At 40.9% G+C, this 72,089-nt stretch overlaps 1 protein-coding gene across 2 annotated transcripts; it reads right to left on the minus strand.

The window, feature by feature from the left end:
- Positions 1-8,960: 8,960 nt before the first annotated feature.
- NDNF (neuron derived neurotrophic factor) lies at positions 8,961-50,456 on the minus strand. Of its 2 annotated transcripts, XM_073571997.1 has the most exons (5): positions 50,113-50,456; positions 33,417-33,458; positions 15,498-15,686; positions 14,490-14,614; positions 8,961-13,124 (listed from the first exon to the last, which is right to left on the minus strand). In XM_073571997.1, the coding sequence occupies exons 2-5, from the start codon at positions 33,419-33,421 to the stop codon at positions 11,725-11,727; spliced, it is 1,719 nt and encodes a 572-aa protein (XP_073428098.1). In that variant the 5' UTR covers positions 33,422-33,458; positions 50,113-50,456; the 3' UTR covers positions 8,961-11,724. The 2 variants fall into 2 exon arrangements, with proteins under 2 accessions (XP_073428098.1, XP_073428099.1); XM_073571998.1 differs by lacking the exon at positions 33,417-33,458.
- Between the last annotated feature and the right edge of the window lie 21,633 nt (positions 50,457-72,089).

Genomic DNA, 72,089 nt, shown 5'->3' on the forward strand with positions numbered 1-72,089 from the left:
AGGACATATTTAGGTGAGGTAACTCTGTCTCTTTTGTGAGGAAGGTGGGGGCTGGTCTCTCTTTGTGAGGGGGTTTATATAGAGGAGGTAAATTTGTCTGTGTACTTCTTTCTTTCACCAGATGAAATGGAGAAGACATCACCTGCCCTCTCGCCCTGTTATAATCACGGTCCTAAAACATTTTAATTATTGTATAATGATGAATGCGTTATTGTATTTTTGCTTTGAATTTGCTATTGTTTATCTTTTACCAGGTCCAATTTTATCATGATTATAAAGAGTTAACATTGGCATTGACCTTCTAAGCCCAAGGGAAGGGCAATCCTTCAGCCATGGTTCCCTAGAGGTTTCCTTCACAGGGGTTTTTCCTCTCCTGGGCACTGTAGGATGACGACTTTGTGAGTCAGAGGTTTGCTTAATTTACTTTGCTTAATGCTTTACAGGGACTTTTTGTTTATAAGTTTACAAAAGTAATTTATAAAAAAGTGTAAAAAAAATGTGACTTGGAATTTATAACCCGTCACAGCTTTGTTATTTAAGAGTCAGGTGAAAGTTGCGGACAAGTTAAGGTGGACTCATTTTAACTAATAGAGGAGGTAAAGACCTTCTGGTGGTGAACAGGCTAGGCTTTGGTGGCCAGCCTCAAGGATGTTGTAATGGTAATGTCAATCAGGGGCAGGCACAGTGGATAAGCACCGGAGTGAGTATAACAGGGTCATTGGTGCCCTGAAAGTTTATGGCAAACCAGGGCGTGCCTCCCCTTTATGGCTGTCTGTCTTGGTGCTATATGTCAGTACTTGTGAATCCCAATGTACAAGCACTTTACCTGACTCCTACTGTGGTTGTTTCAATTTTGTGATTTAAATAAAGCTGTGGCCAGTTTGACAACCAAAATAGTGTGTTTTGTGTATTTATTCTAGTGCAGAGGTTTACTTTAGTTATGGTTGTTTTAAGATGGAGTGGGGATCCCTTCCATATCCAAAAGTCATGGGAAGTAGTCTCTGATCTGCAGCAGGATACTATAGAGCAGGAGGATCTGACCAGATTGATGTACATTCCTATGAGAAAAGTGTCAGTAAAAATTGGATTTCCTTAACTGAAATCTCTGGTGTTCATTTTCATACAGGTCCAGTGGGTGGTCCAACTAGTGACTGAAAGTCTTCTATGTATGACTGTGCATTACTGGTAAGTCACTGAGTAGGACCACCCAATGGACTCATAAAATACTGAATAAGAGATACTGAGCATTCTGCCATAAATATTTATATATAGGATTCATCTCAGCTTCTCCTTCTCTTTAATATGCTGTCCACAGATCAGACTGCATGTACATTGTGACAGGTTCCCTTTAAGCTGAAAATACAGCTTTAATGGAGAATTTAGGTTTAGATCACTTTTGCATCATAAAGTTAGCTGTCTTCATGGTATCACAAGCGCAATTGGCAGGTATCGTGCTACTGTCCTATTTCATTAGAACAATACAGGGTGGGCCATTTATATGGATACACGTAAATAAAATGGGAATGGTTGGTGACCCAGATCAGCACGCTGAATTTGCAGAATGGGTAAAAGAAAAATTGGATTAGGACCCTCAGTTTACACAGAACATTAAGTTCAGTGATGAGGCAAACTTTTCTGGGTGGACCATTTACATGGATACCTGTTGTGAGTTCATTTTCCCCTTCACTACTGAGGCCCGATGAACTCCCTCTTCTGGTAAAGAAAGGTAGTGAGCCTGATTATCAAACACCTGAGCCTAATGATGATGACTGGCTGAGTGGAGTTACTGACTGCATATAAGGCCGCCGACGCCCTTCTGCCCTGCGGGTGATTTCTCTGTGGGATCCTTGGAGACCAGTCTGAATTCCTGCTCTTCTAAAGCTAAGTTTTCTGCTCGGCTTTTTGCATTTGTGCTTTGACTTTGTTTTGCTTTGTTTTTCTGGATTTCTGCCATTCCCTGCTGGGGTGAGCTGAATTCCTTTAGCTCTGTCTTCTGAAAATACCTGAGTGCTGATTTAGTTTTTGAAGCCTAGCTGCTTCAGGGTCTTTTTCCATATCAGCTTGTTGGCTTATGTTTTTGATAGGGTTTTGGCAGATTGCAGACAGCAACCTTCCTTTCCTGTTCTGTTTAGTTAGCTTGGGCCCCATCGTTTGCTCAGCCTATCTTACTATCTGTGTGAGTGTTTTTTCATCTTGCTTCACCGTCATTATATGTTGGGGCTGTCTTTTACTTTGGGGTCTGCTCTGGGGCAGTTTAGATTTCCTTTTCTGTCTTTAGGCTATTTAGCTCTCCGGCTGTGATCGAGGGGTCTAGGGCACTGTAGGAACCCCCCACGGCTACTGCTAGTTGTGTTGATAGGTTCAGGGGTCTGCAATCTGATAGTTGCCAACTTCTCTGGTTTTCTGGACGTAGCTTCTATTTTTGTGTCTGCCTCCTACTGTGACTCAATCATAACAGAATCACCCGCCATACCGCAGATCCTAGGGTACTCAATAGCAGGAAAGAATTGTAAAAAAAAAAAAGTGTGTATATTTTTTCCTCTATATCTCTGTGGCCGTAGGGGGAATTTTTTTTTCTCTCAATGGAGATAAAGCAATTGTCTAATCGTGTGGAGCAACTCGCTGTGGAAATGCGGAGAATTTCCGCCTATCTTGCTCATTCACATGCTGCTGAACCAAAGATTCCTACACCTGATGTATTTTTTGGGGATCGGTCTAAATTTTTGAATTTCAAAAATAATTGTAAATTATTTTTTGCCTTGAAGCCTAACTCGTCAGGGAGCTCCGCGCAGCAGGTTAAAATTGTCATCTTTGCTGCGTGGCGATCCCCAGGATTGGGCGTTTTCTTTGAAACCAGATGATCCTATTCTGACTAATGTGAACGCATTTTTTCAAGCCTTGGGGTTGTTGTATGACGAACCTAATGCCATTGATCAGGCTGAAAAGACCCTGCTGGCATTGAACCAGGGTCGAGATTCTGCAGAATTGTACTGTCAAAAATTCTGAAAATGGGCAGTACTTACTACCTGGAATGATAATGCCTTGGCTGCTCTCTTTCGGAAGGGGTTGTCAGAAGCCGTAAAAGATACTATGGTGGGATTTCCTGTTCCCTCTGGTCTTGACGATTCTATGTCATTAGCTATTCAGGTTGATCGGCGTTTGCGCGAACGCAAAGCTGCACGAGAGGTGTTGCCACCTTTTGAACAAATGTCTGAACCTATGCAATGTGATAGAGTTTTGTCCATAGAGCAGCGTCAGGAGTTCAGAAGGCGTAATAAGTTGTGTTTTTTCTGTGGAGATGTCTCACATATTTTTTCTGTCTGTCCTAAACGAGAGAAACGCTTTGCACACACGTTTTCTGTTGGTGGTGTTCAACCTAAGTTTCTTCTGGCTATTACTCTGATCTGCTCCCTGTCCACATTTTCCACCAAGGCTTTTGTGGATTCGGGAGCAGCCCTAAACCTAATGGACTTGGATTTTGCTAAACGTTGTGGATTTCCGATGACACCTCTGCAGACGCCTATCCCTTTGAGGGGCATTGATGCTACTCCTTTGGCTAAAGATAAACCTCAGTTTTGGACCCAGGTGGTAATGCGGGTCGCCCCAGACCATCAAGAAAATTGCAGATTTTCGGTGTTGCATAATCTGCATGATACTATTGTTCTGGGGTTTCCCTGGTTACAAATTCATAATCCAGTTTTGGATTGGAAATCTGTGTCTGTGGTGAGTTGGGGTTGTCGGTGTGCCTTTAGTGAGGCTCCGGTGTTTTCCATCTCTCCTCAGTCGCATGATGTTCCTGATTATTTGGCGGACTTTTATGATGTATTTAGTGAGAATGAGTCTGCGTCTCTGCCTCCTCATAGGAGTTATGACTGTGCAATTGAACTGAGCCTGGGGTGTAAATTTCCCAAGGGTCGGCTCTTCAATTTATCTGTACCCGAGCACGAGGCTATGCGATCCTATATTAAGGAAGCGTTGGAGAAGGGTCATATTAGACCATCCTCGTCACCCTTAGGTGCCATTTTTTTTTTTGTAGCCAAAAAGGATGGATCATTAAGACCTTGTATTGATTATCGTGCCCTCAACAAAATTACTGTTAAATATCAGTATCCGTTACCCCTGATTTCTGATCTATTCTCCAGAGTTAAAGGTGCTTGCTGGTTTACCAAGCTTGACCTCAGGGGGCGTATAATCTTGTTCGCATTAAGCATGGGAATGAATGGAAGATGGCGTTTAATACTCCGGAGGGACATTTTGAGTACCTGGTGATGCCTTTTGGGCTCACTAATGCCCCTTCTGTCTTCCAGTGCTTCATGAACGATATTTTCCGAGATTTTGTCGATAAATTTTTGAATATCTATCTGGATGATATTTTGATCTTCTCCAAGGATTGGGATTCTCATGTGGAACATATTCGGACTGTGTTCCGGATCTTGAGGGAGAATTCCCTGTATGTCAAAGGATCTAAATGCCTTTTTGGAGTACAGAGGATTTCTTTTTTGGGATTTATTTTGTCCCCGTCAACTATTGAAATGGACCCGGCCAAGGTACAGGCCATTTACGATTGGGTTCAGCCCACTTCTTTGAAGGCCCTCCAGAAGTTTTTGAGTTTTGCTAATTTTTATCGGAAATTTATAGCAAAATTTTCTAGTATTGCCTAGCCATTGACTGATTTGACTAAGAAGGGTGCTGATGTGTTAAAATGGTCTCCGGAGGCTGTTTCTTCCTTTCAGGAGCTGAAGCGAAGATTCACCTCCGCCCCGGTTTTGCGGCAACCTGATGTCTCACTTCCATTCCAGGTAGAGGTGGATGCTTCTGAGATTTGCAGGAGCTGTTTTGTCCCAAAAGGATCCTGTAACATCTAAAATGAATCCCTGTGCTTTCTTTTCCCGAAAGTTCTCTCCATCTGAACGTAACTATGATGTGGGGAATCGGGAACTGTTGGCCATGAAATGGGCATTTGAGGAGTGGAGACATTGGTTGGAGGGAGCTAAGCATCAGGTCATGGGCCTCACTGACCACAAGAATTTGATTTACCTAGAGTCGGCTAAGCGCTTGAACCCTAGACAGGCTAGGTGGGCCTTGTTTTTTACACGTTTTGATTTTGTGGTTTCTTTTCTTCCTGGAACTAAGAATGTCAAGGCAGACGCCCTCTCTAGGAGCTTCTTTGCTGATTCTCCTGTGGTGACCAAGCCTGCCACCATCTTAGGCGAAGGGGTAGTTCTTTCTGCCATCTCGCCCGATTTGAGATGTGCTCTGGAAGAGTTCCAGGAGGACAAACCTGAGCGTTGTCCCAGTGGAAAGTTGTATGTTCCTGACCAGTGGAAGAAGAGAGTGATGTCTGAAGTTCATTGCTCTGCTTTGGCTGGTCATCCATGTATTTTTGGTACTAAAGATCTGGTGAGTCAGCTTTTTGGTGGCCCTCCTTGTCTCGTGATGTCAGGAATTTTGTGCAGTCCTGTGGGACGTGCTCCCGGTCTAAATCGTGTTCTCGCTCTAGTGGGTTGTTGATGCCTTTGCCTGTCCCCAAGAGGCCATGGACCCATATTTCAATGGATTTCATCTCTGATATGCCTGTCTCTCAAAGGATGACTGTTATTTGGGTGATTTGTGATAGGTTCTCTAAGATGGTTCATCTTGTACCACTCCCTAAGTTGCCGTCTTCCTCTGAGTTGGTGCCCCTGTTTTTGCAACAGGTGGTTCGCTTGCACGGGATTCCTGAGAACATTGTATCTGACAGAGGAGTTCAGTTTGTGTCTAGATTTTGGAGAACTTTCTGTTCCAAGCTGGGAATTCAGTTGTCCTTCTCCTCTGCTTTTCACCCTCAGACCAATGGGCAGACAGAGAAAACAATCCAGACCTTGGAGTCATATTTGAGATGTTTTATTTCTGCTGATCAGGATGATTGGGTTTCATTTTTGCCCTTGGCCGAATTTGCTTTAAATAATAGAGCTAGTTCTGCCACTTTGATGTCACCTTTTTTTTGTAACTTTGGGTTTCATCCTCGATTTTCTTCAGGGCAGGTGGAGCCCTCTGCCTGCCCAGGTGTTGACACTGTGGTGGAGAGAATGCACCAGATCTGGGACCAAGTGGTGGATAAGTTATCTCTCTCCCAGGAAAAGGCCCAGCGGTTTTCCAACCGACATAGGACCATTGGTCCCCAGTTTAAGGTTGGTGATATGGTGTGATTATCATCAAAAAATATTGCTATGAAGGTGGCTTCTCCTAAGTTTGAGCCTAGATTTATTGGACCTTACAAGATTTTGGAGATTATTAATCTGGTCTCTTTTCGTTTGGCTCTTCCTGTCACATTTAAAATCCATAATGTGTTCCATAAATCTTTGTTGAAGAGGTTTGTTGAACCTGTTGTTCCGGGGGTGGCACCTCCAGACCCTGTATTGGTTGAAGGTAACATGGAATATGAGGTAGAGAAAGTACTGGATTCCCGTTTGGCTAGACAGAGACTCCAGTATTTGGTTAAGTGGAAGGGTTATGGTCAGGAGGATAATTCCTGGGTCTCTGCCTCTGATATTCATGCCAAAAGATTGGTGCGTTCCTTTCATCGGGCTCACCCGGATCGCCCTGGTGGCATGGATGAGGGTTCGGTGACCCCTCCTCAAGGGGGAGGTACTGTTGTGAGTTCATTTTCCCCTTCACTACTGAGGCCCGATGAACTCCCTCTTCTGGTAAAGAAGGGTAGTGAGCCTGATTATCAAACACCTGAGCCTAATGATGATGACTGGCTGAGTGGAGTTACTGACTGGATATAAGGCCGCCGACGCCCTTCTGCCCTGCGGGTGATTTCTCTGTGGGATCCTTGGAGACCAGTCTGAATTCCTGCTCTTCTAAAGCTAAGTTTTCTGCTCGGCTTTTTGCATTTGTGCTTTGACTTTGTTTTGCTTTGTTTTTCTGGATTTCTGCCATTCCCTGCTGGGGTGAGCTGAATTCCTTTAGCTCTGTCTTCTGAAAATACCTGAGTGCTGATTTAGTTTTTGAAGCCTAGCTGCTTCAGGGTCTTTTTCCATATCAGCTTGTTGGCTTATGTTTTTGATAGGGTTTTGGCAGATTGCAGACAGCAACCTTCCTTTCCTGTTCTGTTTAGTTAGCTTGGGCCCCATCGTTTGCTCAGCCTATCTTTCTATCTGTGTGAGTGTTTTTTCATCTTGCTTCACCATCATTATATGTTGGGGGCTGTCTTTTACTTTGGGGTCTGCTCTGGGGCAGTTTAGTTTTCCTTTTCTGTCTTTAGGCTCTTTAGCTCTCTGGCTGTGATCGAGGGGTCTAGGGCACCTTAGGAACCCCCCACAGCTACTGCTAGTTGTGTTGATAGGTTCAGGGGTCTGCAATCTGATAGTTGCCAACTTCTCTGGTTTTCTGGACGTAGCTTCTATTTTTGTGTCTGCCTCCTACGGTGACTCAATCATAACAGATACCCCTAAATAGAATGGGAATGGTGACTGTTTTCATGCATGGGGTGTCTTGCATTGAAATCTGCTGAAATGACCCAGGTACTGTGTTCACCAGACATCAACTAAATTTCTATCTGCTCTGCGACTTGACAATGGCTGTAAACAAAGAGAAATTTGTAAATAACTCATGAAAGAATATTTATACATTAAAACAAAGCACACCATTGTTTGTCTTGTGAAATTCTCAATAAGTTTGGTGTGTCACATGACCCTCTTCCCATTTCAAAAAATAAAGTTGGATCCAAAATGGCCAGCTTCAAAATGGCCGCCATGGTCACCACCCATTTTGAAAAGTTTTTCCCCTCCCATATACTGATGTGCCACAAACAGGAAGTTGATATCACCAGCCATTCCCATTTTATTTAGGTGTATCCATATACCTGGCCAACCCTGTATAATTGCATGATGCCTACTGAAATGTCACCTTTCAGTAGAAATGAAATCACCAACTCCAATCACCTTCTGAGGTGGAGATGAGTGGAACTAGAACACCCCTTTAAGCTGAGGTGGCATTAAGTGATGGGGATGGACCTGACATCTGACACATGTCCTAAGACACACCGACACATGGTTCCCATTGACCACACTAAACCCTTTTCGAATCCCATTTGAAGCCCCCTTTGCATCTCCACATAGTAATAATGCCCCTCTTTGACCCCAACTAGTAATTGTGTCCGCTCTGTATCTTTACCAAATAATAGTGTCTCCTATGTACCTCCACACAGTTAAAATTACTTCTGTGGCTCTATACAGTAATAATGCCCCACTGTGACTTCTGATACTACTAATACCCACATAGTTATAAACAAAAATGCCCTGTTGTTCCTCCTTATAGTAATTTCTCTTCATTTGGTACTAATGCCTCTATTGTGCCTCAACATAATAACATTACCCACATTATGCCTCTACATAATAATAAGGCCTCCTCTGTTTCCCCCACACACAGTATGCCTAGTATGACTCCCCAAAGACATAGTGGTCCTGCTGCGCCTCCATCCATAAACAATTCCTCCATTGTGCAAACTCTGTCCTTCTGATAAAGGATATTATAGACAGCCAAAAAAACACAGTGTCACTCCCCCCCCCCCGAGTCCTAATAATAAAATAAATTAAACTCACTTAACTCCCATGACAAACTACGTAAAGTACTCTATCTTCTAGTTGTTGCACTTTGCGCACCCCAGGAGAATTCCGGTAGGCAGCAGGCTACCTATGGCTCTCCCTTCTGCCTCAATTTTTAATAATATCCGCATCCTAGTGATATGGATACCATTGAAAGTGATGTACCCCCAATGTATAAATTTGTCACACCTTCATGTGGTGGTAAAAATGGGGCTAGATGTCATCAATAGTGGTGACAATAGGGATGGCCTGTAAAATCAATGGTGGATTATAAAGGGTCTATATATACCTTCTCCAATGGGGCCTTTGACTTTCAAACTCCTCTAAAGCTTTTTATTAACCAACATATGAATAAAATGTTAAACACTATAAATAAATGTATCATTTATTTTACATCTTTGAAATAAGAGAACCTTGTAATCACACATTTTTACACAATTAGCAAATACAAAAAGAGAAACGACAACCATAAAAAATAAGAAATGAATACAAAGATAGTGACATTTGTACAGAAATACTTCATGATAGTAAAACACACATCTGATCAAAAAGTGACAAGCAGAAATAAGAAATCTGCCCATAGACCTTTGATATTTGTAGATGAATAGCCATGACTAGTGATGAGCGAGTATACTCATTACTCGAGATTTCCCGAGCATGCTCGGGTGATCTCTGAGTATTGATGTGCTCGGAGATTTTGTCTTTGTTGCCGTAGATGCATGATTTGCGGCTGCTAGACAGCCTGAATACATGTGTGGATTTCCTAACAAACAGGCAACCCACACATATATTCATGCTGTCTAGCAGCCGCAAATCATGCATCTACTGCGAAAGAAACTAAATGTCCGAGCACATCAAAATACTCGGACATCACCTGAGCATACTCGGGAAACAAGTACACTCGGTCATCGCTACCCAAGACAATATTATGACTATGGTGGCTTACAAACCCTACCACGACATCTCATGTTGGTTGGGAAAACAGATTGAATAAACTTGATCTATTATTTTTGTTTAATTTTCTTTTGTTACTTTTAGCTCTCCTCTTCCAGGGAATAAATATAACAGAATATCGCTTACTTTAAGTTCATTAAGTATTGCTTTATATCTACTAAAAAAATAAGGAAGAAAGAAAAAGCGGCAATGATTATAGGTGTCTTGTATCTCTAGTATAAAATGTAGCAGCTAGGAGGAATCTGGTGCATGTAGGTGATGTCATTTTGTGCTGCTCTGCACTTCATCTGGCCTGTGTTACCATTCGCTATCCTAGCTGCGACATTTTTTATCCTAAATAGAAATACAAGACACTTATAGTCATTGCCGCTTTTTCTTTCTTCCTTATTTTTTCACTGCACTGTCCTTTTTTAATGCTGAGCCCCTCTTGTTATCGTCTTTGCAGAGTGGACTGTGTTATTTGTTTAGCGTCTGGTTACATTTGTGCCGTTCAGTAGTTGCCCAGCCATAACCTTCATATATATTTTGCTTTATATCTAGGGTCACCTTTATTTTTTTCTAAGATTGTATTTATTGATAAAATCTTAAGTTCCCTATACACATTAGACTACCATTGGCTGAATTAGCCGACATCAAAAAGTCTATTGTGTATGGAGGTTTCCGAACTTTTTTTTCTTGGCTAAACCAAATGCCACCAAAGAAGCCAGGCGGCAGCTCTCATAGAGAACACCGGAGCGCTCGGCAAACCAAACGCTCCTGTCTGTGGAGAATTTGGATGAGATAGCTGCCGGCTGAATGATTGGCCAACAGCTATCTGTTTTGTATAAGGGATAGGGAAGAGTGACTGATGGGTCATGTACATATGGTGCCTACAAGCTATACTGCCTTGGTCTGAGTATATAGGTAGTGTGACCAATGACAGTAACATGAATCATTTATAGTTTTAAAAAGTTATACCTGTGGTTTATTTAATTTTTTTCACTCATCTGCTTTTCTGATGCTGAGTAATTGTATGATGCGGATGCATGCTATTGCAACAGAGTTTGTATAGCATATTATAATATACTGCTGTTGAGTGATAAAATTTAACACCAACATTCAGCCAGTTTCTGTACTGCCTATAGAAAGAAACACAATGCCCTTCATTAATAACATCTTGTCATCACAACACCACGTTGAAAAGGCTGAAACGTTTAGTTTTGTGGATTAGACTACAAAGTGCTGTCAGTTACTGTGTGTTTTATCTCTTTTTATGCTACTCTTTATACTGGGTGGCCCTTTGAATATGTTTCTTTTAGGCCAACCGCAATACAAATGTCTGCTTTGTACTCTGTTTGATCCATAGTCTATTTTCTTCCTGCTATGTGATAGCTTTACATTTATACTGTATATATCTGTTTAATATAACTATATGATAGATTTAGATATTTTGCGCACATACTGGCATACAACAATTAAACAAGAGAACAAAATGTTTGCATACAAAGTTCAGTCTCAGTCTTGATTTACTATGTCAGACTTTGGGTAAACTAAAGAAATATATAATCTCGTACTTTTAATTTTTTTTATGTACATGAATATATGTTTGACAACTTTATACATACAATACATATTTAAAAAATAAACTTGTCTAGTAGGAATGTACAATAGCCAAGGAAAAGGAAAGTTCCAGTTAATACTTAGGAATAGGATCAATCTGTAGTTATCAGAAAGGATTTTACAGTTTACTGTCATAGAGCATAAACATTTCGGACAAAACTTTATAAAATAATTTACAGATAGTCTATCATCTCTACATAGGATTTATGTAAGTATGAATAACGCCAGGGAACTTGCCTTGGCCATGTATTTAGTAAAATAATTTAGAAGCAGTTCATGCACTGTGTGATGCAATTGAAATAGTCTCTTCTTTCTCCATTATCTACTATTATTACTTCATCTACCGAGAGTCTGATATTGTGCCTTACACATGATATTGGTCTCTCAAAAAAAAATCCAGAGAAGCAGCAGGATAACCACTCACAATCAAACCACTTCAATATGTAAACAGGAGTATACAAGTTGATACCATTCTACATTAGGTTTTGTGTACTTGACAGGTCGCGAGCTCTCTACTGCTCAAGTAGTCAGTCAATATGGCCGTCATAGGATATATTTCACACACTAGTTCACATGGATTTTAACAGAACTTTCTTGTCTTTACAACTTTGCTTTGATATTTGACTGAATGGCCTCCATGACCCATGACGTACACATCCAACACGTAAGACTTCCCAGCCTCAAGGCCTTTGATTGTCTCTGTGGTGACTGCTTTATGCAGGTTCTGACTGTAGAAATATTTGCAGAGGACTTTTTCTGATTTTTTTCTGGTGTCAGGACCCAAACACTGGTTTTGCTCTCGTTTCTTTTGCTCTTCGTTGTAGTCATCATCCACCTCTTTTTTATACACGCAATACTTGTTTCTTTCTTGTGTTCCCAGCCACGCTATTGTGACTGAGGAGCACGTGCGTAATTTATCAAATCCTTTGATTCTTGTGTCTTCTGGGAGAGAAGGAAAAGGTTGTTTGTTGAACTTTGAAGTAGCCAATATCTTTAACATGGAAGCACCTTTTTTGCTACCTTTAAGTCTGATCATATATTTAGCTTTAGGTTTTCCTCTTAGTTGGAACTGACGCACACCTTCCACACTCTGTGACAAAAGTAGCTTTCCATCTCTTCTAACCTGGATTTGGATAGCATCCAAGCAAGAGTGAACTGAAAAGGTGACTTTTTGGTGAGATGAAACTGGAGCAAATCTTAAGAACTTAGCACCTTTTCTCTTGATGAATACATCAGTGACTTTGCCATCTTTCAGCTCCATTGTCTTTTGCTTGGCTTCTTCCTTGGTTCGAGCAAAAGTTCCAACGTAAGCGGTGCTCATATTTGTGGCAGAGTTGACTGCGAACACATCAAAGTAGTACTGGGTGTCAGGTTTCAGATCAGACACTGTAAATATATTTTTGTTTCCAATGCAAACCTTTTGAAGGTCATCCTTAGGTTTTGCGGTCATCTGACGGACCAATTTTGTAGATAAAGCCTTTGACATAAAATGCCGATCTTTACTAGCATCATTTTCTGACAAAAAACCAAAATGAGCAAAGTCAAAAGGACTAAAGTCCAATCCAGGTTTAGGTGCCATCATAAAAGCATCATCAGCATTAATTTTAGCTTCAACAGCACAAACACTTTTAAAGTTGTGTTCTTTGTTTATAACGACGCAGTACTGGATAGGCTGTTTTAGTATGGATGATGTAGGTGTTGGTTTCCATGCCAGGGTGACTGTGGTCCTTCCATGTGATGTTACATCAACTCTTGGATCATAGGGTAATTCTGGGTAAGGCTGATCAGATTCTGGTGTTGTTGTAGCATAAACTTTAAAATGTGTGTCTTTTTCTGTAGAAATTAATTCAAGTTGATACAAACCAGATGGTGAATTGGTAGACACAAAGTATTCCACATCATTGCCTTTATAAGAGAACAACTCGGTACCTTCTTCATTCATAATCTGCTGTTTTTGCTGCTCCAGTGGTTCAGGTTCACCTGGAAATTCAGATAGGAAAATAGTTCAGAGTACATGTTATTACAAAGAAATGCAAGTCTGCATTTGACTACCTGACCTTGCTTAATTATCCTAACTCCTGAACTCAACATCTGCTTGAAATCGTGAATCAGCAGTGGAAAAACTAAGAATCAAACTGTGCCAGATGGAAAAAGTAGAATTCACATAAAATATTGACTGAATCAAAAGTCTTATGAAATATAGACCAGATAGCCACGCGGTCTGCCTTTCCTAACATTTGTGAAAACATGGGTTGTCCTAAAGAGTGCTGTATTTGTGTGTGGCATGATAATAGGATGCCATCCCTGCAACAGGACAGTTTGTGAAATGTCTTCCCACCTAAATATTCCACTAACAACTGTGAGTGGTATGATTGAAAAGCGTTGGATAAAGTTATGTAAAACAAGCCACCACTGGACTCTACAGCAGTGGAAATGCATTCTCTGGAGTGATCAATCACACTATTTTATTTGGCAGTCTCATGGACATCTGCCCCTTATGCTGCATTCACCACATCCATGTAAATGTTATCAGCCAAGAAAAATGGAGACATTTTTTCTTAGTTGTCATCCCAATTGCATCCTAGTTTCTCTTGTTTTTTCTCTTTCATTTTTTATTTCATTGAGGTGTGTGTTCGGTTCCAGGCCAAAAAAAGACCCCATAAGTCATACATTTGCGAGGCATGAATGTTAAATGCATCCAAGTCTCATGGACCATCGTAGACTTTAATGGTCAAATTAAATCTGTTAAATTGTATCAAATAGGACATGCTCTGAGTTACATGAATCTCACAAAGGTCTATAAAGGCATTGTTGAGTTAATTTGGCATGGAAGAACTTGACTGGCCCACAAAGAGGCCTAACCTGATTCCCCCTGAAAGCTTTTGGGATAATCAAGAGTGAAAATCGGGAGCTAAGTCCTCTTGTCCAACATAAGTGTTTGAACTCACAGATGCATGGACAAAAATTCTCCCATCTACACTCCAAAATCTTGCATGAAACCTTCTCAAAAGTCAGTGCTGTTATAACTGAGAAAGGCGACCAATGCCATAAAAAATCCCATATACTGTAGATAGATAACTAACTGAAAATGTATTAGGTCATCACAGTATGACATAATTCATATACAATTAATATGATGTATTTTCTTCTGTGAAAAAAGTGCTATGGCTTGTATGTATATCTACCGGACACAAATATTGGTTATAACAACATTATGGATACGTTTACTAACCTGATTTTAATTTGGACTTCAAAATCTTGAGAAAGGATGTCCTGATATCCATAATCCAAACAAACATTGTAGAAAATAAGCATAATTTCATAGGTGACATCACGCATTATTACCTGATCCTTCTCCACTAGCCTCCTCAGGTAGTTCCTGCAAAGTAAGCTTCCACTCTAGAGGTGCGTCACATGGTGTGACAATGACCGAGAGAGGAGTGTTGTCTTCTTCCACCACAAAAAAATACCTAAAATTAAAATAATTAACTTTTATTTTCATTTATTACCTGATGTTTCTTAATGTTATTATTTCATTCTAACAAAAATGATCTAAAAAATTAAAAAATTACAATAATATATTCTAAGAATCACAATCAATTGTCTTAAGGGGCTTTCAGACGTATCCATGGGTTGTCCAGCCACTTGTCTAAACAAAGGACTTCTAATACTTGGGTGGCTCTGCTTTTGGGACCCCTACTTCCCTGTTAAACTCTAATGTTTATGCTAGTTTCCCTGCAGCTGGGAAAACAATAGCAGCCTGTCAAGAATAAACACTATGGTATTCTGGTGCCATTAATGTAGATGGATAGATAGATATGGGATAGATAGATAGATAGATAGATAGATAGATAGATATGGGATAGATAGATAGATAGATAGATAGATAGATATGGGATAGATAGATAGATAGATATAGGATAGATAGATATGGGATAGATAGATATGGGATAGATAGATAGATAGATATGGGATAGATAGATAGATAGATAAATGGATAGATAGATATGGGATAGATAGATAGATATATGGATAGATAGATATGGGATAGATGGATAGATAGATGGATAGATAGATAGATAGATATGGGATAGATAGATATATGGATAGATAGATAGATATATGGATAGATAGATATATGGATAGATAGATATGGGATAGATAGATAGATAGATAGATGGATAGATAGATATGGGATAGATAGTTAGATATATGGATAGATATGGGATAGATGGATAGATAGATATATGGATAGATAGATATATGGGATAGATAGATAGATAGATAGATAGATAGATAGATAGATCAATGAATTGGTCTTTATTTTTGCAGCTTATTTAATAGAAGATGTACCTTTTAGGGTTATCTCTAAATAGATAACCATTGATCTCCGCTCCATCAGGAACTACAGATGAATCATGGAACATGGCTTTATCTTTGATCTGCATCTGGAACAGTTCTTCATCTCTTGTTGGCAATTTTTGGCCTTTCAAACAAATCGGCAACAGGATCAGCGTAATATAGCAGTGAGACAGCAACATCCTGAGGAAAGAATAGAATAATATCAGTCGTTCATATGTTTGCATGACATTCTGTACAAAATCCAAAATAAACTGTTCTATCTTTTAAATCCAATGTGTTTGGCAGCTATAATACCTCATATGCAAAACCAAAAAGACATGATAAAAAAAAGTCAAAAACACCACAAACACATTACATCGCCTTTGTGCTATCAAGGCTAGTGGTATGTTTTCACATGGGACGCATTAACTATTGCAGAGAACATATTGCTCTCACCAGTAGCACTAGACGCCGCTCTTACTCCCTATTGTAGACACTTCAAGCACTGACAATCATAATAAAGTAGGAAGCTGGTCACATACAACCTGGATGTAACTCAAGAATGACTTTACTGAAGCTGAGTACCAGCAGCTTCTTGTACCCTTGAGCTACGCAACTATGTAATTATATGGGTATGTCCAAAATTGTCACTTTTTCTTGCGCTAAACTGAAATATCCCTAAGATAAAATCATAAAACCAAATGGCAAAAAATATGGTCAGGGCCAGAAATTCAGTGCAAAGTTTATATTTCACTGCACTTTTTCCGACATTAACACAAGTCACAGGATGTCCTGGGACATGGGAATTTTGTCAGCCGGTGCATTATGCATGATTTAATAATCTCCAATAAATAAATGTAAAAAGTAAAAAATATGTTCCTATATAAATCCCCCTTATTAAAAAGACACATCATTGGTTATGGGATTACTCAGACCAAAGCCTGACTCCTTAAATTCTTTGGATGAATAATCCACTTAAAAGACTCAAAATATGATGAAGACAAAATCTCCGCATCCTTTCTTCCTGCTTTTAATCTGTCATTTTTATGAGATTTGTAATCCCTAATTTTATAATGTATTCTTCAAAATGTAATACAAATCCATTCCAAAACTTTGAAACGTATGTCTCAGTCATTCAAAAAGATTTCTGTTGATTTGAGCTAAAGAGTATTACATCAACATTTACAGATCGTGATAGTGATGTTTACAATTGCGATATTGAAGAAAATATACAAGCAATTATTTTCAATGATTTATCTGGCGTTTTGATAGCTGAGAAACAGGTAAATCATTCAAGTATATGGCTGTAAAACAGATATTTCCTTTACAAATGTAAGCAGACCCCATTGATGCCGATTGCAAATCAATTAGCAATAAGACTCCCAGTCCCCTGATGAAGCCATATTAATGAGTGAAACATGTTAGTGGGATCAAAGTGCATAGAATGCTAATCAATGTGCTGCTTTTGTTGCTTTACTTCAATCCTCTATCCCGAGGGGTTTGTGGGCTGGGATTACAACTGAAATATACTAATAATTTATAGGCTAGCATTGATAGCTATAGGACACCACTATCATGAAACAATAGGTAGGACAAACAGTTAAAAGAGGAATAAAAAAGCTTTAATTGACCCCTGAAAAAAAACAAAGGGGAAAAATGAAGAATAAGTGTCAGGAATAGGAGATAGCAATACATAATAGGCCACACATGTTTTATTGAATAAATAACAAACTCGTGAAGGAAGCACAGAAAATAAATATTATATTTACATTTTCAATAGTTTACTCAAATTAATGAGTCCATTTAGTGGGCTTCCTAAAGAGAAGTATTTAATGTGTAATCAGAAAATTATCAGGTTTCTGTGTTCAATGGTTTTTTTTGCACCATATCACAAACGTTATTAAAATTAGAATTGAAATTTTCACAATGGCCACTGCACCTTTTTTTTACACTTCTAGTTGTGTTGTGTATACTAGCAGCAATAAAAAAAACTAAAGTTTGGTTTGGCTACCATTCTGGTAGCCAAATTTAATCCCAAACCAGGACCCCATTTAAGTGAATGGAGGTGCAGAACATCTGGCAGTTCCAATGCTGCCATCTGTGTGACAGCATGGAAAACACCGGCTCTGATTGCCGGTAACATTCCTGATGTTACCGACCGCCATAGCGCTGCAGTTCCCACGCTGTCACAAGAGGACAGCTTGTGAGCCAGTAGGTGTAATGGCCGTAAAAAGGTTACCACTGGCCGGGCATCCGATGGTGACTTATACTCTCATCAGTATACGCCTGGTCTTGCTGATAGCATCTGTGCATAGTAAGAAAGATGTCAGTGTGATATATAATTAGTGCAGTGCGTAACCTGCATATTAACTGCATATCTGCAGGGAGACAGTGTAATTTCTGGTTACAGGTCCCCTTTAAATGTTTAGCCTATTCCAGATTGATAGATCTGTATCATGTCTTCCAAAATTTCTTTGGATAGAGGCATGATGTCTAGCTTTTGAGGAACTTTTGGTCTGCTTCACTTTTGTCAGACAGGTCCTAGTTAAGTGATTTCTTGATTGAGAACAGGTGTGTTAGTAAGCAGATCAGTATGTGGCTAGGGAATTTGAATTTACCTTCCCAAAGATGTGATCAACCACAGGAAATTGAAATTTTAAGATGGGGGCAATCACTTTTTCTCACAGGGCCCTGTAGGTTTGGATTTCTTTTTCCCTTAATAATAAAGACCTTCATTTAAAAACTTAATTTTGTGTTTACTTGTGTTATCATGTCTAATAATTAAATTATTTTTGTAATCTGAAACATTTAAGTGTGACAAACAAGCAAGAGAAAAGGAAATAAGGATGGGGCAAACACTTTTTAACACAACTATATTTATTTATTAACAAAGCTTAGATTGGCTACAGGACAGTAGGTAACAGATTGGTGAGAAGGCAACAACTGTTGGCACAATTATTAGAAAAAGGAAGAAACATAAGATGACTGTCAATTTTCCTCGGTCTAGGGATTCATGCAAGATCTCACCTTGTGGGGTAAGGATCATTGTGAGAAACAACAGCAATCATCCCAGAACTACAAGGGGGACCTGGTCAAACATTACCATTAGTAACACACTATGCCATAATGGATAAAAATCCTGCAGGGCATGCAAGGTCCCCCTGCTCATGCCAGCACATGTCCAGGCGCGTTTGAAGTTCACCAGTGAACATCTGGATGATTCAGAGGAGGCATGAGAGAATCATAGAATCATAGAATCATAGAATCATAGAATCGTAGAGTTGGAAGGGACCTCCTGGGCCATCTGGTCCAACCCCCTGCTCAAAGCAGGATTCGCTAAATCATCCCAGTCAGATGTCTGTCCAGCCTCTGTTTGAAGACTTCCATTGAAGGAGAACTCACCACTTCTTGTGGCAGCCTGTTCCACTCATTGATCACTCTAACTGTCAAAAAGTTTTTTCTAATATCTAATCTGTGTCTCCTCCCATTCAGTTTCATCCCATTGCTTCTAGTCTTTCCTTGTGCAAATGAGAATAAAGTTGATCCTTCTACAATGTGAAGGTCATATGATCAGATGACACCTCAATACACCTTTTTAGTATCAAATCTACCCATCATGTTTGGTGGAAGAAGGATGAGTACATCTCCAAGAACACCACCCCAACTGTGAAGCATGGTGAGGGAAACATTATAATTTGGGGTTGATTTTCTGTAAAGGAGACAGCATAACTGCACTGTATTGAAGGGAGTATGGATGGGGTCACGCATCGCAAGATTTTGGCCAACAACCTCTTTCCCTCAGTAAGAGCATCGAAGATGTGTCGTGGCTGGTTCTTCCAGCATGACAACAACCCAAAACGCACAGGAAACTTCTGACCTCTATAATTGCAAACAAAGTTTTCTGTACCAAATATTAAGTTCTATTTTTCTATTGTATGAAATAAAATGCAAATTAATTATGTAAAAATTATACAATGTGATTTTCTGGATTTTTTCTTTTTAAGATTCTGTCTCACAGTTGAAGTGTACCTGCATTAAAAATTACAGACCTCTACATTCTTTGTAGTTGGGGAAACTTGCAAAATCGGCAGTGTATCAAATACTTATTTTCCCCACTGTATATTTGTTTTTAATAAAGAAAATGGTACAAAACCTAATTTCAATAATGATTATATTCTGATGACACATTCCCTAAAGTATTAGGACTTGATTATAACTCAGCAGGCGTGAAAGTACAGATCTCGTCCTTGGTATGTTTAATTCTTTGTTTAGATATACTGTAAATAGTCAACTCAATGAATAATCTTTGATTTTTTTCAGTCTGTCAAATGTAACAAATGCTGTGATCACAGGTTGTTTTAGAAATAAAAAAGGCCTAAATCACCTGAGGCATATTTAAACAAAACATCCACAAACAGAATGCCCACTCAAGCCAGTCAGGAGAGCTACAATTCTTTTTTGCTTTTTTTGCTACTAAGCAAGTTCCTGCATAATAACTATGAAATCTGTCAGCCATTAGATCATTTTGACAAAGAGTAGACACTTCAAGAGGCTGAAGATGACAGCTGTGGATGAAAAGAAGAGCAGAGCCAGTATACTTCGGTTAAGTACTTACCACTGCACTCATTACTAGGAGATAAACCAGCTAGGTGTTAGCATGAAAATAGACACATTGTTTAATGGTCCTTCAGCTTCAATGGTCCTTCAGGTTGTAAAACTAGTAGAAAAAATGACAGTGTAAACACCCTCTTATAATTGGGGATGTGGTTGTGATCAGGATTAGCCAATCACATATAACTTCATGCTAAATAGTAGTCAGTACACAGCTGCCATCATTTATTTGATTCTGATTAACCTCCATATAAAAATTACCTCTTCTAGTAGGATATTCCTGACATTTTCTTAGGTGCATTTACTGCAAAAGCCATGGTCCATCAACAGTTTACACCAAAGCAAAGGGGTATGATTGTTGAAAATTAACATTCAGGAGAAGGTTAGAAAAACATTTCCCAGGCATTAGATTTATCATGGAAGACTGGCAATACGGTCATTCTGAAATCGGTTACATTTTGCGCAATAATGACGTTACCTATAACTTAGCGTCTCTCCAAAATTGCTGAAAAGACAAAAAGAAAATTGGTTTTGGCGGCTACCAAGAGGCCTACAGTAACTTTAAAGAGTTTGTCCAACCGCCACTAACATTCACTGATGAAGAACAGAATTTTGGAATGGCCCAGCCAGAGCCCAGACAGTGATCCAATTGAAAATCTGTGAGTGACATGAAGAGGGCGCTGTACACAGATGTCCTTAAAATCGAGTGCTACTGCAAGGAAGAGTGGGCAAAGATTGGCAATTCTAGATGTGTCATGCAGATAGACTCCTACCCCAAAAATACTGCATCCTGTCATAAATTCAAAGGGTACTTCAATAAAGTATTAGTTTAATGGTGTACATATTTATTGCACCACATTATTTTAGTTCTTTATTTTCCTTTTTCATCTCAAAATATTTTAGTTTGTTTGTCAATTGAATTGTACAGATTATACGTGACATTAAAGATGGAAAAAGCTCTGAAAAGATTCCTCCAGCTATAATGACAAAAACCTTGCATTTTAGCATGCGTGTGTAGACTTTGTATATCCAATGTATGTTCATATAAATGAATATGCCTAGTATTGATGATACTTATTATTATGTAAGGCTAGTTTCACACTAGCATTTATTCCACGCAGCGCACGGCGCCGCTAAGTCCCGCCCCCTGCCGGCTCCCTGCCCGCCCCATCCGGTCATCGCCGCCTACTATCACACATGGACGCTTGTGATCTGCGCACTCTATCTTTGGCCGTGCACTAGTAGGATTTTGGTGTGCGCTGCGCACTTTTGAAGGTGAGCCGAGTGCGCCGAAATGCAACATGCTGCGTTCGGTGCACACGGGTGCACCTTCAAAAGTGCTAAAGATAAGGTGCGCAGATTGCAAGCGTCCATGTGCGATAGTAGGCGGCGATGACCGGATGGGGCGGGCAGGGAGCTGGCAGGGGGTGGGGCTTAGTGGCGCCGTGCGCTGCGTGGAATAAGCGCTAGTGTGAAACTAGCCTTATATCATTACTTTTGCTCTGATCACAAAAGTGGAGTAAGGTCATTTGTACTGTGGGAATATTTCACGAGACTGATAAAGCATAGCAGTGTTAATCCACTAACTCTTATTATGCTCCTTTTAAATAATCAAAGACATATCTCACACAGTGAAGCAGAACTGCATGACTGTGGTAAAGCTTTCTCTCCCTTGTCATCTTTAAATGACTCGTGGTATTTCCTATATGAGCTTTAAAGCTTCATTACGGGCTGTCATCTTCATTGCATGGATTTCAGCACCCTCTGCAATGTCAGATGTCCTTCTATCGCCATGCCAGATTTCATATGACAGAATTTCATAATCTTTTAATACGGAAGGTCTAATTAATGGAATGAAGCAAAAATATTCAGCGCCTGTCTGGTCATTATGCATTAGGATTTCCCCTAAGTTTTTTGATCCGGATTAAAGACAAGAAAAAAGAAATAAATGGGTTTCATTTGCCAGACACAAAATGAATACTGATTTACTTTCAAATAATCTCTGCGGTGAAAGCAAAATATTATACACATCTTTTCTTATATGTCTGCTATCATCTTTGGAAATGGTGTATCTGTATTATCTGAATTATATAATATTTAGATCATATTCTTCTATGATTGTATATTTCAGGCAATCCTTTTTTGGTAGAGATACCTTAATAAAAGGGTATTTTGCTAAAAAAGAAAGTATGTATCGTGCTTTTCTTTTATAGCGCTATCTTACATTGTGCTCAAAAGTTTACATACCTCGGCAGAATTTTTGTTTTCTTGACATTTTTTCAGAGAATATGAATGACAACACCAAACCTTTTTCTCCACTCATGGTTAGTGGTTGGGGGAGCCATTTATTGTCAAACTATTGTGTTTTCTCTTTTTAAATCATTATGACAACCCAAAACATCCAAATGACCATGATCAAAAGTTCACATACCCCATTTCTTAATACGGTGTATTGTCCCCTCTAACATCAATGACAGCTTGAAGTCTTTTATGGTAGTTGTGAATGAGGTTCTTTATTTTCTCAGATGGTAAAGCTGCCCACTATTCTTGGTAAAAAGCCTTCAGTTCCTGTGAATTCCTGGGCTGTCTAGCATGAACTGCACGCTTTAGATCTCCCCAGAGTGGCTCAATGATATTGAGGTCAGGAGACTGAGATGGCCACTCCAGAACCTTCACTTTGTTCTGCTGTAGCCAATGACAGGTCAATTTGGCCTTGTGTTTTGGATTGTTGTCATGTTGGAATGTCCAAATACGTCCCATGCACAGCTACCGGGCTGATAATTGCAATTGTGCCTCCAGTATTTGCAGATAACGTGCTGCATTCATCTTTCCTTCAACTTTGACCAAGTTTCCTGTGCCTTTGTAACTCACACATCCCCAAAACATCAGCAATCCACCTCTGTGCTTTACAGTAGGAATGGTGTTCCTTTCATCATAGGCCTTGTTGATTTAATTCCAAATGTAACATTTATGGTTGTCCTCAAAAAGTTCAATTTTGGTCTCATCACTCCAAATTACCCTGTTCCAGAAGTTTTGATGCTTGTCTCTGTGCTGTTTTGCATATTGTAGGCAAGATATTTTGTGGCATTTGCCCAGTAATGGCTTTCTTCTGGCGACTCGACCATGCAGCCCATTTTTCTTCAAGTGCCCCCCTTAATGTGCATCTTGTAACAGCCACACCGCTAGTTTTCAGAGAGTCCAGTATTTCAGCTGATGTTATTTGTGGGTTTTTCTTTGCATCCCAAACAATTTTCCTGGCAGTTGTGGGCAAAATATTTGTTGTTCTACCTGACCATTGTTTTGTTTTTACAGAGCCCCTGATTTTCCATTTGTTAATCACAGTTTGAATGCTGCTGACTAGCATTATCAGTTCCTTGGATATCTTTTTGTATCCCTTTCCTATTTTATACAGTTCAACTACCTTTTCTCATATATTCGTTGACAATTCTTTTGCTATCCCCATTACTCACAATCCAGAAATGTCAGTGGCTGGATAAAAGATGCAAGAGTCTGCTTGGATCCCAGAAACTCACTCAGGTTTTATGCACACATTGAAAGCAAACAAGTCACAGGTGAGGATGTTACCTTTAGTAGACATTCAAACCCATTTGTGTCAACTTCTGTGCATACCAGGGTATGAGAACTTTTGATCAGGGTTCATTTGGATGTTTTGGGTTGTCATAATGATTTAAAAAGAGAAAACACAGTAGTTTGACAATAAATGGCTTCACCCAACCACTAACCATGAGTGGAGAAAAAGTTTTTATGTTATCATTCATATTCTCTGAAAAAAGGCAAGAAAGCAAAAATTCTGCCAGGGTATGTAAACTTTTGAGCACAACTGTATTCCACAGCGAGCGCTTTACATACATTATCATCACTGTCCCCATTGGGGCTCACAATCTAAGTTCCCTATCAGTATGTCTTTGGAGTATGTGTAGAAACTGGAGGAAACCCACGCAAACACTGGGAGAACATGCAAACTCTTTGCAGATATTGTCCTTGGTGGTATTTAAACTCATGACCCCAGCGCTGTAAGGCTGCAGTTCTAACCACTGAGCCACCATTCTATTATTCAACTATAATATATAGCAGACCTCAACAACAAGCGTTCTACTCCCCTGCAGCACCACCTTAGGACAATCATTATGTGATTCATATAAAGGACAGATATGCTATGTACTTTTGAAAGAATCAGGTTGTTCTAAGCCACTCTCCTTCAGGTAACAATATCCCTATATTCAATTAGAAGTCCATAGTATGTTTAAGTTTTCAAAACCAGAAAACTTAAAATTGACAATATGAGGGTTCATTAACAGTGACAACCAAAAATATTTTAATCGATGACCAAACTGTTTGACCAATAATAATCATTGTGTTTATTATTTAAAAGCAATTTGAAATCTTTTTACAATTCTACTGATCCTTAGTAATCTCTTTATTTATATAGCGCCAACATAATCCGCAGCGCTTTACAGTTTACACACAATATCATCGCTGTCCCCGATGGAGCTCACAATCTATATTGCCTTTCAGTATGTCTTTGGAATTAATAAGCAATTAATCTATTTTTATGAATATTTACAGTTAGGAATCTCATAAACTGTCAGTTTGGAGTGGTGTATAGAGAGTTTCACAGAGGGGAAGTCCGTACACTGATTACTTTTATGCAAAGTATGGCCATTCCTAAATATCAATTGAAGGGAAATTTAAAGTGAATCTGTCATCATGTTTTTGCTACATCCAACAATGTATCACTTAGATTACTGGGTGCAGCAGTTGTGACACATTCAGAGTTTGTAGATGAAGCATGAAGAAGAGTTCAGAAAGCTATCCCCTCCCATACCAGGCTTCTCTGAACATTGTCTATTGGCAGGTGCTTATGACAGAAGGGGGTGTGGTCAGAGTCAGACAGCTGCTCAAGGGCCAGTTAGTCAAAGCAGTGATAATGTCCTTCATTATAATAAGTAAACAACAGCACACAGCCTGATCAGTGACACATCTCTGAATTCTGTGTTTTAATCTCTACCACATTCTGTCCTTAGACTACATAGCAAAAACCTGCTGACACATTCCCTTTAAAAGGAGGATGAACTATGGGAACAGCACTGCAGCATAGTGTTTGAGAAAACAAAATAAGGTAACGAGGTATATTACACTAATTCATAAAGTTTGAAAGATAATGCTAAACAAAAAAGTTTATTTATGTATTAAAGCACCACTTCAGCATTTTTTTTATTTCAGTGCTGAAGTGGTGCAATTAATCTAAGTTCCCTGACCTTGGTATTATACTAGTACTGATCACTCCTTCTGATTGACTGGAAGTCAGAGGTAATGGTCGCAAGCACTGAATGTAAAGGTACTGTCACACTTAGCGATGTACCAGCGATCCCGACCAGCGATATGACGCGGTCAGGATCGCTGGTGCATCGCTAAGTGGTCGCTAGTGAGCTGCCACACAGGCAGATCTCACCAGCGACATCGCTGGGGTCGGGGGTCGCTACTTACCTGTCACACTAGGCGATCCTGCGTCCTCCCGCCCGGCTCCACGCTCGTCGCTCGTCTCTCCACAGGAAGCGCCGCAGGAAGCTGATGACGAGAAACAGTCCTGGACGTTCTCGCGCGACCAGCGATAACCAGCGGGGGAGCGGGTCGTAGGAAAGTATCAGAAACAGCGATGTCGCTAGCAATATCGCTATAACGTCACAAGTTATAGCAATATTGCTAGCGATGTCGCTTAGTGTGACAGTACCTTTAGTCTATGGGAGCATGGTTCTGGCCTCATTCTGGCTCTTATTGATTTATATTGAGTAGTGATTGTCCGGCTAACCCTGAAGCGATCTGGCAGGTCACAACCAGCAGAAGACAACCAGTGCAAAGTCAAAAACAAAAGAAGATGGCAGCTGGTAAGTATAAGGCTAGGTTCACATTGCGCTAACATAGCCTGTTCAATGCATAGCGTTGACGGGCTGCATTAAAGCTATAACATAACGCGATATGCGTTATGCTATACCGCTAGTGCAGATGCTCCATCTGCGCTAGGGGTGACGGAGCCTCAGACGCTGCAGCCCGCATCTGAGGCTCCGCCATTGAATGACGGCACATCGCGAACGCGTGCCGCTTTACGGCATACGTCGCGATGCGCCCCACAATGGAGGGCAATGGCAGTGTTAACGGACTGCGTTACACAGCATTATACCGCCGTGTAACACAGTCCATCTAATGGACTGCTAAAGCGTAATGTGAACCCAGCCTTATACTGGGGGAAAGGAACTTATCATAGTTGCACCACTCCAGCACTGCAATAAATAACCCCACTGAAGTGGTGCTTTAATGTATGCCCAACATCATTTTACAGTTTACATACACAAAATCAGAATAGAATAATTGACATAGCTTATAAATATATTGATCAATAGTTAACTTGTACTTGTCTTGAGTTACGACCTGTATTTTAATCTAAATCTGAATTCAAAACTATGCAGACTTTAGAGCTGAAATCTCGAGACCGATCTAGGCTTCTGGGCATTGAGGCTCACTACCTTCTAAATAACCGCTATATCCAGAATACACACTACATCATTATGAACAGCATAGTTTTTGCTGGTCATTCCCAAATGATTAGTCTACCCATTAAACAGCAATCTCACAGGTATGACCATATTCTACGTAGAGTCGCACACCCACATCTACTATTCTTAAGCAGATTTACAAGTATTATTTATGACGATGGCAATCCCTGCTTCCGTTCCTCCCTCTCATATAGTTATCTTTTATTTTCCAAAAGCTTCATTTCTAACTGCTGAAAGGAACTTTAGTCTTTGGGTAACAAGGTCTAATATAAGGATCGCCTTACCCAATAAAAGGAATCCAAAGTACTGTAATCGCTTTTATGAGATCCCTGCACTGTTCCATGGGTTTACAGGGTGCAGTGTTTAATGTTATACAACCAGCCATGTGCAGAAGAAGGAAAAAAAAATCTGCATCCTGACCTATGCCAAAGTCATCGCTGTAATAATAAAATCTAATGAAATTAAACTTAACGAAATTACCCTTCCTGCCTTGATCTGGATAAAACATTCACCACAGTGCTACATTGTCATCAAGTTAAAGAGACATGATTGTAATTTATGGCCTCCACTTCATCTGGTACAACTGAAACAATGCATCTGGAACAAATAAAATTCGACGCTTAATTACAGGGAGCAGAGAGCCCATGATTGCAAGTTAGCAAGGCGACTTTTAAGGACGCTGCGTACATTCCACCCTCGCACAAGCGCGAGAATGGGTGGCGCTTAAGAGTGGAGTTTGTCAGAAGCATTATATTCTAATCCTTAAGATTTATACCGCCGAGCAGCTTTTTAAGTCGAATATAAAAGCTGGGGTTTTTTCTGCCATCACTGCCAAGAAAATATTGAAAGTGTTTATCACTCGTAAGCCAGACGTTTAATACAGTAATGAAGTCAGAGGGATATAATATATCTGAAATAACTCCAGCATCAGCTGAAATGGAAAATGCAACACTATGCAAATCTAACATTGATGTGTGTATGAGCTCCGGGGTCCAGTGCAAATCCCATACTTGGACCTGCACCTAATCACTGTAGATGTCATGCCCCAATTATGTGATGATGTCATGCTGCAAGGGATCTTTCCATGGTATAGTCGTGAAGCATCCATTTCTACAGAATGATAGCTCCATCTAGAGTAATTACATCTTTCTGCAATTAGTATCTAATTTCATGTTAACCGGACTGCCACTTGTGATCCAACTATTCTGGTATAGTCATGGTGCATTCCAGGAGAAGAGACCTAGTTATTATTACACCCTCAGTACCCCTCACCCTACTGCTACAAAACCACAACAATAGCATCCAATTGACTATATAAAATTGAAATATAATTTTGGAAGATGATGTCATAATGAAGAAATACATTTAAAGGGGTTGTCCAGTCTAAAATGTCTGTAGTCACTGCACACTGTCTGTGATTGCGTGGGGTAATGATTCTCTGTTGCCGGACCAGGAGCGAGCAGCCCTGTGATTGCGAGTATGAGATTTGCATACATCCGGCCACATTCCAACTAGACTGTATTCAGCCTCTCTCAATACATTTGAATTGAAAGAGGCCAGATAGAGGTCACACCCCTTCTTCTGCACCGCTTGCACCGGAGAATTCTCACAGTGCACGGTGCGTGTGCCGTGAGGATTCACAAGTCTGCAGTCACACAGAGTGACTGCAGACTTGTAGTTGTAGACCTGACAACTCCTTTAATGGTGTTTTTTATCTTCAGGGTAATCTTTCGACAGGCAGTATTTTTCATCTGCTTCTTTCAATAGGAGACTGAGAGATGTGGATGAGAATATAGTGGGCTTGTGCAATTCTCATTTGTGGATCATGTGATGACCGCTTGCACTGGCTAGCAGAGCAGAATCCTAATAGTGTGTGTATTACACACAGTTAGCATTTGACAAACTGCATTGGTGGCCAAAAATTTGCTCTGGGGAGGAAAACTTTTTTTAATCATAGAATCATAGAATCATAGAATCATAGAATCGTAGAGTTGGAAGGGACCTCCTGGGCCATCTGGTCCAACCCCCTGCTCAAAGCAGGATTCGCTAAATCATCCCAGTCAGATGTCTGTCCAGCCTCTGTTTGAAGTCTTCCATTGAAGGAGAACTCACCACTTCTCGTGGCAGCCTGTTCCACTCATTGATCACTCTAACTGTCAAAAAGTTTTTTAGAGGGGTTGTCCACTATTCGGACCACCCCTTCTCAGTCACCATCGTTGCCCCATGTAAAATAATAACAGTTATACTCACCTCTGGTGTGGGCACCCTTTCAGTGATGTCGGTGCCTACTCTCCTGGGGCTCACTCGACATTATGATGTCAAGGCGGCCATGCAGCCAATCTTCAGCCACTTCCCCTTTCACTTCTGTCAAACTAAACTTACATCCAGAAGTAGTGAGAGCATGTTGCTGCTTTCTGACATTCTCTGAACGTCAGTTACAGTAAGCAAGTAAGAGGGAAGTGGCCGGTGACTGCCTGCAGGGCTGGTATGACATAATAATGTCATGCCAGCCCCGGGAGAGTAGGGGCCAACATTGCTGGAATGGCACCTGCACCAAAAATGAGTATAGCTGTTATTATTTTACATGGAGCAACTATTGTGATTGAGAAAGGCTTGTCCGAGTAGTGGACATCCGCTTTAAGATAATGTATCAAGTTTATCAAGGCCTTTGTAAAATCACAAATATATAATAACTGCATTAAATGACAAATGGAGATCTCCTGAATTGATCCACTCAGCTTTGTTCATCAGGGTGTAAACTTAATCTGATAATACTATAAATATTTTCGTCTGAGTAATCCATACACAAGCCACGGAAGGAATGACCTTCGCAGTGTTTGCTGTTGTTTCGGACCCACAACGAGAACAATAGGCGACTTTTAGAAGAGGTTGTGAAGTGGCAGACTGTACAAGACTCTTTTATTTACAAAGATGGAGCTCTCTTTCATCTTACAAAAGGAATGGATATGAAAGCCAATGGAAACAACTTTAATGTAGGACTTGAGAAGATAAGAGGTAATCTGTTCACATGTTTCACACTGGCTTTTCTTGAAGTTTAAGGCATGACAGATGTTCATCAGGGTTAAAGTTAATCGTGTAGCCCTGATCGTGCCATTCTTACAATTACATTACGACGTAACAGTGGATAAAACCTGTTGGTTTACATTTAATATTTATAAGTAAAATCTAATTAGATATAAATTTATCAAGCTAAATGTGGCAGAATGCTGTCCTTTGTGACTTGCACCGGATTTATTAGGAACTTTTGATACTCTGTGCGTAATCAAGGAAAAAATCTAAGGCAAGTCGAACTTCTCGACCGAGTTTGAGTGAATCTGTCAAATTCAAATTTTGGCAGGTTTTTTCATCTCTACCTGTTAGGTTGTTGATAAAGTCTATGCTTTAAAGTGTTCACAGTGTCTATGAGCCAGACTAGACAGCTGATGATAAGCAGCGATTTTCACTCAAACAGACCCATTGCTCCCATGTATCACATGGATGGCCATTCATTTGAGTATGGTCCATACATTATTTCTCAAGTACAGGTCACTGAAGATTAAATAAACTGACATTGGCAACTTCCCCCAACAAAGTAAGCTGTTTGTCTCTGAAGCCTCACCAGAGGTGACCAGTTGATGGGTGGCTTATTAAAGAGGGTGTCCTTTACACTAGGCTAAGGGGAACATTTTTTCTCTTATGTTTGGTCTGCAGCGCTAAGTTTACTCTGCTATTGAAATCATTAGTGGATTCAGCTATCTTCCTCCACCAGCAGTCTCTTTACTGCTTTACTTGCCTGGCATATTTTGCCATAGGTTGACTTATGCGAGGCAAAGGAAACCCAACCAACATTTCTGTCTCATTCATTATGCATAATGAATAAAACTGAAATTTTGGCTTTGTTTGTGAGCAGATAGGGACATGACGAAGTGACTGCTTGGTATTCACTAGAGCCTCTGATGGTGAAGATAGGGTTGGCCGCAGGTAGTCACCAGGTACCACTCCAGGGCAGTCCCCGAGTCTGCAGCAGATGACTGGAGGGTCAGAAACACATATATGAGGTACAGGAAGATGACAGCAAATGGTCAGACAATCCGTGGTCAGGGCAGACCTCACAGGATCAGAGTTCAAAGCCGATGTGAAACAGTATGGGTATACAAGCTGGATTGATAATGGGACAATCAATAAAACAAGAGCATGAACAGGATACTAGTAGTCAAACTAGCTAGGAACCAACATTCAGGCAAAGAGTGGTGGTATGAACTGGAAAATAAACCCAATGCTGCGTAGGGAAGTTAAACCCTGCAGGTCATAGCAGAGCTAAGTTACTGCAGAATCTGGATGTGCCTCTTGCAGCCAGGTGGAGACAGCAGGGAATTGCCACAGGGTCAGAAGAGTTTCATGAGGATTCAGCATGGTGCATTGACACAGGAAGGAGTATATATATATATATATATATATATACAGTACAGACCAAAGGTTGGGACACACCTCCAGGCTGTGTAAGGGCTATTTGACCAAGAACGAGAATGATGGGGTGCTACGCCAGATGACCTTGCCTCCACAGTCAGCAGACCTGAACCCAATCGAAATGGTTTGGTGTGAGCTGGACCGCAGAGTGATGACAAAAGGGCCAACAAGTGCTAAGCATCTCTGGGAACTCCTTCAAGACTGTTGGAAGACCATTTCCGGTTACTGCCAAAAAGTATGCAAAACTCCACCAAGAAAACTGGTAAAACTTCCTGTCAAATATATACAAACCCAAAAAGGAGGCAGAATGTCCAAAATACTGAGAAAGTAAGGATCCTTTATTCATAAACATTGCATATGAAAAGTCTCTGTTGAGAAAGGCTCTACAGAGAGAGCTGAAGCATAGCTGGTGTTAAGTGCATAAAGCATCCTTTACTTTTTCACTATTTTGGGGAGGAACGGTGGCACAGTGGTTGTCACTGCCACTGCAGCCTTGCAGCCCTGGGGTTCCGGGTCCAAATCCCACCAAGGACATCTGCAAGGAGTTTGTATGTTCTCCTCGTGTTTGCATGGATTTCCTCCGGGTACTCTGGTTTTCTCCCACATTCCAAAGACAAGTATGACATTATGACACAATAATGTGTGTAAAGTGCTGTGGAATTAATGGCGCTATATAAATGAGTACAATAAATAAAAATATTTTGGATGTGTTGCTCCATTTTCAGTATATACACCTGTCCAGTTATGAAACAACACCGATTGTGAAGCAATTTCTCCTGCTGTTGTTCAAATGGCACAGACAATAAGTAGAAATTATAGAATGATAGGCGATTAGCAAGGTAACCTATATAATGGAGTGGTTCTGCAGGTGGTGACCACAGACCATTTCTCTGTTCTCTGTTCTCTTTCTTCTTGGCTATTGTTATGGTCACTTTTGCATTTTGTCATTGCTCTCACCTCTAGAGGTACTGTACAGTAGCATGAGGTAATGTCTACAACCCACAGAAATTGCTCAGGTAGTGCGGCTTATCCAGGATGGCACATCAATGCAGGCTGTGGCAAGAAGGGTAGCTGTGTCTGTCAGCACAGTGTCCATAGCATGGAGCAGATACCAGGAGACAGGCCAGTACACCAGGGGATGTGGAGGGGCCGTATGTTCCCTTTATTTTTTATATACAGTGGGGGAAATAAGTATTTGATCCCTTGCTGATTTTGTAAGTTTGCACACTGACAAATATATGAACAGTTTATAATTTTTATGGGTACGTAAATAAAGAGATAGAATATCAAAAATAAAAACCATAAAATCTCATTGTGTAAATTATATAAATTTTTTTACATTTTGCAATGAGAAATAAGTATTTGATCTCCTTCCAACCATTAAGAGTTCTGGCTCCTACAGACCAGTTAGACGCTCCTAATCAACTCGTTACCTGCATTAGGGCCCCGCCACACATAGCGACTCACCAGCGATCCCGACAACGATATCAACTTGTCAGGATCGCTGGTGAGCTGTCAAACAGACAGCTTCACCAGCGATCAGCACCAGCGACGCCGAGCGCTCAGCGTCGCTGTGTACGTTAGTTACCAGCGCGCTGATGCAGGGAGCTGGTAACTAAAGTACACATCGGGTTTCTAAGCAGCACGCGTCACTTAGAAACCCAATGTGAACCTTGGTTACCAGCTCCCTGCATCAGCACGCTGGTAACTAAGGTACACATCGGGTTTCTAAGTGACGCTCACTGCTTAGATACCCGACGTTTACCCTAGTTACCAGTGCGCTGATCGCTGGTCTCCCGCCTGTTACACGCAGTGATGTGTGCTGGCCAGCGGGAGACCAGCGACAAAAAAAATGTCCTGACTATTCCAGGATTATCAGCGATAACTGGCAGGGGGGCCGATCGCTGGTCAGTGTCACACACAGCGATTTAGCTGGTGAGATCGCTGTTGCGTCACAAAAATTGTGACTCAGCGAGATCACTATGTGTGACGGGGGCTTTAAAGACAGCTGTCTTACATAGCTACCTTTATAAAAGACTTCTGTCCACAGACTCAATTAATAAGTCAGACTCTAACCTCTACAACATGGGAAAGACCAAAGAGCATTATAAGGATGTCAGGGACAAGATCATAGATCTGCACAAAGCTGGAATGTGCTACAAAACCATAAGTAAGATGCTCGGTGAGAAGGAGACAACTGTTGGTGCAATAATAAGAAAATGGAAGAAATACAAAATGACTGTCAATCGACATCGATCTGGGGCACCATGCAAAATCTTACCTCATTGGGTATCCTTGTTCATGAGGAAGGTGAGAGATCAACCTAAAACAACACAGGTGGAACTTGTTAATTATCTCAAGGCAGCTGGGACCACAGTCACCAAGAAAACCATTGGTAACACATTATGCCGTAAAGGTTTAAAATCCTGCAGTGCCCGCAAGGTCCCCCTGCTCATGAAGGCACATGTGCAGGCCCCTCTGAAGTTTGCCAATGAACATCTGGATGATTCTGTGGTTGGGAGAAGATGCTGTGGTCAGAGGAGACAAAAGTTTATCTCTTTGGCATTAACTCAACTCGCCGTGTCTGGAGGAAGAGAAATGCTGCCTATGACCTAAAGAACACCATCCCCACTATCAAGCATGGAGGTGAGAACATTATGTTTTGAGGGTGTTTCTCTGCTAAGGGCACAGGACTACATCACCACATCGATGGGAGAATGGATGGAGTCATGTACCGTAACATCATGAGTGACAAACTCCTTCTCTCCGCCAGGACATTAAAAATGGGTTGTAGCTGGGTCTTCCAGCAAGACAATGACCCAAATCATACAGCCAAGGCAACAAAGGAGTGGCTCAAAAAGAAAAACATTAAGGTCATGGAGTGTCCTAGCCAGTCTTCAGACCTTAATTCCATAGAAAACTTATGGAGAGATGAAGCTCCGAGTTGACAAGCGACAGCCTCAAAATCTTAATGATTTAGAGATGATCTTCAAAAAGGAGTGGACCAAAATTCCTCCTGCCATGTGTGCAAACCTCATCATCAACTACAAAAAATGTCTGACTGCTGTGCTTGCCAACAAGGGTTTTGCCACCAAGTATTGAGTCTTGTTTGCCAGAGGGATCAATTACTTATTTCTCACTGCAAAATGAAAATAAATTTCTTATAATTTATATAATGTGATTGTCTGGATTTTATTTTTGATATTCAATCTCTCAATGTCAAAATTAACCTATCCTTAAAATTATAGACTGTTCATTTCTTTGTCAGTGGGGAAACTTACAAAATCAGCAAGGGATCAAATAATTATTTCCTTCACTGTATCTATATATATACGGTGAAGCATTGCCAGTGGCTTCACTGCTTGTATTTAATGCAGCTGTTTCTGACAAAGACATTCCATGCCGAGCAAACAGGATGTGCACGAGCCCGGATCATTTCCTGTTGGTTGTATAAACTTTATTACATAAAATAATAGTTATCACTGAGATATTGTAATCAGCTCCCACAGTTTAGAATAACAATCCAATGATTAGATTGTGTTCTAGAAAACAATGACACATGACCATTGCTCATACTGTGTACTAGTTACATAGGGAAGTCGCTGAGATGTCTTCTAGAAGTCTAACACTCCACCTGTGGTTTACTAAGGGAGTTCTTCTATCAATTCTTATACTGTGATATACTGTAGGATTTACTTGTACTTTTGTGGGATGAAAAATGAGTAATAAAACAATCAAATAGCTGCCTTATGTAAAATGGGCTTCATCCCAGTCGAAGGGTTTTTTCATAAAACACAAAAGGTGGGTCCACTGCTTAGGACCCTCAATAGCCAGAGTAAGGAGTCTTTCACAAATAGTGTCTCTTGATCTGGCAGACATTGTTCTTCTTTGCATTACCGAGCTGCCTTTTTTCCTGCAGTGGCCATTTTCCTTGTAATTAACAGCTAATCCTTGAGGGGGTATTTACTTTCAGTTCATAGTTCATGGAACTAAGACTAATATGGGAAATATTCAATCAGCTTCTTTAGAGCAGTGCTTTCACCCGTGAAGAAAGTTTTACACCATGAATTCTCCTCTTTCAGTACAGAAAAAAGTCTCCTGTTCCTCCTTGTTGAGGATTAGGAGAGGAAACGGGTGTACAAAACGCCCCTCATGTGAGCAAACGGAAGAAATCAAAGCTCATAATGATATGATGATGGTAAAGCAACAACTGCATGAGGATTTCATGTCCTAACCTTACTTATCACTACTTACTGCATGAGGATTTCATGTCCTAACCATACTTATCACTACTTACTGCATGAGGATTTCATGTCCTAACCTTACTTATCACTACTTACTGCATGAGGATTTCATGTCTTAACCTTACTTATCTCTACTTACTGCATGAGGATTTCATGTCCTAACCTTACTTATCACTGCTTACTGATTGCACATGCCACATTTTTATTACTTAAAGGTGATTAAAGAAAATGTCTGCATGCTTTATTGCACTACTTAAACGGATCGTTCCTTGTATGAAATAAAAAAATCAGTTAAACTCACCTACTGGTGTTGATCAAGTGAAATCAGCACTTGTGTGACGTTATTATGCAACATAACCGCTGCAGACAATCAGTGGCTGCCGAAAGGATGCAGCGCTCGCTCACAAGGCATTATAATGTCTTGAGAGGTCAGTATAAGGTGTTTTTTTTATATTACACAGGGGATTACAGCATTAGAGATTGTCCAAGTAGTGGAAAACCCCTTAAAGGGAATCTGTTATCAGGTTTTTGGCACCTAATCCCAGAGTAGCATCATTTTGAGACAGATGCTGATTTCGGCGATATATCACTTAACAGACTGCTTTCTGTAGTTTTAATAACATCACTGTTTTATCAACAGGAGATTATCACTAGTAATGCTGCTGTCATATAGTCCTCCCTATTCATAATCTTTTTATAATCCTGTTCATTCCACTTATTGGCAGCTTTATGCCTATGCAGAGTGTACACAGAAAGCGTCCATTCAGTGTTGTGGGCGGGGTTATACAGAGCTCTGCATTCAAAGAACTGCTAGATCTGCAGCTGATAAAACAGTGATTTTATCAAAACTGCAGTAACCAACTCAGTAAGTGACACCACTGAAATCAAGGTCTCTGCCCCTACATTATGCTGCTCTCAGATGGGGTAGCCAATACCTGATTACAGATTCCCTTTTTTTATTCTCTTTGGCATAGTGCCAAAATGAAGCAAATGTCAGATGGGTGACATTAATTACTATTAAATGCAACAAATGAAAAACAGTATATAAATATAAATGAAATAATTTCCATTTTAACCCTTTAAGGCCAATTTGGCTTTCTTTTCTTAACTCATTTAAATTTCTGAATAATAACTTTTTTTTTCTTCATTTTTCTGTTTTTTGGCTAAATGAGTTATGTTATCAATGGTAGGAATTCTGGGTATGAATGCTTTCATTAACTGTCATTTATTTTTTGGGACCTTATTTTTTTTATTTGCATGTACACATACATGGAGCATAACTTTTTTACCTTTCCATTAATAAAGGTTCACAATAGTTTTTTTTTTCTTTTTGGTGAATAGTACCATGCATGTTTATTTTTTTATGTCAGTTCCTTACTAAAAATGATACATCCCTGGAAGTGGAAACTCTGCTGCTCTTAGATAGAGTAGTATTCACCTGGTGACAGAATCCATTTAATAATGCTAGATCATTCTAAATGCAGAATAAGGACCATTAATTTGGTAGAAACTAGAGAAGAGTTGTACATTATCATCTAGAGGGGTTGGACAAAATAATGGAAACACCTAACGTTTTGGCATCATAATCTTCGAACATGTTATAAACATGCAAACCGTGACATATAGTAATGTTTTGTAGTTGATTATTTGTGATATGTGTATGTAAATTAAGTGTTTGTTTTACAGAATTGTAAGAACATTGATGAGAACCTGATACCAATGGCAGAGCTCTCGGATTTTCAAAGAAGCCAAATTGTTGGTGCTCGTATGGCAGGCGCTAGTGTAACAGAAAGTGCCCGAATGCTTGGCGTCTCAAGAGGTACTGTCTCCAAAGTAATGACTGTGTTTAAAAGAGAAGGAAAAACGTTCGCAGCAAAGCACAGGTCCGGCCGAAAGTCGAAGTTGACTGAGAGAGACCGTCGGACTCTAAAGCAAATTGTGAGAGAGGATTGCAAGACCACGGCTCCGAAAATCACTGCTGAACACCTACAAAACCGAGTTTCCACGAAAACTGTTCGTCAGGAGCTGCACAAATCTGGATTCCACGGAAGAGCTGCAATTCGAAAACCTCTGCTCTCAATGACAAATGTTTCCAAGCGTTTAGAGTGGTGTAGAAACCTCCAGAATTGGTCCCTCGAGCAGTGGAAACATGTGATATTCTCAGACGAATCATTGTTTACCCTATTTCCGACCTCCGGCCGAGTGTACGTTTGGAGACAGCTGAAAGAAGCATTCCATCCAGACTGCCTTCTCCCAACAGTAAAACATGGTGGAGATTCTGTGATGATCTGGGGTGCTATTTTGTGGAGATCCGCCAGGCCAATGATATCCCTTCATGGAAGAATTAACAGCCAAGATTCTTTAGGCATTTTGGACGACCAAGTGCATCCTATGGTTCAAGCACTGTTCCAGGAGGGGAACGCCATCTTTCAGGATGATAATGCACCAATTCATACAGCTAGAATCATTAAAGCATGGCACGAGGAACATTCTAATGAAGTTGAGCGTCTCATCTGGCCCCCACAATCCTCAGACCTCAACATTATTGAGCATTAATGGTCGATTTTAGAGATTCAAGTTAGACGTCGATTTCCGCCGCCATCGTCGCTCAAAGAACTGGTGGGTGTTTTAACTGAAGAATGGGCTAAAATTCCTTTGGAAACAATTCACACCTTGTATGAATCCATACCTCGGAGAATTGAGGCTGTAATCGCCGCAAAAGGTGGACCTACACCATATTAAACTAACTTTTGTTGATGTTTCCAAGTGTTTCCATTATTTTGTTCAACCCCTGTATGTAGACTCGGATTTCTTACAGGCTTTTGTCGCTCTGCAGCTTAAAAAGACACTTTGACTGCACCAATCACAGATGTTGCTCAACCTGAGAGTAACTTACTGTCCATACTCGTTCATTTTTACCTGATTAAGGCCTACAAGGCTGAAACGCGTTGTTTGTTTTTTAATAAATTTTTATTATCAGTCCTTTATTAAGTTTTTTTATTTGCTACACATAGCCAATAAAATATCACCTGATTGAACATCAGAGAAACTTGTTTTTTTTTTGACAATACAACCCTCTTTTTCAAAATTGGGTAAAGGATCCTCTGAAGGAAGCGCCCTGAAACATCTTCATTCACAGAGTCCTACAACAATTATTTCCTTTACAAAACTTATATTCATTTCTCCTAAAAAGTGCTGTTACTCCAATGGTAGGTCTCTAGCACTTGCTTATAGCTATGGCATGGTATATTCGCAATATAGACAGAAGTGGTAGTAAGTCAGTGTTCTGGAGAACAGCTATATCCTCGCCTCGGATTTGGCACTCCACAAATCAAATCAGGCTTTTGATGTCCGTTCATTTATGTAGCAGGCTGGAAATGAGCTGGACTCCATTAAAGGCATAATTCTCCAGAATACGACAGCTGTCGAGGTTACCAGAAAATAGAAGCATTGAGCCGTGGCGCTGTTCATTTACCGGTCTCAGCATTGCTCTTGATAATGCGCAGGAAACCTTTTGACATTAGAAATTCAAGTAGGCAAAGGCTGTAGTTGTGGCTGTAGGATCCATGTTGTAGTGCCCCTCTGGTAATGTGTCACTCAGACCATGTCTAAAGGTACATTCCACACATAGAGATGAACCAGCGATCCCGACCAGCGATATGACGCGGTCAGGATCGCTGGTGCATCGCTAAGTGGTCGCTAGTGAGCTGCCACACAGGCAGATCTCACCAGCGACATCGCTGGGGATGGGGGTCACTACTTACCTGTCAGACGCGGCGATCCTGACGTCCTCCCACCCGCGTCCATGCGTCGCTCGTCGGCGCCACAGGAAGCCCAGCAGGAAGATGATGATGAGAAGCGGTCCAGGACCTTCTCGCGCGATCAGTGATAACCAGCGGGGGAGCCTGTCGGAGGTAAGTATCAGACATAGCGATATCGCTAGCAATATCGCTGCTACGTCACAAAAACCAGTGACGTTATAGCGATATTGCTAGCGATATCGCTTAGTGTGACAGGCCCTTTACAGTCATAAACCTTGGTTCTTCTAATCTCTATACCTGCAGCATCAAGTTTGGCTCATTGCTGTCTAGTAGTTTGATATAGTGCTGACGTATGAAGAACCAGGCCTTTTAGGATGGTTAATGTCTGTACAATGCCTTCTGCTGCACTTTCAGAGTTTAAGATGAATTGCTTTTGCATTTGACATATAAATCTACTTCTAGGTCACCAGTTCCTCTTTAGCAGACCAGGCCCAGAATGTGTGACAGAAGGGAACATGTAATGGTATCATTTATCTGTGATCACATCTATCTATATCATCTAAAACTCTGCTTAAGGCTTCAGTGAGCAGCACATCAATGAGACTGCAGCCTGACACCAACTAGGAAACTTTACCATCCCATATGTCAACCTGAAAAGTGGCTGTGTAGTAACTGTGTGTAGAGGCTACCAATCACTCCTAATTATATTTATCTAGGGTGCACAAATTACTTGCTACAATGTACCATGTCTAATTGCAAGGTTTACATTCGTAATTGTATTAATGACAGAATTACATATAATAGTAATTACTTGCATGTGTTAAATAAAATTTGCCACACTATAAAGAATAAAAAAGCATTAACTTTATCTACTGTATCTATTTATCTATCTATCTATCTATCTATCTATCTATCTATCTATCTATCTATCTATCTATCTATACAAAGAAAAACTGCACAGCACAGTTAAAATAGGGTGCAAAGCCCCATGGGCACATACCAAACCTTCTTAATAAAGTGAAAAAAAGTTGAAGCAGCACTCCATAATGCAGCTCTTTATTGGCCCATGTGGCAACGTTTCTGTCCTAGATGAAGACTTTCTGCTTCAACTTTTTTTTACTTTATCTATCTCATATATATCCATCTATCTATCTCTCTATCTATTTATTATCTATATATTGATCTATCTATTATCTATCTATATATCTTAGCAAAAAAAAAATGAAACAGCACCAATATTTAAAGAAAGAAAAAGTAGGGTGCAAAGTCTCCCAAACAGTTTTCCAGTTGTAAAATAGATAAAATAAAAAAAAGGCAGCACTCCAAATTTAGCAAAGAAAAAAGGACCTTTAATAGACAACGTGGCGGCAGCGTTTTGGTTACACACTGACTTGAGAAAGGTTCTGTGTAACTGAAACGTCGTCACCACATCACATGGGCTATTAAAGGTCTTTTTTCTTTGCTAATTTTGGAGTGCGACCTATTTTTTATTCTATCTATCTATCTATCTATCTATCTATCTATCTATCTATCTATCTATCTGTCTATTATTTATCTACTCAAAGAAATTGAGGCAACACACCATAATCTTCCAAAAATAAAGGTGATTTAATAGCCCATTGAGGCTATTAGTGGTTCACATTTTTGAACCGACATGTTGCCATCACTTTGAGCTTTTAAATTGCCACTATTTTTTGGAAACCCATGGTGTGTTGCCTCAATTTCTTCTTCTTATATTGAGAGTAGGTAATTACCTGGAGGCTTGGCACCCTGATAAAACCAATTTGGCTGGTGCTGCTTCATACTTTTGTCTATATAGAGGAATGTCGCTTGCTGCAAAAATGGATAACGCATTTGTACTTGTGTTTTTTCAAGTAAAAAAAAGTCAAGTCATTTGATTTTTTGCAGTAAGAAACTTTTACCAGTCTCATGGCCCATTTTACATTTCTTTCCACATTATATATGTCTGTGAGTGTTTGTATTCTAGCATTTGTACACGCCCTTTAAATATGTCTAAACACAAATGACTCTCGTATTCTTTAGATAAAAAACAACAATACGTACGCCATAGATGTGCAGTATAATCAAGGTTTAACGTCAAATATTTCTTCTAGGCTGCACTATAGTTCTGAGCAAAACGCGGGAATTTTAGCTTCGCTCATCTAAAGAATTCCTTTTGCTAAATAATCCGCTTAAGAATAGCATTTTATGTAACCAACGCCTTTACATCCCTGCTCACAATAATGCTCTAAACTGTGCAGAACACTGTCTCTGATGCCAGCATTCCTCACATGCATGTAACAGAAGAGGACAAGTCTTGTATATGCAGAACACATGAATTAGGTAGATGATCCATAACCACATGCGATACCTTGAGTTTTTTTCCCTTCCCCTACAGAGCTAGGCCACAAAGATCAAGAGAAATGAAAATACTTGCAAAAACAACTCAAATGTTCTTTTGAAAATGGCATCCACACCTGTTTTTGTATATTCTAAGAGCATTAAATATTAATGATATATTGTATATAAAGTTAGCGTTTGGAAACCTTTATTTGGCAAAACTTAATTCGTGAAGTACTTCCTTGGATTAAAGTTGTCGGAACCATCCAATTTCAGCATAGCCTCCCGACTAGTCTCCGACAGATGAGGTATTGGGCATTTTCAATTTAAATCCCAATTCTTTTGCCCTTCCTAAAGATAACCAAGTATCAGAGGTGTCTGACAGTGGCTTACTTCTCTCTCCCCATTCATTGAAAACACATGCACCTTCATGGGTATGGTGAGAAGGGATAGCTAGCTGGTGACTGAACAAGCATCAAACTGACATTTATTTAAAAGGTTCTACATACATGAAAGCACCACTCCAGCCTTTTTTTATTGCAGCCCTGAAGTGGTGCTTCTTACCAACCGCCATCTCCAACTTCTATCGTCGCCACTCCTGTCGGATTGCGGCAGATTGTGACCTGCCAGATCACTCCAGCATTTGTTGGAGTGAGGCGGAGGTCACTTTTCATTGTGTCTATTAGAGCCTTGTTCTGGCATTGTTCTCACTCTCATAGGCTGAGCTTGAGCACTTGTGACTGTTACTTCTGACTTCTGACTAGTCAGAAGATTTGGCCACAAGATGGCGCCACAAAACTGGAGTGGCACCAATAAAATGTAAAGATGGCGGCGAGTAAGAATAAGACTATGATAAGGAAACTTAAATTAGAAGCACCACTCTAGTGCTGCAATAAAAAAATCCCACTGGAGTAGTGCTTTAAAGTTCAAAGCTCCTCTTGTGTTTCTGTTACCATTTCCATTTTTTATGGCTAAAAGAACAGCATCTCTAGAATTTGTGTCTATTATCTGTTCATCTGTAGTATATACATATGTTACACTATGGTTTCCAGTAGTGACCCATATTAAGGGGAGAATATTTAACCCTTCTAGTCCATACTGCCAATAGGGAGGGATGACTATTGCAAATTGAAGAATGCTTGGCACTTCCAGTCCCACCCTCGGCAGCCTAACATACTGGATTGTTCTTCAGTCTACATTATATGGCACATTTAGGGATTGGAAGTTTAGTTCAATGATTCAGCTCCTGGTAGGCCGCATGAAAGTTCAGTATACAGCTCCTGTCTCTTTAAGAGTCTTTACTTATACATATTTATACATATTTTTTCACAGTTAACTTTTCAGTCCAGATGTACAACATGAAACCAGTGTCTGTCTACTCAACCATGTCATTATAGATGAATATCTGACATGTAGAGTGGGCAGCTACATAAAGAGTCTTTTAATGATAAAACTTTGGCTGAACTGGACTATATTTTACAAGCAAATTTTGTTCTAGGAACACATGTACATTTAATAAGAGAAACATCTTTGTAACCTATCAACTATTCCAACTGAGGAGTCATATTTTTGTCTACCAAGCATGCCAGGGCCTGACTCATCCAATCTTTCCATCCATTATTTGTAAACCTGCAAACCCCATCTTCTGTGGCTGGAACTGATTGTGTATGTCCTAGCTCGTTTCATGATTATCTTGCCGTGTAAACAGGCTGCCGGTCACCCAATGAACGAGAAACACTCTCATTCGTTGGGTGAAATTATTTTTTTATGCAGCATAAAAGATCACCATTCATTGTGGTGCTTTGTCACTGCCGAGAATAATGGCAGCCCAGTACTGATCACTCAGTTATTTGCTTTGGGTTTCCTGGGTAAACAGGCAGTCAAACGACTGACCGCCAATTGGTAAAAGTTCACCGCCGGTTGATCCATGAAAAAAGACACTGTTTTTACATTTTTTAACACCATTGTACAGTTTATTAGCTGAACATATTTCTATGTATAAGCAATTTGTAGTGCATAAGATCCACTGTGGCCTCTCATCATCGTCACATAAGACTAACTAAGGAAAGCACTTGGAACTAGTGATGAGCGAGTGTGCTCGTTACTTTAGTTTTCCGAGCATGCGCCGGTGTTCTCTGAGTAGTTTGGGCGTGCTTGTAGATTAAATTTGTGTCTCCGCAGCTGCATGATTTACGGCTGCTAGACGACCTGAACACATGCAGGGATTTCCTGTTTGTTAGGGAATCCCCACATGTATTAAGCATGTCTAGCAGTCGGAAATCATGCAGCTGCGGAGACACAAACTAAATCTCTGAGCACTCCAAAATACTCGGAGGACACCTGAGCATGCTCGGAAAACTCGAGTACCGAGTATACTCTCTCATCAGTACAGGCAATCCATGCCAAGCACAAACAGCAAATATAGATTTCCTGTGCCTCCTGCAGGAAGGGTCCCTCCTATTCAACAAGACAAGAATGGGAGAAAATAGATAACTCTTTCCTGATACAAATGTAAATCAGGTCATTATTGTGACTAGACCAAGGCTTGAGTTTGTGAGATTTCATATCATTTGCTCCTCCAGATTAAAACCTCACTGGACAGTAATTAATCCTACTCCTTCATCAGCCAATGACTGGTTTGGAATTGAATGAAACATACAAAAATGTTCTTGCTCAGAAAGATCTGTGAATTACTTGTGCAACAGTTCTCATATTTAAGATGCTGCAGTTTCACCAATGTACTTGTTGGTTAACGATAATATGGTAACATACAATCACATCTTCTTTTAAAATTCATAAAAAATTTTAAAATGCTCATCTACGTGAGTTCTTTTTCCTACATTTTTATTAATCTCTCTATTAGGAAGTTCCTGCTTTCATCACTAAGTGTTGCAGGAACACAAACGAGAGGCTGCACAGTGGTTAACACTATCTGTGCATACCAAAAGATGACATTAATATTTTTACTTACTAAGTTGTACCAATATGAAGTAGGTGAAATAATCTATTCTATTATTTCAAAACACTGTTTTTCGGTGATTACTTTGTATCTCCATTCATACTCCACCCACACACACAAATGCGGTGATTACTTTGTATCTCTGCTCATACTCTACCCACACACACAAATGATACACCATTTGAAAGGTAAACTTGTCCCCTTCAGCAAGAAAATAGCCAAACAAACCACACATCCAGGTTTGATCAAAAATACAGTTTAAACATTAATTTTCATAATCCTGCAGTAAGGAAAAATGACCTGCAGGTGGCACCACAGTACCCCAAAGCACACTACTGCAAAGCTGCTTACAGATATCACAAACAAATCCAAACATTTGCCTTGGGGGCTTTCCAGCTTGCCGAACTGCTTGTCCAGCCTATTTCAGGCTAATTGGAGGATTGCACACTTCACTGTGGGTGGAACCTCAACCGGAAGACATTTTTTGGCCTCTACTTGAAAAAAACAATTTATTGTATTACCAATCTACATATATAAATACCTGTCTATGTTCATCATCTTTTGAAATACATTTACATTTGACCAGCTTGCTTTTTCTGAAATTGCCTGCGCCCCCGATGACCAATGTGCGAAAATTTCACACGGGTCAACTAGTAATAATAATATTAGCAAATACCTCCAATTAGAAATGTACTGTAGTATAGTAGACATTCAGTATGTCGCTTACCCCATATGCAGGGCAGCACAGTAACTCAAGTATCCATGGTTACGACCACTCATATACTAACAGTTAGTTATTGAAATGCCCTGCACATGGGGTAAGTGACATAGTGAATAAGAAGAACTATACTACATTTCTAATTGCAGGTATTTGCTATTATTATTATTACTACACCTACTACATATAGAGATAGGATCCTGAAGATAGGAATACATCCTCACCCCAATTCACTCAATAAAGATGTACTTGTACATTAAGTACATTCGATTTTGGTCCCAATCACAGAAATGTCCCAGTTTATTCTTTGCATGCCTGTAGGAGAGAGCCATTTATGCACAACACCATACAAACAGACAACAGATGCACACGCTCCAACTAATTAATAACATGGATTGAGACAAAGTCACAATAATCAAGAGGTCGATTAAAACAAATGTGAAGTGAAATTCACCATGTCATAAATAGGGAATTAATATCTTCAATGTGTAAATGTAAGGAAACAAAAATGGATAAGACATTTATACCACAAAATCTGTTCAGATGTAAAAACAAACCTTATGGGTATAACAGTTTGGAAGGAGGAAATTAGAAGTTAATATCCAAGAAGCTAGGCTTCCTACATCCGGGGCAAAGGTCCAGTTTACTATCCTAGCCCTGTACATAAAATCCCTGCAACGATAAAGTGTTGATATTTCCTCTGTCACCCAGCAGCCACATGCCTTGGGTGCTCCCTTCTAGCTACGCTCCTGGTTATGGGAACATAGTAAGGTTTTAGGAAAATTGGGCTCTTCATAGGACTAAATGACTTTTCCAAGATCCTTATTCATTGAGAATCTTTATTTCATGTAAGCCCTAATTATAGAGCTAAGGATGAGAAGCTGAGTGGCCTCTGCTAATTGACTGACTTTGCTGCTAGGACGCCATAGCGCTCACCCCCTTTGCCGCTGAGTTACAGTATCCTCCTCAATGCCATGTCTTGGCACTGACACCATTTTTCAGAGTAATAAGTATTTTTTTTGCGTAATGTAAAGCAATCTGAAGAATTTAGAATTCCTCCAGAAAACAAAAAGACAGAGAAGTATTTTCAAAGATTAAGTAATAGCGATGATGTGCTACAGTCTATAGGAGGATTTCTAAAAGGGCATGTCATCTTTCTTCATTCCTCGCAGTGTCTCCAGGACAAACACGCTGCAGGCGAAGCTTAGAGGAAGCCCTTTTGCGTGCAGTTTAATTCTGAATGTTTTGAAAAGGAACTGGAGTGAGACAGTAATAATGCTCCATGATATCTATTTCTAGCTCCCCGTGACGTCATTCCCTATGTGCCTGTAATGGGCGCTATTTCAGAAATGCACCAAGCAAACAACAAACTCGAAAAGCTTTTATTTAAAGGCTGATCTTTCCATCCTCAAGATAGATGTTACCTAACTAGATGCTACATAGGAGTAATAATCACAAGGAATGAATATTATATGAAGTGTATTCCATGTCTACTGACTATCTATCTATCTATCTATCTATCTATCTATCTATCTATCTATCTATCTATCTATCTATCTATCTATTATCTATCTATCTATCTATCGATAGATCTATCTATTTTCTATCTATAGATCTATCAATCTATCCTATATCTATCTATAGATCTATCCATCTATCTATCTATCTATCTATCTAGCTATTATCTATCTATCCCATATCTATCTATCTATTATATATCTATCAATTTATCTATTATATATCTATCTATAGATCTATCTTTATCTATCTGTCTATTATCTATCTATCTATTATCTATTTATCTATCTATCTATCTATTATCTACCGTATCTATCTATCTATCTATCTATCTGTCTGTCTGTCTGTCTGTCTGTCTATCTGTCTGTCTATCTATCTATCTATCTATCTGTCTATAAGCTATCTCTCTTTCTAACTATAATCCATCTGTCTATCTATCACTTTTATTTCCAAGAATAATCCCTTTTAGAGTAAAAAAAGTGGATTTCATAAAGAAACTTTGGTTGAGTTTGTACTATTTTATGCTATTTAACTACTTGAAGATGATAGAATAGACACAATGCTTGTCAGAGTTTAATAATTATAATATTAACATTTTTTTAAAAGCATTTAAATAATCGGAGATTCCATCAGATGCTGGTCTGTCTGTAAACCCCTTTGGAAAATATAAAATAAACCATCTTCTATGTCTCTCATTTAGTTCACTTCAAGCCAAGGGCTATTTCGTGTTTTAGTCCGCACTGTCTTCCAAGAGAATGAGTTACATAACGGATAGGATAATTCCATGCTCTATATTGGAGTGGTTTCGGCTAACCCACATTTTTCTGGCTAGTCTTCTAGTCTACATAAAACAGATAATAGAAATGCTGGCAGCCGACATGTGGTTTACATGAATACACCACTGCTTTGTACAGAACCTGCTTCTAAAAATCGTATTTACAGGTCTCAGGAATGAATCTAACTTGCTCTTGACTTTATTTGGGTTATTAGCACATTTATAGTTACAACATTTCTGGAGCTGCCCTACATCTCATTACTTCTTCACCCCTTCTGAACTTCAGTGATCCAGATTGTGTGATTAGAGAAAGCGTTCCATATATTTCCCTAGAGTGACACATAGTGGCAGTAGAAGGGCACAGCATGACACTGGCACGGGCCGACAATACATCTGCCTTCAGAACTCCATTTCTATGTCTGACCTATTTTTTGCCTTGTAAGGAGAACAAGAATTCTAGCCGATACATGTAACCAGTGAAGAAACAGAAACCGCTGCATCCAATACAGATATCCTATAATAACAATTTAATCATAGATATAAGGTTTTTTTGTATTTGCTTATTTTGAAGATTCTATCTATTATCTATCATCTATCTATATACCTACCTACCTATCATCTATCTTTCTCTTTCTTGAGGGTAATCAAGATGGAGTGATAGCAAAACAATATCTTATAAATTTTCAAGTGGTATTAAAAAACAAATGGAAGAAAATGGAAGTATAAGAAAAACTTGTCAACTCCATTGCAATAATTTTCTTACAATGTAGACAAGCATAGCCACATAAACTCACAATGTACAGTAGATACACTGTAATAAAATTTGTAGACAATGTTTTTTGGTCAGGGTAATTTTAACTTAAACCATCGTACTTGTTAGAAACCAAGTGTGCCACATGACCCCGATAGACGATAAGACTTGTGATCTTCTTTAACAGCTCAACTAGGGAGAAGATTCATTTCCTACATCAAAAAAAGGGACAACGGCCAAAGCTTCACTCAAGATACACCTTGTGTTCTCCCAAATTAGGTCCTAACATTAGCATAGCCTATAAAAGAATATTCAAGATATTAAATTATAAAGCAACACATATCCGTCTCAGAACAAGATGATGTTCCACTTTGTTTTACAACTCTTTATTCAGAAGCCATGCTGCTAAAGTCTACAGTCCTCCAGCATATCATGTTCATGATGTCCCCTTATCATTTTACTACCCAGAACATCACAAGGAGCCAGGTTCCTCTAAGCCATGGCCAAAATGACCCCTACATTGATTTGCCCCAAGATTACAGGATGCCACCTCATAAGGTCATCGCTATATGTAAAGGGATACACTATGAAAACAAGACAGCCATATGTTCCCTAGACAGTGACATGTGTACCGAGAGATTATTTGTCTGCTAATCCATCTCTTTTGATCAAGCCCTACCTTTAGCATCCTGCTGATTCATCCCTAACAAACAAATCTGCTTAGGGCAGGCAGCGAGGCTTAGCCTCAGCGTAAAGCTGAATTATTAAAACAAACAAGACACAAAATTCAAAGTCGGTCACAATAATATCGAGAAGAGATCATTTCTGCCAAGTTTACCCTACAAGTCAAATACCTCCTCCAGTTACAAGTCATGTCATAAAGCGGCACTGATTGTGCACTGGCAGCAATATCAAAGCTGTAATTTCCTGGGTCTGCTCTGCAAGAAACTTTTCAAAGGTCTTGGAACTTCCAGAGACCAATTAACTCATTCAAGATCTCTGCAGACAGTCATTCCTTCACTCACATCCCCAGCCCTTGGGCTTTGCTTGGGAGAGGAGATGCTTGGCTACTTTAACGTAGTGCAGCAATTTGTGAGTCGTTGATTTTTAATATCTTTTAGATATTTGCTTTCGTTTCATAAAAGGAAAATAAAAACAAGACGCAGCAAATGTGCACAAATATTTTCATTGCGTGCAAGTCTCCGTAAAGGCAGGAATTATTAGTATTGCTTGCTCAGTAGATAAAGTGGATTTGCACTTGATGAAAGAAGAGCAAAAATTATTAACAAAAGAAGAGAGAGTCTCTCAAAACAAAATGCGTAGAAAGCTGAGTATATCGTTCAACTTCTGTGGACTGTATGGCTTTTGTACCATCATCGTACTTTATGTTCTTCTTGTAATGCTTTGCTTGTACAGCATCATTAATTCCACAGACATGATCATCGCTGTCACCATTGGGGCTCACAATCTAAATTCCCTATCAGTATGTCTTTGGAATGTTGGAGAAAACCAGAGTACCCGGAGGAAACTCACACAAACATGGGGAGAATGTACAAACTCCTTGTAGATGCTGTCCTTGGTGGGATTTGAAACCAGGACCCCAGAGCTGCAAAGCAACAATGCTAACCACTGAGCCACCATGCTTAAGACCATAAAAAACTCAAATGAACACATTATGATATAAGGCATGATGATAATGCGCAGAGCAGATACACAGATATATATATATATATATATATATATATAGAGAGAGAGAGAGTCTTCAGATTTTGTATTAGTCTATGCCTGATGAAGAGACCTGAGTCTCGAAAGCTTGCAATGTGTAACCATCTTTTCAGTTAGCCATTAAAAGGTATCAACCACTGAGGACTCTCTATTTTTCTATATACAGAGAGGCACGGTTTTGCTTACCTTTCAACTAGATGCTTCCGATGTCACCGTAAATGTCCCTGGACTCTCTGATGTACGCCACCAATTTTCTTCAGGTTGCAAGTTAGATGCAGTCACAGTTTGTGCACTTTTTTCAGTCCTTCTAAAACTTGATGAGCAGGGGTAATCTGTAAAGTGACAGGTATAATGACAGCCGGTGTATTCTGGTATCCGATATCCTCACCAGTGAGAGGGCGCAGTAGTTCTTTGCAGAGATGCTCTGCTGGAAAGTTGCTGAGCCTCTGCTCTGTGTGTTAGGTGTCTGCTCCCTCTCACTCTGATCCTGTAGTGCATTGGTGCTGAATGTCAACAGCAGAGCACACAGCCTTCCCTCCCCTGTGAATAAATCCCATGCACCTAGCCCACCAACCAATGTAGGACGGGACAGACTCCTGAACCAATCACTGCCCCCTATCCCTGCTCACTTTCTGAATGGTATGAGGCCCGGCCCACCTTCACTATAAAAACAAAGACAGGGGCACAAGCAGGCACCACAGACTAAAGAATGACAAAAGGATGGAGTAGAGGACAAGCAGTAAAAAAAAAAAAAAAACAAGGGGGAGAGGGGGCAGTCTGTGAGGCTTGCAAAGGGTTACCAGGACCACAATGCGCTGACAGCTTGTATGGTTTCGATTCATAAGATTTGTTTTAGAAAATAACTCTCTCAACTTGACAAACAAATTTCAATTTCATCTCATTTGTTTTCACATTGTTTGTTTAGGACGCTCCACTGGCCATATTTCACATGGATTTTGCATATTTAGCAGAGCAGAAGTCATCATATCTATCACAGCTGTGCTGGTCAGATATTAGAATATCTGGGGTCTTAAATATTCTTTTCTCGGAGAGATCGTGATGCACAGAAAGTACACCTAACGACACATATATATACTCAGTACATATTCCAACATAAACTGCGTACGGTAGAAAAGAACACGAAAATATAATGTAAGTGATTCACTTTGCTTGTTTTTCAGGGCAGTGTTTTTAGGATGGAACATAGGTTTTATTGAAAAAGAAGCCACAGAAAGCTCGGGAAAGGAAAAGAAAACACGCTTGTTTTTTGTATAAATAGTCTTTTGCCGTGAAGTTTCCAGACACCAAACCAAATGCAAACTGCTTCATAAACCCTCCGCCAAGCCAAATCCGTGGTCACTGTGCATTCATTAAAATATGCAGTCATGTATCAGATGCCAAAAGAAAAAAAAGTCTGAAAACATAGATGTGATCCGGCGTCTTATCTGGGATGACGAGGAGCGAGGCTGTGAAGTACTAGGATGTCTCGTGTTATGCATCTGCCGGCCGCTCGCGACGTATTTTACAATTGCCATATAGCGCTACTTTCCTTTTAATAAGACACCAATTACTAAGTTTGTTTTACAGTGTAATTCATTGACTCAGACAGGGGAGGAGGCGGATTTCAACTACTGCCATTTTTATTTCAAATCATAAACATAAATTTTAAGCCACCCGTAATAGATTGTTTAAGTTTGGCAAATCGGATTATATTATTGTAAAAGGAGATCAAAGATATATTGCTATACTGTAAAGTCTCCCAGCTTTGACTTGCATATGTTGGATAATGAGAAACAGCTCCTCTACACACCGGCTTCTTAACACTGATCAATCACGAGAAGCGAAAATAGAGCGATTCAAATCAGATGTAAGCACTTACTGCCTAATGGAAATTGCTACCTACTCCTTACACCTTCAGCATTTGTGTATCTAAGGCATAAGTTCCTTAATAGCAATAATAAATGCCACCTGTATCCAATGCAGTGACTCTGGCAGGAGAGGAGCTGAAAGCATTCAGTCGCTACTGCTTACGGGCATGCAGCGTTATTCTGTGTCCTATGCACACCAAAGGCCTCCTTCTTAAAAAAATGATAGCAGGTCCCAGCATTAGCCATATTCCGTAGGTATTCTCCCCTAGTAATCAGGGCCAGTTTTAGACAAAGGCAAACTGGGTGATCCCATGGTCCTCAAATTCCTCGGTTCCCTAGAGAAAAGTCCCTTGGAACATCCTAGGACTGCTGCAGAAAAAGATTCCGCTACACTGTATTTCTCGGATAAATTCGTAGGATAAAGTAGAGCTTATATGTATTGTATTGTTTGGATAATGTATTATTGTTTAGTTTACTGTTTGTCTTTGAAAGTATTATTTAGCAGTAATATTTAATATGTTTAGCATTTTTCTATTAGTTTTGGAAATGAAGGTAAAAAATGTAAATTAGTGAGTAGGGACCTCTGATTTGCTTTCGGTTACCAATCGAAACCCTACAGAAATAATTAAATGTAACAATTTTTCCAGTGGGCATCCTATATTGGTATTTTAGCTTTTCCATTTCAAATAATTATTTACAGAATTGCACTTTTAGCCTTATGCATAGGATGGAGAAAAAATGATTCTGCAAACTGTGCTCCAAACGTATGGTTAGGTGATCAGTTGCAATTTTGGGAAGAGTTTCACAGTCCTTCCTTTACATTTTCTTTCCTTTTAGGATTAGCTCTTAAATTTGAGCTTAAAAAATGTAAATAGCAGTGTGTGAACCTAGCCATATGATTTTTTTCAACTATTTTTTATTAAATACTCAGAGAAATAAGACTTTGGGTTAAAACAAATATTGAAAAATGTGTGATGTATTAAATACAATGGAGTAATACAATGCTGCCTCCATATATATATATATATATATATATATCTACACTGCTCAAAAAAATAAGGGGCACACTAAAATACCAAATCCTAGATATCTCCGAATTAAATATTCCAGTTGCAACTTTTTATTCATCGCATAGTGGAATGTGTTCAGAACAACAAAACATAACATTTATCAATGTAAATAAAGATGAATATCCCATGGGGGTCTGGATTTGGAATGATGCTCAAAATCAAAGTGGAGAATCAAATTACAGGTTGATCCATCTTCAGTGGAAATGCCTCATGACAAGGAAAAGATGCTCAGTATTGAGTGTGGCCTCCATATGCCTGTATGACCTCCCTACTGTACAATGCCTGGGCATGCTCCTGATGAGGCGGCGGATGGTCTCCTGAAGGATCTCCTCCCAGACCTGGACTAAAGCATCCACCAACACCTGGACAGTCTGTGGTGCAATGTGACGTTGGTGGATGGAGTGAGACATGATGTCCCAGATGTGCTCAATCAGATTTAGGTCTGAGGAACGGGCGGACCAGTCCATAGCTTCAATGCCTCCATCTTACAGGAACTGCTGACACACTCCAGACACATGAGGTCTAGCATTGTGCTGCATTAGGAGGAACCCAGGGCCAACCGCACCGGCATATGGTCTCGCAAGGGGTCTGAGGATCCCATCTCGGTACCTAATGGCAGTCAGACTACCTCTGGCGAGCACATGGAGGACTGTGGGGCCCTCCGAAGAAATGCCACCCCACACCATTACTGACACACTGCCAAATCTTTCATGCTGAAGGATGTTGCAGGCAGCAGATTGCTCTCCACGGCATCTCCAAACTCTGTCACGTCTGTCACATGTGCTCAGTGTGAACCTGCTTTCATCTGTGAAGAGCACAGAGTGCCAGTGACGATTTTGCCAATCCTGGTGTTCTGTGGCAAATGCCAACTGTCCTGCACGGTGTTGGGCTGTGAGCGCAACCCCCATCTGTGGATGTCGGGCCTTCATACCATACTCATTGAGTCGGTTTCTAATCGTTTGTGCAGACACATGCACATTTGTGGCCTGCTGGAGGTCATTTTGCAGGGCTCTGGCAGTGCTCCTCTTGTTTCTCCTTGCACAAAGGCGGAGGTGGCAGTCCTGCTGCTGGGTTGTTGCCCTCCTACGACCTCCTCCACATCTCCTGGTGTACTGGCCTGTCTCCTGGTAGCGCCTCCAGCCTCTGGACACTACGCTGATAGACACAGCAAACCTTCTTGCCACAGTTTGCATTGATGTGCCATCCTGGATGATCTGCTCTACCTGAGCCACTTGTGTGGGTTGTAGAGTCTGTCTCATGCTCCAACGAGTGTGAAAGCACAACCAACATTCAAAAGTTACCAAAACATCAGCCAGTAAGCATTGGTACTGAGATGTGGTCAGTGGTGATGCCGATGTTGCTAGGCACCAGCAGTGGTCTGTGGTTCCCGCCTGCAGAACCACTCCTTTATTGAAGGTGTCTTGATAATTGTCTATTCCATTTGCACAACAACATGTGAAATTGATTGTCAATCAGTGTTGCTTCCTTAGTGGGCAGTTTGATTTCACAGAAGTTTGATTTACTTGGAGTTATATTCTGTTGTTTAAGTATTCCCTTTATTTTTTTGGAAGAGGACCCTCAGTTTACACAGAACATTATGTTCAGTGATGAGGCAAACTTTTTTGGGTGGGCCATTTATATGGATACACCTAAAAAAATGGGAATAGTGACAGTTTTCTTGTTAAGGTGTCTTGCATTGAAATCTGCTGCAATGATCCGGGTACTGCGTTCACCAGACATCAACACAATTTCTATCCGCTCCTCACGTGTTAACCTCTGTGACATGTCAATGGCTGTAAACAAAGAGAAACATGTAAATAACTCATGAAAAAGTAAAGTTACATTAAAACCAAGCACACCAATGCTTTTCTTGTGAAAGTCTCAATACGTTTGATGTGTCACATGACCTTCTTCCCATTGAAAAAAATAAAGTTGGATCCAAAATGGCCGACTTCAGAATGGCCGCCATGGTCACCACCCATCTTGAAAAGTTTTTCCCCTCCCATATACTAATGCGCCACAAACAGGAAATTGATATCACCAACCATTCTCATTTTATTTAGGTGTATCTATATATATGGCCCACCCTGTAAAATGGAGCAATACAATGCTGTATATATATATATATATATATATATATATATATATATATATATATATATATGATAAAAAATGGAGGCAGCACACCAGTCAAAGGTGAAAGAAGGTGCAATTTTATAGCCCAAAGTGGTGACGTTTTAGCTCAGGGGTGTGAGCCTTTTTCAAGGCTCACACCCCTGAGCCGAAATGTCGCCACTTTGGGCTATTAAGTAGCATCTTTATTCACCTTTAACTGGTGTGCGCCCTCCATTTTTTATTATCTATATAGAGGTTTGGTTGTTTCCTTAGAGGCATGGCATCCAGGTACGCTTTTGCCTGTTGCTGCTTTTTAATTTTATATATATTACATTAGGAGACATTTCTGCTCTTGTGTTCCACTGAACTCTCTGTCCATAAACAGAAATGATGTAACATTTAACTCTGACCCACTGAGGCTGTTTTACTAAGTCTTACTGTTAATACAAACATAGGCTAGACAGTATTAACCCCTTTCTGCCATCCGACATACTATACCGTCCATGTGACCTGGGCCTGCCTGATCATGGACGGTATAGTACATCATATCTTTAATGCGACCACCGCGACATCGCATTAAAATTCTGGCACCATCTTACCTCAGGGAAGATGGTGTTGGCATCCCGGGGGTGTCCCCGCCCACCTTCACTCACGATCACTGTGATTGGCTGTTCAATTCTGAACAGCCAATCACAGCCTCTCTCATTGTTTCAGACAATCAGATTGGCTGAAACTGATGTCCCAGCCTAGGATCGAGTACCAATGTACTTGATCCTAGGCTGGTGCCTGGCAACGCCAGACATTGGCGAAAACCTCTCAGATTGGTGTGGTTGACGATCACATCGATCACGACAATTGTAAGGCACAGCCACGGTGTGACCGTGCTGTGCCCTGCCAGTGACCTGCCTAGGATTGGAGCTGTGAGCTCTGATCCTAGGCTGGTGCTTAGCAACATCGGCGCCACTAGGGCCAGCTCTGAGTGGTGTGATCCATGTCATCATCAATCACACCAATGATAGGTCATAGCAGCGGTATGACTGCTCTGTGACCTGTCTGTGACTGCTCTGCAGGTCCTCACACTAGCTGAGGATTCCGGCAGAGCGGTCACACTGCTGGATCTCCTGCTGTACTGGGACTTGTGGTGCCACAGAAGCCCGTGACACCACAATCCCTGCTGAAAAAAGAAGAAAGAAAGAAGAACGAGGACAAGACAGAAGAAAGAAGAGAGACTACAATCGTAAGTGTTTAGATCCCTTTTTACCCCCCTCCACCCCCCTTTGCACGGTCTCTGTGCAAATAATTAGCAGCCACCGAGTGTTATTTGGTGACGCAGCTCACCGACCAACACTCGTGCTTGCTTTTCTTTCTCACCCCCCTCTGCGCCTCCTCCGTGCGCACATCCAGCAGCCGCTAAACTTTCATAAATGATGCAATTCACTTATCAGAGTTCATGCCTGCTTTTTTCCATTTTTCTTTCTCAACCCCCCTTGCACCACGCCCGTGCACCATCCAGCAGACACTGAACTTGATGCAGTTCACTTATCAGAGCTCGTGTCTGCTGTTTTAGACACTTTTATTTTCGCCACCACCGTGCACACATCCAGCAGCCGCCGAACTTTGATAAGTAAGACAGTTCACTCATCAGAGCTCGTGCCTGCTGTTTCACACTTTTCTTTTCACAGGCATTTTTTTCTCCCTATTTGCTTTTTTCTTTTACCTTTTTCTTTTCAGACAAAAGTTTACACCAAACACTATCCCCCCTACACACACAGTTAAAAATAAAATACTTGACACAAACACCATATTCATAAAAATAATGTCCCGCCCGTCATGTTCGTCCAACAACTCTATTCAGTGGAGGAGGCATATGCTTTCCTTGCCTCCGACACTGATAGCGAAGGAGAGGATCCTATATTTCTTTATTTCTCAGATTCTTCATCTTCATCCTCATCCTCTTCCTCCTACTCCCCCTCATCTTCCTCTGCCACACAGACGTCCCAGGACAGAAGATGAGGCAGCGCCCACCATTCCAGAAGATGAACCAGCGCACCCCATTACGGACTCTGAATGGACCTCGCCCCCTGAAAATTACGAGCCACTGATTCCATTGGCCTCACAGAAATAGACTTTTTCAAAGTCTTTTTCTCTGAGGATTTTGTTAACATCATGGTGGGCCAAACTAATTTATATGCTTATTAGAGTTGAGCGACTTTGGTCGGATCGGGTTTCGTGAAACCCGAATGAAACAAAATAAGTTTCAGATGAAACTCGTCCGACTAGAGCAAAACAAAGTTGGAGTTTCGTCCGAAACCCGACCCCAATGCAAGTCAATGGGAAATAAAAGTCGGACGAAACTCTGACTTTTTTTGCTCTAGTCGGACGAGTTTCATCTGAAACTTATTTTGTTTCATTCGGGTTTCACGAAACCCGATCCGACCAAAGTCGGTCAACTCTAATGCTTATCAATTTTTGGCACAAAACCCCAGATCATCATTTTCTAACTGGTCTCCTGTAGACGCAGTTGAAATTATGCAGTTTTGGGGCCTGGTCCTTCACATGGGGATCCTGAAGAAGTCAGAACTTCGGCAATATTGGAGCGTTGATGTTTTATACAACACTCCAGTATTCCGAATGTTCATGGCCTGGACGTGTTTTGAGGCCATACACAAATACCTACATTATACCAATAATGCACAGTGACCTCCACGAGATTACCCCAACTTTGACTGTCTATTTAAAGTTTGGCCGGTCATCGAACACTTCAACAAAAAGTTTGCTGAAGTGTACGTGCCCCAAAGGGACATCTGTGTGGATGAGTCCTTAGTTCATTTTAAGGGAAGGCTCAGATTATGTCAGTACCTGCCCAGAAAGAGGGCCAGGTATGGAATTAAACTCTACAAACTGTGTGAGAGTACCTCAGGGTACACCCACAGGTTTAGAGTTTACAAAGGGAAGGACACCAGGATTGAACCCCCTGAAGGTGCCCCTGACCTGGGCATAAGTGGGAAAATTATGTGGGATTTGGTGCACCCACTGCTGGATAAAGGTTATTACCTCTAAACCGATAACTTTTATACCAGCATCCCACTCTTAAAATCCCTCTCTGCATGAGGTACCGCAGCCTGCGGTACTGTCTGCAAAAATCAGAGAGGCCTCCTGAGAACGCTACTTGGGCAGATGCTCAGAAGGGGTGACATCAGAGCCCAATGTAGAGACCACCTACTGGTGGTCAATAACAAGGACAAGAGGGATGTCCTTCTCTTGACCACCATACATGGTCATGGTAGCGCCCTCAGCACTGTACAAGGTACCTCTACACAGGTCTGCAAACTGAACTGTGTACTGGGGTACAACAAAAACATAGAGGACATTGATCTCTCTGATCAACTCATCCAAAAGTACAGTGCTTTGAGGAAGGCCAAAAAAGAGGTACAAAAATCTGGCTGTGCTCATTGTACAAATGGCAATGCTCAACGTTTTTCTGCTGTCACGATGTGCATGCCACACCGATACGTCGTACCTTCATTTCCAGGAAGTAGTGGTTAAGGCCGTGATATTTGGCACTCAGAAAGGAGAGGGCCCCAGTACTTCCGGAACTGAAAGTGCTCATATCGTACCAGGTCAGCATTTCCTAGAGGTGGTCCCGCCAAGTGGAAAAAAAGGTAAGCCGCAAAAAAGGTGCCGAGTGTGTTATAAAAAGGGAATACCCAAGGACACCATTTATCAATGTGAAACCTGCCCCGAGAAAACCTGTACTGTGTATGAAAGATTGCTTCAAACTGTACCACACCTCCATGCACTACTATTTTACTTAAATTTACATAAAAGAAAACAGTAGATTAGTTCCAAAAAGGTGGCACATCTAGATAAGTTCCTTGGGGGTCTAGTTTCCAAAAAGGGGGCACTTGTTTGGCATTGCCACTGTTTAGGCACATCTAGATAAGTTCATTGGTTCATTAGTTTCCAAAATGATGTCACTTATGTTTTTTTTAGTGTTTAGGCACATCAGGGCCTCTGCAAATGGCAGAGCCCGCAGACCATTCCATCAAAGTCACTTGTGGGGCATTTCCTCTGTTTAGGCACACCAGGGGCTCTTCAAATGCAACCTGATGCCCGTAGACCATTCCATCAAAGTCTGCATTCTAAAACGTCACTACGTCCTTTCCGAGCAACAATGTGTGCACAAACAGAAATTTTCTCCCACATATGAGGTATCAGCATACTCAGAACAAATTGGACAACAACCTTTGGGGTCCAATTTCTCCTGTTGCCCTTGGGAAAATAAAAAATTGGGGACGAAAAGATCATGTTTGTAGAAAAAAATATGATTTTTTATTTTCACAACCGGGAGTTATAAACTTTAGTGAAACAATTGGGGGTTCAAAGTGCTCACCACACATCTAGATAAGTTCCTTGGGGGGGTCTAGTTTCCAAAATGGGGTCACTTGTGGGGGTTTTCCACTATTTAGGCACATCAGGGGGCTCCCCAAACGCGACACGGTGTCCGATCTCAATTCCAGCCAATTTTGGTTTGAAAAAGTCAAATGGCGCTCCTTCCCTTCCAAGCTCTACTGTGTGCCCAAACAGTGGTACCTTCCCACATATGGGGTATCAGCGTACTGAAGACAAATTGGACAACAACTTTTGTGGTCCAATTTCTCCTGTTACCCTTGGGAAAAAAAAAATTGTGGACAAAAAGATCATGTTTGTGGAAAATATATGATTTTTTATTTTCGTGCCCAGGCGTTATGAACTTTAGTGAAACACTTAGGGGTGGGTCTTCTTTCCAAAATGGGGTCAATTGTGGGGGTGTTCCACTGTTTAGGCACATCAGGGGCTCTCCTAACGTGACATGTCGTCCGATCTCAATTCCAGCCAAGTTTGGTTTGAAAAAGTCAAACGGCACTCCTTCCCTTCCGAGCTGTGCTGTGCCCCCAAACAGTGGTTCCCCCGCACATATGGGGTGTCAGCGAACTCAAGACAAATTGAACAACTTTTGGGTACAATTTCTCCTGTTACCCTTGGGAAAATAAAAAATTGGGGACTAAAAATCATGTTTGTGGAAAAAATATGATTTTTTATTTTCACACCCAGGCGTTATAAACTTGTGTGAAGCACTTTAGGGTTCAAAGTGCTCACCACACATCTAGATAAGTTCCTAGGGGGGTCTAGTTTCCAAGACGTGGTCACTTGTGGGGGGTTTCTACTGTTTAGGCACATCAGGGGCTCTCCATATGTGACATGGCGTCCGATCTCAAGGCATGTCAGGCCAAAATCACCAGGGTATGTTAACTTTTAATTAGGGTCATTTGGATGTTTTGGGTTGTCATTATGATTTAAAAAGAGAAAACACAGTAGTTTGACAATAAATGGCTTCAACTATCCACTAACCATGAGTGGAGAAAAGTTTTGGTGTTATCATTCATATTCTCTGAAAAAAAGCCAAGAAAGCAAAAATTCTGCAGGGGTTTGTAATCTTTTGAGCACAACTGTATATATTGTGAACATTTCTTTGCAAAAACCTTATTTGACAATACAAAATTATGTGCACTGAGCAAAATATAAACACAATACTTTAGTTTTTGCTCCCATTTTTCATAAGCTGAACTGAAAGATCTTCTTCTACGTACACAAAATGCTTTCTTTTCTCCCAAATATTGTTCACAAATTTGTCTAATTCTGTGTTAGCACTCTTCCTTTGCCAAGATAATCCATCTACCTCTCAGGTGTGGTATATCAAGATGCTGATTAGACAACATGATTAATACACAGGTGTTCCTTAGGGTGGTGACAATAAAAAGGCCACTCTAAAATATGCAGTATTATCACACAACACAATGCCACCGATGTCGCAAGTTTTGAGGGAGTTGACATGCTGACAACAGGAATGTCCACCAAAGCTGTGGTTCGTGAATTGAATGTTCATTTCTCTACCATAAGTCATCTCCAAAGGCATTTAAGAGAATTTGGCAGTAGATCCAACTGGCCTCACAACCACAGACCACCAGCACAGAACCTCAACATCCAGCATGTTACCTCCAAGATCATCAGAGACTAGCCACCCGGACAGCTGCTGCAACAATCAGTTTGCATAACCAAAGAATATCTCTCCAAACTATCAGAAACTTGCCTCAGCGAAGCTCGTTGTCCTTATTGGGGTCTACACCTGACTGTAGTTCATCATCGTAACTGACATGAAAGGGCAAATGCTCATATTCAATGGCATCTGGCACATTTGAGAGGTTTTCTCTTCACAAATGAATCCTGGTTTTCACTGTATAGGGCAGATAGCAGACTGCGTGTATGTGGTCATGTGTGTGACCGGTTTGCAGATGTCAACATTGTGAATCAATTGGCCCATGGTTGCGGTGGGGTTCTGGTATGGACAGGTGTATGTTATGGACAATGAACACATGTGCATTTTATTGATGCCTTTTTGAAGGCACAGAGATACCATGATGAGATCCTAAGGCCCATTGTTATGGCATTCATCCACCACCATCACCTTATGTTGAAACATGATAATTCAGGGTCCCATGTTGCAAGGATCTGTACACAATTCCTGGAAGCTCTAAGCACCCCAGTTCTTGCATGGCCAGCATTCTCATCGGACATGTTGCTATTGAGCATGTTCAAGTTCCTACCAGTAACTTCGCACAGCCATTGAAGAGGAATGGACCAACATTCCACATGCCACAATCAAATACCTGATCAACTCTATGTATGTATAGGAGATGTGTTGCACTGCATGAGGCAAATGGTGGTCACACCAGTCACTCACTGGTTTTCTGACCCTTATGGGCCCACCTAATACTGTAATACTGCACATTTTAGCATGGCATTTTATGTAAAATGTATACTTTGTTCAGTGTGAATCCAATTGTAATCTTGTGTTGTTAATAGGCATAAAACCTCTGCTACAGTATGTAAGAACTAGGCCTTCTCAAAGATACACATTCTTTCTCTTCTAACAAAGGGAGTTCTTATTGTAATAGACACCAGACATTTATACCAGTTAAACAATTGGCAAAACAATATTGGGTTAGTTTTAATGTTTTTATTTTATATCCAGAGTAGGTCTAAAGTTAGTTGCAACAAGGAATACAATTTTTTCTCAAAACTCATTTTATTTGCTAAATATTTTTCCTTATTTGAGCTACGATTGTGAAAGGCATTGCTGGCATGGACATAAAGTTCTAATTTATGGCATAGTCATTTACAAGGCCCAAGGCCTCAATGGCTCTAAATACGGGCTGTTTGCTTAGAAGTGTTTAGAAATGTTTTCATGAATATAAAGGTGCTTAGACTCTTTAAGGATCTGTGTACACTTGCCCTGTTTGTGACAGTCTAACAAACTGCACATACAAAGCTGACGACAGATCTCAGCCAGACCAGCAAACACAGAACAACCTGCTTCGGGCAGGAAAACACACTTTTCTAGTGCTGTAAACATCCCTTCAATAGAATTCCGTTTTATTGTTCAGCTAGATACCATCATGTCTACGAGTGTTTATAGCAAAGTTAACCATAAACCCCCAAATGAATAAGTATTATTATTAGTCGTTTTATTTATTTTACTTACATAGCACCATCATATTCCACAGCGCTTTACAGACATTATTGGCACTGTGCCCATTGGGGCTCACAATTTAGATTCTCTATCACTATTTATGTCTTTGGAGTGTTGGAGGAAACCAGAGTACCTGTAGGAAACCCACAAAAACACAGGAAGAACATACAAGCTCCTAGAAGATGTTGTCCTTGGTGAGTTTCCATCTAAGGACCCCATTTTAAAGGCTTTACCACTACTTTTATGATGACAACCTATACTTGAGATAGTTCATTAATATCAGATTGGTTGGAGTCTAAAGCCCCCATTTCACACTGCGATATCGCTAGCAATATCGCTGTAAAGTCACCGATTTTGTGACGTTATAGCAATATTGCTAGCGATATCGCTGCATGTGATACTTACCTCCGACCGGCTCCCCCGCTGGTTATCGCTGATCGCGCGAGAAGCTCCTGGACCATTCCTCATCGGCCACTTCCTGTGGCGCTTCCTGTGGCGCCGACGAGCGACGCGTGGAGCCGGGCGGGAGGACGCAGGATCGCCGCGTCTGACAGGTAAGTAGCGATTCCCGTCCCCAGCGATGTCGCTGGTGAGATCTGCCTGTGTGGCAGCTCACTAGCGACCACCTAGCGATGCACCAGCGATCCTGACCGCGTCATATCGCTGGTCGGGATCACTGGTGCATCGCTAGGTGTAACGGTACCCTAACATTCTGCACTTTCACTGATTAGTGGCCTTCACCCATGTAGGCTGAGATGCAAACAGTATACAGAGCAGAACAATATAAAAGTAGTGGACAACCCATTTAATGATGACTGACCAACACGGTGTGGGAAAATTCACACGTACTGATCATATTTTGGTACCTTTGAGTTAGCTTTGAATTTGAAAATGTTGATGTATATAGATAATCAGTTGGAATGATGTTGCACGATGTGTATAGTCTGATTATGGAAGAAGAGTCTATGAGGAATGGGCTACAGCACCGATGAGAAAATGTTAAAACATAACTTTTACTGTGCAATTAAAAGCATTGTGAGAAAAAGGTAAAAAAAAAAAAGATTAAGGATCCATAAGCTTACGCATTTCAGGTTAGCAACTCTTATTCATGGCTGTTATAGAGAGATATGAGGTAAAGGTTTAAATAATGAATGGAAAAGGTGTAGTCTAATCAAAAGTGTTTGTTGTAACCAATGACAGATCAGCAAATAGAAACGATTACCCTTCTGTTTGGATATATGTCTAAAATAAGGACATAAAGAATGAATGTTACCAAGGGTCTGTGAACATATTGCAGTTTTGTTACACTCAATTTGCCCCCTTTCTTCTGTGTAATTTTATCATAAAACCTGATCGCCCAAGATCAGCAAAGCGAGTGAGACTCCCAAAGCCACATGTATGTTGCAGAAAAAAAAAAGACCCGTGGGACATCTGTGAATGTGAACTTGCATTGCATGCTTACTGAGACCTACCATACAAACCTGCTCAAGTTTTAAAACATTTCTGTGGTGAAATATCTCTTTCTTGACAACAGAAATCAAATTGTTACAAACTACATTATTACAATTTTCATATAGGAGGTGCCATGGTTTTCATTTGATTTCTTGACCCCTTTGAAAATGGCAACTAGTGAGACATTTTGGTTGCCCTTCTTTTCTGGTTTGCACCCGGGATGGGGATCCTGAGTGTCATGTGGACAGGGGCTGTGTCCCTACAAAAAGAGCCATGGTCCAGACAAAACTCAGATTTTCCTGAAATTGTTACTACAATCCTCATGGGGTCAGAATACTAGATGTGTAGCACTTGCTAGATTTATGTACTTTATATTGTGCTGAAGCATGCACATTTTCCTGGAATAATGGCATGGAATGAAATGATGGGAGATCAGCTTTCATGTCAGCTCTAAAAACACATAAAATCTCTCTATATAAAAATGAATGTGTGTGTGTGTATCACCAACCAATCATCTTTCATTTCGCCAGAGCTGTTCAAAAGAAGCTGAGCTGTGATTGGTTGCTATGAGCAACAGTTTTCCTTGCAACCAATCACTAAGCATCTGTCATTTCACTAGATTTGGTTAAAAGAATCTGAGCTGTGATTGGTTGCTATGAGCAACAGTTTTCCCACTTGACAACACCTTAGCAGACACTGACCCGGTGGGAGAAATCTATCATCCCCGGGAACATAAGCTCCCAGCCATTGTCTGCCCCCCTCAAAGGAGCAGAAAGCACATGACAGAAAAGAATCACCCCCTCCCGTGCACATATACCCATCACACATCCTCCATTCCATAGGCACATCTTCCCTCTTAAAGGATCATTGGTATGGAAGTCAGAGCAAATCCATCCACACTTTGGTTTTGACCCCAGGCCTCTCTTAAAGGGATCCCCAGTATGGAAGTTATGGCAATTGCCTTCAAATGCTCTGGTACTAACCCCAGGCTCTCTTAAAGGGATCTCCTGTACGAAAGTTAGGACAGTTCCACTCAGCTCTTTGGTTCTGACCCCAGGGTCACTTAAAGGGATCTCCGGTATGGAAGATAGGGCAAATCCCTCAGCACTCTGATTCTGACGCCAGGCTTCCTATTAAAGGGATCATTGGTGTGGAAGTCAGGGCAAATCCAACCAGCACTTTGGTTCTGACCCCTGGCCTCTCTTAAAGGGATCCCTGGTATGGAAGTCAGGGAAATTGCCTTCAAATGCTTTGGTACTGACCCCAGGCTCTCTTAAAGGGATCTCCTGTATAGAAGTTTGGGCAAATCCCTCAGCGCTCTGATTTTGACTCCAGGGCTCTAATAAAGGGATCATTGGTATGCAAGTCAGGGCAAATCCACTCAGTGCTCTGGTTCTGATCCCAGGCTGTCTTAAAGGGATCATTGGTATGGAAGTTAGGGCAAATCCACTCAGCACTCTGGTTCTGACCCAAGGCCCCTCTTAAATGGATCCCCGGTATGGAAGTGAGGGCAAATCCACTATGCACTTTGGTTCTGACACCAGGCCTCTCTTAAAGGGATCTTTGGTATGAAAGTTAGGGTAAATCCCTCAACGCTCTGATTCTCACCCCAGGCTTCTATTGAAGGGATTATTGGTATGGAAGTCAGGGCAAATCCACTCAGCGCTCTGGTTCTGACCCCAGTCCTCTCTTAAAGGGATCCCCAGTATGGAAGTTCGGTCCGTTCCACTCAGCGCTCTGGTTTTGATCTCAGGCTGACAGGATGATGTGGGATATTAGGGGTATTAGTCTGGTGGCTCTGGCTGATGGGATTATGTGGGATATTAGTGGTAGTAGTCCGGTGGCTCTGGCTGACAGGATGATGTGGGATATTAGGGGTAGTAGTCCAGTGGCTCTGGCTGACGGGATGATGTGGGATATTAGGGGGAGTAGTCTGGTGGCTCTGGCTGACAGGATGATGTGGGATATTAGGGGTAGTAGTCCAGTGGCTCTGGCTGATGGGATGATGTGGGATATTAGGGGGAGTAGTCCGGTGGCTCTGGCTGATGGGATGATGTGGGATATTAGGGGTAGTAGTCCAGCGGCTGTGACGGGATGATGTGGGATATTAGTGGTAGTTGTCCGGTGGCTCTGGCTGACAGGATGATGTGTGATATTAGTGGTAGTAGTCCGGTGTCTCTGGCTGACGGAATGATGTGGGATATTAATGGTAGTTGTCCGGTGGCTCTGACAGAATGATGTGGGATATTAGGGGTAGTAGTCTGGTGGCTCTGACGGGATGATGTGGGATATTTGGGGTAGTAGTCCGGCAGCTGTGACGGAATGATGTGGGATATTAGTGGTAGTTGTCCGGTGGCTCTGGCTGACGGGATGATGTTGGATATTAGTGGTAGTAGTCTGGTAGCTCTGGCTGATGGGATGATGTGGGATATTAGGGGTAGTAGTCCGGTGGCTCTGGCTGACAGGTCGATGTGGGATATTATGGAGTAGTAGTCCGGCAGCTCTGGCTGACGGGATGATGTGGGATATTACAGTGAATGTGGCTATGTGGAGTGGGCGGGGCTATACACTCAGCTCTCTCTCTCTATATATATATATATAAATATATATATATATATATATAGATATATATATATATATATATATATAGATATAACCATTATAATTTGTTATAACTAACTGTAGTTAGTTACTATGCCCGGGCAGCGCCGGGCTCTTCAGCTAGTGTAAAATAATGACAAAAAAACTCAAGGTGATTGCTCAGCTGAGACACCATGACACAGCAGCAGCCAGCCTTGGTCAAGGAACAGTAGTGAGAAGTAGTGATGAGCGAGTATACTCGTGCTCGGGTCTCACTGAGCATGCTCGGGAAGACCCGAGCAACGATGCTACTCACCCATCACTAGTGGGAAAGCTTTCCTTATAACGTTAGGGATATGCTCATATTGTGAACATGTACCCCTGATCCTAGACTCACATAGAAGGAACGTCTCAAAAGCAGGAGGGAGTAAGAGCACTCGATATCCTTGATGAAGGAGACATAGGTTCTCTCAAATACGTAGAATTTGAGTAGTGTGGATCCAAGCTTCATATCGTAGCTTCTGTTGTGACATCACAATCAGCAAATAGGAGTTCTAATTTTTGGAGATTGACATACTGGTTAGTAGACTTTGGCCAAGGCTCTATCATAGAAGTCCATTGCATTCTCAGCTCAGAGTATACAGGATCAAGCAAGTTGTGGATGATGCTGTATACATGGATTACCGGACTTTGGGTTAGAGGTACAGCAGCAAGTTAGCTCTTCTGGGTAGCATGAGCAGCACGGTGCCTCAGTGGTTAGCATGGCAGCCCTGGAGTCCTGGGTTCAAATCCTACCAGGGACAACATCTGCTATGAGTTTGTATGTTCTCCCGATGTTTGCGTGAGTTTCCTCCCATATTCCAAAGACATAATGATAGGCAATTTAGGTTGTGAGCCCCATCGGGGACAGCAATAATAATGTGTGTATACCGTAAAGCGCTGCAGAATATGTTAGCGCTATATAAAATAAAGATTATTATTCTGGGTATTACCCCTTTTTTAGTTGGATGTTGTTAATCAGAATTTGATATATTTGGACTTTTTTATTGTATTTAATTTAAATTAACCAATATTGCTCAGCCATTCTTTTCAGTGTTTGGTCTATGACAGAAATGAAACCAGACCTACAAGCAGTTTGTGCACATAGTCCAACTCTATCTCTGTGATATGTTAACTATCTTGTCTTTTTCATCTTGATTGACTGACACATATATGTTTTACTATTTAAAACCCGGTTTATGTGTTAGGAATCCTTGATAAAGACCTATGAGTTGAATCCTGGCAACAATATATTAGAAGAATTCTTAGGTTTTTTTTTCTAACAATCAGCTTCTAACAATCTTTTTGTATTTGTGGATTTTTTCTAGGCTGGGTTCCTTGGTTTATGGACACATGCCCCTCTATTGGGATAGTGCTGCTGGATGCTGTACATGAGCCTAGACTAAAGGTACTGTCACACTTAACGATGCACCAACGATCCCGATCAGCGATATGACCCGGTCAGGATCGCTGGTGCCTCGCTAAGTGGTCGCTAGTGAGCTGCCACACAGGCAGATCTCACCAGCGACATAGCAGGGGTCGGGGGTCGCTATTTACCTGTCAGACGAGGCGATCCTGACGTCCTCCCGCCCGGATCCACGCGTCGCTCGTCGGCGCCAGCAGGAAGCCGAGCAGAAAGCTGATGACGAGAAACGGACCAGGACGTTCTCGCGTGATCAGCAATAACGAGCAGGGGAGCGGTCGGAGGTAAGTATCAGACATAGCGATATCGCTAGCGATATAGCTATGATGTCACAAAAACCAGTGACGTTATAGCGATATTGCTAGCGATATCGCTTAGTGTGACAGGGCCTTAACTGTTACAGCTAGTGAAGATAGAAGTACAAACACTTTACTGCATTGTAAATTAATTTATCGTAACAATACATTGCATTAAAAGGAGGTAAGGAAGTGTTTTACTTACCCAGACCTGTTCCCAGCTAAGCTCAACTCACATTTTTTGCCAACAATATGTATGGTATATTAACAGACTGCTTTTTATTAGTGCTGGTTCCTCCTTGCCCTTTAAATGTGCAAGCTTTTAACCTAATATTAGAGAAAGAGAAAGTTCACTTTGTTCCATCTATTGGACCCACATGAATTGGCCAATATCTGCCTTAAGTAAATTCATTGTTATAACCATATTCTATATAGCGGTAATGCAGTTTACATTTCAGATATTCCTATTTGCATAATGTTGGAGCTTACAGAGTGCTGCTGTATTCTTTGTTTGTATATTATATTCACACTTGCTTTATTCTGTTAGGAGGTGTTAGTCAATTTTTTTGAAGAATAAAAACAGTAGCTTAAAGTGAACCTATCACCTGTTTTGGCCGCTATAAGATGCGGCCACTGCCTTTCAGGGCTTCTCTACAGCATTCTATAATGCTGTAGATAAGCCCCCGATCTGACCTGCAAGATAAGAAAAATAAGTTTTATTATACACACTGGGGAGGGGGCGGTCCGTTGCGGTCCGGTCTGATGGGTGTCGAAGGTCTGGGTCCAGTGCCTCCCATCTTCTTGTGACGCCACCCTCCTGCTTTCTTCATGGCGCTGGCCCCAGACCTGCGACACCCATCGCACCAGACCGCACCGCACCGCCCCCCCAAGTGAGAAGAAAAATAAGTTTTATTATAATCTTGCAGGTCAGATCGGGGGCTTATCTACAGCATTATAGAATGCTGTAGATAAGCCCTGAAAGGCAGTGGCCGCATCTTATAGCAGCCAAAACAGCTGACAGGTTCCCTTTAACGCAAAGCATGGTGTCCCTAATACAAAGTCTCCAACAGGGCCTTGAACTATTACTCTTATGATTTATTATTATAGCACCATTTATTCTATGGCACTTTACATGCGAAAAGGGGTATACATAATAAAGAAACAAGTACAAAAATCTTGAACAAAACGAGTCACTGATTGGTACAGGAGGAGAGAGGACCCTGCCCGTGAGGGTCTTTATTAGTATTGGTTTTCTCATGTAGGGCAAAGGAACCATGTTAGCCATCTAGTCTCTATGGCTTATTTACCACACATAGATTGACTACAGACTTGAGCCCCAAGTCTGGACAACCTCATTAAAAACCCGTAAATACTGGAATATATTTACTTCTTAAATAAAGTACAAATGCCAATTTCATAGCAGTAACAGAACACTTCATTATTTATACCTAGTGAAAATAATTAGGGTAACACCCCTTTAAGTCGCAGGGTATACGGTAGATCCCACCTAAATATGCCGCAGTGCTTCTACCTGAATCTTTCTGAGAGCTCTATGGGAATGCAAAAGGGCCTTCCTCTTGTATCAGCGGTTGACTCGGGAGATCCCCTGTCCATGCTCCTTACACACGCGGAAGAGATGAAGCTGAAACACTTAACAGCTTTATTTATAAGGAAATAAGTAGTGAAAAATGCAGAGAGCATAACAAAGAACAGCAAAACAAATAATATCACACAAACACAGTAGATATGTGACTCTCTTAAAGGTAAAGGATTTGCTTTGCAGCCTGTCTAGGTGTTGTGATAGTACAGGGCAATCCCTGGAAGGTACAGCAGTACAGCAATCACACATAAGTTCTTCAGTTCTACCTATGCTACTGGTCCTCAGTTACGGATGGCACTTTCCCTTTAAGTGACAGAAATCACACTACTAACTAATAGCTCTTAACCCAGAAATGGTAGCAGCAGTGATAGTAACAAAGTCCAACGATGGGGCCTAGTTGCAGTGGATGATGGCGCGTGTACATGAACCCTTGGTGCAATTTAATGTCACTACCAAAGCAAAATTCCTTCAGTAACAGTTCTCTCATGAACCTCATAACAGTAGAACCACATGTCCCAGTAATATATCCTCGGCAACAGTTCTCTTATTAACTACTTAACAGTGGATCCACAAGTTTCAGCAGTAGCTGCTCGCTCCTTAATATAGCAGGTTTGAGATCCAGCTTGGGGCTGTAATGTCCAGATGCTTGGTGCCCAGGGGATGGATTGTAGACCTGTAGCCTCTTTTCCTTAGATAAGCCAGGTGGCCCTTTACATCTCATGGTAACCTGGCTGGTCTGTAGATGGTGTCCAGCTGCAAGATTATTTTCTCCCCTCACACACTGAGCGGCTGGTCTATAAGCACTTACTTTGCCTCTGTCCTCTGCTCTCCAGGATCAAACTCTCACCAGTCTGTAATGGAGGATCATACACCTCTTTCAGTCTCCAGCTAGATCCGCTCTTCTGCTCCAATCTTCTCAGCCAATCAGTCTGCTACTCCTGCTTTTCCATGATGTAGAGAGAAGCAATGTCTGCTGGGAGTTTTAGTCCAGGCCAGTGCAGCAAAATAAGCATTAGGCCGGAGTCACACATCTTAATACTCGGCACTGCCGCCGGCACTCGGGACCGGAGTGTGCGGCTGCATAGAAATACAGGCAGTCGCGCACTCTGGTCCCTAGTGCCAGCGGCAGTGCCGGTTATTAAGATGCGAGACTCGTGTGAGTTTCTCGCATGTGTGACCCCGGCCTTAAAGCGAACCAGTCAGTAGGATTTTGCTAAGTAATCTTCAGGCATTGTCAGGTTGCCACTGTTATACTTATTAAAATGATACCTGGGGTGAAGAAATCCATCTTGTAGTTCTTGTGTAATCAGTGTTAGAAGTTTTCAGTTAATGATATGCCCGTGCTAAACAGTGGTACTGTAGAGTCTTATCTTCCTGTTCTAGGCCAGAGAAAGCAAGGAAAAATCTGCCAGCAGGAAATCCCGAAGCACAAATATGTTCCTCATCATAGAGACAGACTGTTTGTGCTCCAAGGCGGGACTGTAGGCAGAGTCTTATCTTCTTACTCTAGGTCAGAGAAACCAAGGAAAGACCTGCCCACAGGCCTCCCCGAAGCACAAACATGATCCTCATCATAAATATTGACTGGTAGAGATACTTTTTCTTTCCCCCTGCCCAGTAGATGCAGAATGATCAGACCATGTCCCTACATGGGCAGAAACAGCCATTACACAGTACAGAGCAGGGACACCTTTATAAGATTATCTTAGCACAGGGACATTTAATTTAAACACATCCAATTGGGGTGGGAAAGCCCCTTTAACACTAGAACTACCGCATGTTTCATAATACCTATAACTACCATTAGGGGTCATTTTGACCCCCATTCAAAAGTACTCACTCAGGAGTAAAAATAACTTTTTTGTTGCCAACAAATTAAAGAACATTTATTTTAACTTAGTAGGAACAGTGTTAAAATCAAGTACAGCACGCATTTTCCTTTTACATGGTCATAGCATGCGGTGTCCAACAGTTAACACAAACAGTACTTTCCTCCACTTTCCCAGTGCATTTTCCACAAACTGGTTTGTTACAGCTTGTGCAAGTTTTAGTTGTTTTGTTTTTGTTGCATCTTCCAACTCCACATTTTCGACGCTTGCGGATTTCTTGTCCTTTTGTTTGTGGTTCAGACATTGCGGATGATGGGCCAC

This window comes from Dendrobates tinctorius, unplaced genomic scaffold (assembly GCF_039654945.1).
Source record: "Dendrobates tinctorius isolate UK_male_01 unplaced genomic scaffold, ASM3965494v1 ptg000030l, whole genome shotgun sequence".
NCBI lineage: Eukaryota > Metazoa > Chordata > Amphibia > Anura > Dendrobatidae > Dendrobates > Dendrobates tinctorius.

What these genes read in the sequence shown, in the direction of transcription:
- NDNF (XM_073571997.1), bottom strand. An exon ending in TTTAGAGATAACCCTAAAAG is followed by an intron (nt 14,615 to 15,497) that starts GTACATCTTCTA and finishes TTTTAATTTTAG; the next exon opens with GTATTTTTTTGTGGTGGAAG. An exon ending in GGCTAGTGGAGAAGGATCAG is followed by an intron (nt 13,125 to 14,489) that starts GTAATAATGCGT and finishes CTGAATTTCCAG; the next exon opens with GTGAACCTGAACCACTGGAG.